The 72089-nt window shown below is 35.4% G+C and overlaps 1 protein-coding gene and 1 pseudogene across 3 annotated transcripts; one reads left to right on the top strand and one right to left on the bottom strand.

Annotated features, from left to right (window-relative positions):
- The first annotated feature begins 16309 nt into the window (after positions 1–16309).
- Positions 16310–48376, top strand: LOC131151089 (uncharacterized). Of its 3 annotated transcripts, none has more exons than XM_058102279.1 (8): positions 16310–16469; positions 22119–22211; positions 22892–23026; positions 23182–23274; positions 27830–27979; positions 45234–46825; positions 47326–48210; positions 48314–48376. In XM_058102279.1, the coding sequence occupies exons 1-8, from the start codon at positions 16407–16409 to the stop codon at positions 48354–48356; spliced, it is 3054 nt and encodes a 1017-aa protein (XP_057958262.1). In that variant the 5' UTR covers positions 16310–16406; the 3' UTR covers positions 48357–48376. The 3 variants fall into 3 exon arrangements, with proteins under 3 accessions (XP_057958262.1, XP_057958264.1, XP_057958263.1); XM_058102280.1 differs by having other exon boundaries at positions 16442–16469; positions 22905–23026; XM_058102281.1 differs by lacking the exons at positions 22119–22211; positions 22892–23026.
- Positions 48377–60452: 12076 nt separating this feature from the next.
- LOC131151292 (succinate dehydrogenase subunit 5, mitochondrial-like) lies at positions 60453–64880 on the bottom strand (annotated as a pseudogene).
- Positions 64881–72089: the final 7209 nt, after the last annotated feature.

Raw genomic sequence — 72089 nt, 5'->3', positions numbered from 1 at the left:
AGTACTTGAAGGGTACAATCGAATGTGGCATTATGTTCAGTAGAAAACTAAGTTATCCATCAGTGGTAGGGTACGTGGATAGTCTACATCAACAAATCTCACAATTGGTAGACCACTTTTTTGCCTACCGAAACACCTCATTGCACCAACATAGGGGGCTTTTGACATATCCCAAACATCACCGTCCGTCCTTGGGTACCGATCGGTAGACAAATTACATTGATTCTCCACAAAACCACCCAAGATGCAAACAAAATCTCCCTGCAATTCTGTTCGTAAAGCGCCCCTGAGATAATCCCAATCTCCCTGCAGTTCTGTCCTTGTGAATCTCCAAACCAAGACTCTTTTTTAGCCATGCCCAAAACCTTAATGTCAAAACCTTTCAATAGAGTTCCCAACTAATTAGCCTCAGTTAAAGTCTTCCCAGAAAATAACATGTTATCCACAAACAATAGAAACATCACTTCATTGCATCCTATTAACCTCTTCCTCACTGGAAGCTCTGCCAACTCCCATATCTGATTCTTATACAGTAGCTTCATCTTTTTTACTATAACACTCATCCATCTATTTTTCCCTTTGTTGTGCACCGCATCTTGAAAAATAGTAGGAACCTTGCTGGTAGTAATGAATGCATAAACACTAGAACATCAAATTTATATCTGCGTGGTAGTCTGATAGTGCATCTAGACCCATTTTTTTTATTGTTAGTCTCCTCAGTTAAAAATCCTTGCAATATGAACCATGCCATCTCTGCCCTGAGTCTCTACTGAATACTCTCATTATGGAGTCGTCTACCGCAGTACCTGTCCACACTGTCGCGGCGTCCCGGGAGCGCGTGTGCCCCGGGCGGCGAAATCAAAAATCAATTTAATATTTTCATGGAAAAACATGGATATCGGAGTCGCCACTAACCTTTAGTGCGGTTAGAACACATGATTACTACCCCGTTAGGGGTAGAATCGGTCTACATTACCAGAGTTGGGGACGGGAGTTCGGTTACGCGAGGGGAAGGTACGAGCACCCCCTACGCGCCCGTTCTTACGAACGGTACCTAATTAATTTGAAATTATCCCTAAGTTAATCTAATAAGTCTCTAAATTAATCTTTTTTGTGAATTTATAAATACCTATGAAAAATAAATAAATAAATAAATATATACATATATTCCCTCAGAGCTTAGGGTACGTGAGGCCCAAAGGCTCATACCCTCCGCAATAAAATCATAGGGATAATAATTAAGAAAATACACTCCCAAAATTTTGAAATTATATATATAAAATTTTTATAGGAAAATACTAACATGGGAGGTTTTTAAATATGGTAATAGAATAATAAGCCTCACATACCTACTAACATATTATGAATGGTAAAATAAGTAACTAAATACTATATATATTAATATATTAAGGATACTTAATACTAAATATAGTCAGATTCTAATAATGATTAATACTAAACATATTTATATACTAAAAATAGCTGATACTAAAAATACTAGGATACTAATAATTAATACTAACTACATTAATATACTAAAAAAAAATAATTGATGCTAAACATGTGATTAAAATGCTAATTTACTAAACATATAATATCCATTAAACCCTAAATCACTAAATATATAATATTAAAAAAAAAATACAAAAATGCTAAATATGTAATATTTACCAATGTGCTAATATGTGATATACATATAACTAAAATTATTAATTCACATATAATATCAATAAAACACCAATCTTAAGATCCTAATTTACTAAATATGTAATATTACCTTACTACTAAACATGTAAAAATCCTACCTTGATAATACATCATTTAACATTTACAATGGATACAACAAAAGTTTAAAATTAAATATTAAGACATATTTTAACCATAACAATTTTGCAATGACAACAATGATTATTAAATAATACACATAGCCGAAATACAAACGTGGATATCAACTTAACAAATATTAAAAATCCTATAACAGTAAAAGTTTAACAAGAAAATTCTACAAATATAATCATAAATACTACAAAAGATACAAACATGAATGTCAATTATTAAATATCGATGTTAAATAAATAAGTGCAACAATAAGTATGGACATGTAATAGGGTATTTAAAAAATAATAATAATCCAACAATAATAATATTATTTAATATGTACAATAAATTTAGACATAAATAAAAACCCCTAAATATACTACATGCAAAAGCACATAGACAATAAATACACAATAAACCTTCAAAAATTAATACCATAAGACAATAACACACATATATGGAATGATAAAATATATACCTAATAAATAAAGAAAACACGTAGGCTATTACATATCAGTATAAAATAATGAAAATATTAAATCAAGCCACTGCATATACATAAAATAATAACCCAAAACCATGGAACAATAGAATAATGATAAATCATATAAATCTAAATATATATATAATAACAATTAACATACCTCCTAATAATCACATAAAAAAAAAACTAACTTTATGTACTGAAATCCATATGATACCAGTATACCTATGCATATATATATTTATATATTTATGTGTGTGTATGTATATAGACAGTGTGCAGCAAAAAAAAAAAAAACAGAGGGAGGCAGGGGACTCACTGTGGGTGGATGCTCGGGTCTTCTGCGAAGAGCCGAGAGGAGCAGCAGACGGCGCCTTGGCTTGCTGAATGAGGGTGGCCGGGGCTGTGGTTTGCTGCTGGTGTGGGGCCGGACTGCTGGTGGCTGGGTGACTGCTGGAAGCTAGCCGTGATTCATACTCGGGTGGTTGCTAGAGAGGTGGAGGTCCACGGTAGTGCTGATGGAGAACAGGGCAAGAGATGTGCTCGGGTTGCTTGGCTGGTGTTGGCCGAGAGGCCTGCTGGAACTGGAATGAAGCTCTCGGGTCTGCTGTGGAGTTGCTGGCCGAAGGTGCTGCTCACAGGTTGCTGGTTGGAAGCTGAGGATGTGTTCGACGGAGTGGAGGGGATTGATGGCTGCAGAGGGTGGTCTGGTTTGGTGGCTTTGTTTGAGCAGAGAGAGGTGAGGAGGGGTTGCTGTGTGGAGAGGATGAAGGAAGAAGACAGTAAGGCTGAGGGATTGCAGGGAATGAAAGAGAGAGCGTGATGGAGAAGGTGGAGTTGTCCGTGTGAGCACAGAAGAGTTTTTTTTTTTAATGGCTGTGCGCTCACCCCCCGGCCCTGCTTAGAAGAGAAGAAAAGGGTCCTTTTATAAAAAAAATTAGAAACCCTAACTCTCTCTTTTCCTTTTTGGTTTATGGTATTTTAATTATATTTTTTTTCTTTTGGAAATAACATATATGAGTATAATTACTAACATGGTAATAAGGATATAATAAAAATAATAATAAGGTAAAAATAATAATAAAGTGAATATAGAAATAAAAATAATAAATAATAGCAAGAGTAATAAAAATTAATGATAATAGCCAAATAATAATGTTAATAAAAATACTAATAATAATAATAATAATAATGGTAAATATAGTGGTAAGAATAACAAATAAAAACAAAAATAATAATAATAAAAATAATAATAATAAAAATAATAATAATAAGCCACTTATAACACTATAGGAAAATAACAATCATATAATAATAGTAATAATAATAAATTGCTTATATCAATATAGGAAAATAAATAATAATATAATAATAGTAATAATAATAAATTACTTATATCAATATGGAAAAATAATTAACAATAATAATTGTAGACACCCCATTTTTACCCAGGCCCGATATGATTATTATTATTATTATTATTATTATTATTATTATTATTATTATTATTATTTACATTGTTATTATTACTTCATTTTTATTTTTATTTTTATTTTTTGCTATAATTATTTTATTATTGTCATTTTTACTATTACTATTAGTATTATTATTATTACTAGTCTTATTATTATTATTTTATTGATAGTATCTTTATTATTTTTACTTTTACTACAATTATTTATTATTATTATGATTTTATTATTATTATTATAATAATTATTATTACTATTACTATTTTCATTATTACCATAATAGTAAAAGCAAAAAAAAAAAGAAAAGAAAAAGAAAAATAAAATCAAAAAGGAAGTTTTTTTTAAGGTTTACAGAATTTTTTTATATAAGGGGGCCATAGCCAAGCCAAAGAGGAGGAGGCACAAACCAAAGAAAGAAAAATCTTACCTTGCAGTCTTGTGCGGCGGCAATGGAGTCGTTGGCGTTTGCGCAATCAACTAGATGAAACCAATCGAACAACTATTTCTTATCCGATTAATGCGAAACTTTATGAGGTGTTTCCTAACCCTTTCATCTTAATTTTCACCGTTCAGATTCTTCTTTTGAGTTTTCTCCCTTTGTGTTAATGTCTTGCACAGCCGTATTACCGCCGCAGCAGTGGAGTCATTAGTGTCTGCGCATCGAACTGGACGAAGCCAATCAAGCAGCGATTTCTTATCCGATCAATGCGAAATTTTACGAGGCCGTTTCTAACCCTTTCTTCTTAATTTTCACCGTTCAGATTCGTCTTTTGAGTTTTCTTCCTTTGTGTTAATTTCTTGCAAAGTCGTATCACCGCCGCAGCAGTGGAGTCATCGGTGTCTGCGCATTCAACTAGACGAAGGCAATCGAGCGGCAATTTCTTATCCGATCAATACGAAATTTTACCAGGTTGTTTCTGACCCTTTTATCTTAATTCTCACCATTCAGATTATTATTTTGAGTTTTACAATTTCATTTTAATTTATTACACAGCTGTCTCACCGCCGCAGCAGTGGAATCGTCGGTGTATGCGCATTCAACTAGATGAAGCCAATCGAGCGGCGATTTCTTATCTGATCAATCTGAAACCTTACTCGGTTGTTTCTAACTCTCCCTTGTTAATATTTACTGATTTGATTAATTTCTTTGAGTTTCATCTCTTGGACAACTTGTCCACACACACACAAACACACACATGCACGTGTGATGTTTTTGTAATTTGTTTATATATATATATATTTTTTCTTCTTAATGTTATTTTGTATATATATTGCTATTGCGTATATATTGATGTTCATTATTGTTTATTATTTATTTATTTCTTGTATACGATTGTATTATCATTTTGTCGTGTTCATAACATTGTTGTGGAATTTTTAATGCTATAATATTTATTTGAATAAATGATATTTATATTTAGCAACTTAGAATTGTAAGTAGCATTATACATTTAATTTAGTATTTTAGGTGACCGTGTACATTTAGTAATATAACATTTTAGGTAATATTATATATTATTATTATATTTTTAGTATGTTAATATACAAGGTATTAATTATTATGGTAAGTTTAATATTTTGGGTAATATTCTTTGTGTTTTGGTATCATGCTATTATATGGTATGTTTAGTATATATAGTATTATAGTAATCTATTACGTATTATATTATTTGTGGATATTTATTATTATTATTATCGTAATTATGTGTATTATGGTATGTTTAAGTATTTTTGTTTATAACGCACATGTAGTATTTTAATATTTGCTCATTATCTTATATTAATGTTTATATTCTACTATTATTGGTATGTTAGATATTTTAGCTTCTATTATATATGTTGATTAGTATGTATTTTGGTATCCTAATATTCTAGTTTATTACTATTTTATTTACTTATTTATTATGTTTAAATTATTATATCTATTATTAAAACCTCCCATACTAATATTTTCCTATAAAACTTTTACTTACAATTTTAAAATGTGGGAGCGTATTTTCTTAAATAATTTTGATTTTAATCCCTATGATTTTATTGCGGGGGTATGAGCCTTTGGGCATCACGTACCTTAAGCTCTGAGGGAATATATGTATATATTTATTTATTTATTTTCCCTATGTATTTATAAAATTATAAAAAGGAGTAATTTAAAGAATTGTTAGATTGACTTAGGGATAATTTCAAATTAATTAGGTACCGTTCGTAAGAACGGGCGCGTAGGGGGTGCTCGTACCTTCCCCTCGCGTAACCGAACTCCCGACCCCAACTCTGGTAATGTAAACCGATTCTACCCCTAACGGGGTAGTAATCATGTGTTCTAACCGCACTAAAGGTTCGTGGCGACTCCGACTTTTTTCATGATTTTTCCATGAAAATTCTAAAATTGATTTTAATTTCGCCGCCCGGGGCACCCACGCTCCCGGGACGTCGCGACAGCTTGGCGACTCTTTGGTGAACTGGCTGTTAAGAAAAGACTAGTTTAACATTCAGGCTCAACTTGGTTAACAATTGGTAAATCAATATTTGGTTCTTTCTAAGGATAACTGGTCAGCCAAAGATGGTCATCTATCATTCGATCAAAACTTAATTAGCGGACTGACATGAGATTCATGAAACCAACACATATTTTACTGAGGCTTTCAGAACTTCTTCGCAGTATTTGAACTCATGGAGTGACGAACATTGTTTCATCTTGCTTTATTTTCATCTCGTAGCTTGAATTTTTCATAGCTAACACCTGCTTTTGGTTCATGAATACTGGTATTTTATTTTCCTTATCTTAGCAAAGAAACACGAGTAAACAAAATTTTGGACATTGAACTCCCGATGCAAGTGATATACGAAAATACATAATTTCGTTTCTTTGATAGCAAAGGAAACTTCGGAGATAAAACCTTTAATAAATTGCAACAAAAGAAAGAAGAAAACAAAAGAAGATAAAAGCATCCATGTAGGGGGCGAATAATCAAAAGCTTGCCACTTGTATTTCTCTGTTTCCATGGTCAAAAGAAAACCCATTTATTCAGACTATATGCGGAATATCTCTGGTTCAAAACTTGTTGTACTTCTTTGACAGATCTGATCTTCAAAATATTCCTTCAATGTTGCACAATAGGCTCCTCCACATCAATTGCCAATAGACCCAAATCTCTTAAGGTTTGTACTTTATGCTTGAAATGCCAACATTTTTCGATTGAATGACCTATTGCCCCAGAATGATACTCGCATCGAGCATTTGGGTCGTACCACCTTGGGAAAGGGGATTGTAGCAACAATCCTGGTATTGGCGCAACCATTTGAATTTCCACCAATTGCGGGAACAATTCTGCGTAAGTCATCGGAATAGGTTGAACTTCTTTTCTCTTTCTTTCCATTAGGGGGCTCCCTCCCGTGTCCTGAACACTCAGCTGCCTTGAAATAGGCTTAGGTCCGAAGGGAACTGCTTGGGGTTGCGCACCTGAATGCACTATCTGATGGACTATGGGCTTGTAAGCAAAATTCTTATTTGTCCCCCGGATTTTACCCTCTTGGTAATGATGCCCCTGAATCATCTGTGCTTCCTCGTCTTTCTTCCTCTTACTTGGGTCAGTTTCTGCATCACCACTTTTGGTTCTTCCGACTTTGATGGCAGTTTCAATTCTCTCTCCAGTAGCAACAATATCCATAAAGTCATGTGGGGTTGCCCCTAAGAGATGCCCAAAGTAGGGATCTTTCAATGTATTCACGAATAGGGAGATAGCCTCCCTATCTTCCATCGGAGGGCTCACTTGGATGGACATGTCCCTCCATCTATATGCATATTCTCTGAATGTTTCATTAGGTTTCATTTGCATGCTTTGCAGGGTCATACGATAAGGTGCCATCTCTATCACATGGCGGTACTGAGCTATAAATGAATTTGCCAGATCTTTCCAAGTACGAATTCGAGCTCGATCCTGCTGAATGTACCATCTGATAGCTGCTCCAGTCAAACTATCTTGAAAGCAATGCATCATCAACCTTTCATCATCAGTATGTGCAGCCATTTTTTGGCAATACAAGCGCAGGTGGGTCCGAGGACAGTGGGTCCTATCGAATTTTTCAAAATTCGGCAACTTGAATTTTGGCGGCAGAGTGACCTTTGGTACGGAATCAAATGTATTATACCCTTCAATTGCTTTCAAGCGCTCCTCCAATACGTCACAACGACGCTCAGACTCAGGTCTATTTATCCCCATATCAGGAGTTGCTAAGGGGGAAACCCCTGCCACTGGAAACCCTTGTGCTGGCACAGTTGGGATAAATGGAGGCATATCTGGCATTGGATCCCCCATGACGCCCGGTGGTGGAGCTGGTGTTTGTCCATGATTTAGGGTGAACCCTGGAGGATGAGTAGGGTCTATATCTGTTTCAGAATCATTTTGTACCGCTTTTCCTTTGTTCATCAACAATTCCATAATTTTACTCATTTTTTCAATCAATTCTTCCTGTCCTTGTTCTATGCCCAGGACTCTACCTTCCAATTGTTCACTCATTTCTTTTGCCCTTCTCTTGGTATTGTATTGATGCGTGACAGTCTCAATGCTGCTTGCTCAGACGAATTCTATGGCTAGGCACTGCAAACCAAAACCTTCCCTTTTTAGAATCGTGAATGCATAGGTATGAATGCATGGATGCAATGTATGTTTGTGCATGGATGTAACTAGTGCAATTACACATACAAATAGAGATATGAACATGCATGTGACCTAGCGTGCATGATTACGCGTGAAATTACGCATGAATACATGGATGCAATGTAACCTAACTAACTACTTTGTCAGCATTCTAGGAAAAGTCCCACTAATGAGAGATTTCAAGACAATCATTGATGGGCCACAATTTAAATTCAATTCTTCCCTCAATCGGTTCATGTATCTCAGATTCTATGAAGGGTCAAATTATGATATGAGGTTGGGGTTGACCCAGGTTGGTCAACCCGTTGGATTTGTTCAGTGCGGACTTGTGGACTTTAGTGTGCACTTGGGCCTCAAGTACTTTAAAATATGGGCTTCAATATACTTCATGATGGGATCAGGCCCTAATTTTAAAAGGATTTGGGCTTGGATTGTTTAGAAAATATGGGCCCGAATTTTTAAGGTAATAAGGCCGAAGCCCATTTATGGAAATCTGGATTTGACCCATTTTGAAAATCAGGCCTGGACTGAGTTTTTACTTAGGAAAAGGTTGGGCCTATACTTGTTATTTCTCAAAAAATTGGGCCCGAGTTACTTGAAAAGGGTTGGACCAACCCATATTTTAAAATGCTTGGGCCAAGTGCTTCATTTTTTGAAAGGATGGGCCATGGTCTCATTATTGGGCTTTTCCAGAATACTGGCTAAGTAGTATGTATGAATGTCAAATGTATGATATAATACAAAGTATCTCATAGCTTATATACAACACACTATAAATGGAGAAGGATGTGGCTCCTGTCCCAACCCAGGGTAGGTACACCTATTTTATAGGGTTTCTTCAAGGCTCTATCCTAATTAAGGAAAAACTATGGACAATTACGTGTGGGTAGGCTTTAATCCCTATTGACAAAAAGGTCCCCAATTTGAAATTTCATCCTCCCCCATAGGGGTCCGGACAAAACTCGCATTGAGCGGGGTGGTTCGCGGGTCCCATCAAGCTAAAGCTACGAAGGGACAAACGCTATTACACCCCTATCTAGTCCTAGTAAGGAAAGCTCGGGTATAGAGCGTGAAAGTGTGTGCATTTAAATTTAACCTAATCCTGCTATCCCCACATTTATTCACATGCTATTGAAAATAAGGAAACAAGACATCTATAATTAATGTATTTATTCACAAGATATGGAAACACAATATATGCAATTAATATGTTTATTCAAAAAATTTTGGAAACAAAAAAAATAATGAAACAAAATATTTACGATTAATATACAAAATATCTATAATTAATATGCTTATTCACAATATCTACAATTAATATGCTTCTTCAGAATATTTGGAAAAATATCTACAATTAATGCTCAACAAATTAGGAAACAAAATATTTTTAATTAATTGAGGCTATTTACAAGTTATGGAAGTAAAATATTTACAATTAAGTAAAGCTACTTACAAATTACTATATTTACGAAATAAGGAGTAATTAAAAGATTTATTAAATTTAAACTTGGGATAATTTTCAATTAATTAATGGCTCGACTCTCTACGTCCCCAGCGGAGTCGCCAAGCTGTCGCGACGTCCCGGGAGCGCGTGTGCCCCGAGCGACGAAATTAAAAATCAATTTTAATATGGTGTGGAAAAACATGGATGTTGGAGTCGCCACTAACCTTTAGTGCGGTTAGAACACATGATTACTACCCCGTTAGGGGTAGAATCAGTCTACATTACCAGAGTTGGGGTCGGGAGTTCGGTTACGCGAGGGGAAGGTACTAGCACCCCCTACGCGCCCGTTCTTACGAACGGTACCTAATTAATTTGAAATTATCCCTAAGTCAATCTAACAATTCTTTAAATTACTCCTTTTTATAATTTTATAAATACATAGGGAAAATAAATAAATATATACATATATTCCCTCAGAGCTTAGGGTACGTAATGCCCAAAGGCTCATACCCCCGCAATAAAATCATAGGGATTAAAATCAAAATTATTTAAGAAAATACGCTCCCACATTTTAAAATTGTAAGTAAAAGTTTTATAGGAAAATATTAGTATGGGAGGTTTTAATAATAGATATAATAATTTAAACATAATAAATAAGTAAATAAAATAGTAATAAACTAGAATATTAGGATACCAAAATACATACTAATCAACATATATAATAGAAGCTAAAATATCTAACATACCAATAATAGTAGAATATAAACAATAATATAGACTAAGATAATGAGCAAATATTAAAATACTACATGTGCGTTATAAACAAAAATACTTAAACATACCATAATACACATAATTACGATAATAATAATAATAAATATCCACAAATAATATAATACGTAATAGATTACTATAATACTATATATACTAAACATACCATATAATAGCATGATACCAAAACACAAAGAATATTACCCAAAATATTAAACTTACCATAATAATTAATACCTTGTATATTAACATACTAAAAATATAATAATAATATATAATATTACCTAAAATGTTATATTACTAAATGTACACGGTCACCTAAAATACTAAATTAAATGTATAATGCTACTTACAATTCTAAGTTGCTAAATATAAATATCATTTATTCAAATAAATATTATAGCATTAAAAATTCCACAACAATGTTATGAACACGACAAAATGATAATACAATCGTATACAAGAAATAAATAAATAATAAACAATAATGAACATCAATATATACGCAATAGCAATATATATACAAAATAACATTAAGAAGAAAAAATATATATATATAAACAAATTACAAAAACATCACACGTGCATGTGTGTGTTTGTGTGTGTGTGGACAAGTTGTCCAAGAGATGAAACTCAAAGAAATTAATCAAATCAGTAAATATTAACAAGGGAGAGTTAGAAACAACCGAGTAAGGTTTCAGATTGATCAGATAAGAAATCGCCGCTCGATTGGCTTCATCTAGTTGAATGCGCATACACCGACGATTCCACTGCTGCGGCGGTGAGACAGCTGTGTAATAAATTAAAATGAAATTGTAAAACTCAAAATAATAATCTGAATAGTGAGAATTAAGATAAAAGGGTCAGAAACAACCTGGTTAAATTTCGTATTGATCGGATAAGAAATCGCCGCTCGATTGCCTTCGTCTAGTTGAATGCGCAGACGCCGATGACTCCACTGCTGCGGCGGTGATACGACTTTGCAAGAAATTAACACAAAGGGAGAAAACTCAAAAGACGAATCTGAATGGTGAAAATTAAGAAGAAAGGGTTAGAAACGACCTCGTAAAATTTCGCATTGATCGGATAAGAAATCGCTGCTTGATTGGCTTCGTCCAGTTCGATGCGCAGACACTAATGATTCCACTGCTGCGGCGGTAATACGGCTGTGCAAGACATTAACACAAAGGGAGAAAACTCAAAAGAAGAATCTGAACGGTGAAAATTAAGATGAAAGGGTTAGGAAACACCTCATAAAGTTTCGCATTAATCGGATAAGAAATCGTTGCTCGATTGGTTTCATCTAGTTGACTGCGCAAAAGCCAACGACTCCATTGCCGCCGCACAAGACTGCAAGGTAAGATTTTTCTTTCTTTGGTCTGTCCCTCCCCTTTTTTATCTTCTTCTTATTCTTCTTTCATTGCCTGCATATTCTTTTTTTACTGCACTTTTTGCTCTTCCTTTTGTGAATTACTTTTTAGAATTTTATTTGGACATCCTTTGGGACTGATTTTTTTTTTTGCCCCATTGAATAGACCCCTGAAATCAACTTATGGCTCCAAGTCCTTTGTACTGATAAAATTATTTCCTATGTCACTTACACAAAATACAAGCAAAAATGGACAAAATTTGGCACAAGGTAGTGGTTCAAGGATGATGAAATGAGATGAGACTGAAAGACATTCTTATTTCATTCAAATTCTACTATTATTGGTATGTTAGATATTTTAGCTTCTATTATATATGTTGATTAGTATGTATTTTGGTATCCTAATATTCTAGTTTATTACTATTTTATTTACTTATTTATTATGTTTAAATTATTATATCTATTATTAAAACCTCCCATACTAATATTTTCCTATAAAACTTTTACTTACAATTTTAAAATGTGGGAGCGTATTTTCTTAAATAATTTTGATTTTAATCCCTATGATTTTATTGCGGGGGTATGAGCCTTTGGGCATCACGTACCCTAAGCTCTGAGGGAATATATGTATATATTTATTTATTTATTTTCCCTATGTATTTATAAAATTATAAAAAGGAGTAATTTAAAGAATTGTTAGATTGACTTAGGGATAATTTCAAATTAATTAGGTACCGTTCGTAAGAACGGGAGCGTAGGGGGTGCTCGTACCTTCCCCTCGCGTAACCGAACTCCCGACCCCAACTCTGGTAATGTAAACCGATTCTACCCCTAACGGGGTAGTAATCATGTGTTCTAACTGCACTAAAGGTTAGTGGCGACTCCGACTTTTTTCATGATTTTTCCATGAAAATTCTAAAATTGATTTTAATTTCGCCGCCCGGGGCACCCGCGCTCCCGGGACGTCGCGACAATAATAATAGTGAAAAATAAAAATAATAATAATAATAATAATAATAATAGTGTAAATAACAACAATAGAAATCATAATAATAATAATAATAATAATAGATAAGTAAATAAGAATAAAAAATGATAATGGTAAAGTAATAATAATAATAATAATAATAATAATAATAAAGTAATAAATATAATGAAAACTAATAATAATAATAATAATAATAGCATAATAATAATAATAATAATAATAATAATAATAATAATAATAATAATAATAATAATAATATTGGGCTTGGGTAAAAATGGGGTGTCTACACACACCTCTCCTATAACTCACCCATCTAGTGATACCTTTGGCAATTGGTTAAACAAGAAACACACCATACTCACTAACTTCACCAAGAAGTTCCTTGCAAGCTTTGTATGCAACCTGCCATGCTCACAAAACTCCTTGAACTGAACCAGCGTACTCAATACCAATGTTTGACCTGAGGATCTCTCTCGTGGTCTGGTTTTCCACCTCAACCACGAGTTAAACCTAACAAACATTTCTGACTTAAGCCACATGAGATACACCAAGACGTTTCGTGATTAATCCACGAAATACATATGTCCACCTCGTGATGCTATCCTCACCAGTCCCCAAACATCTAAATACATATAGTCATCCATATGCCTTAACCACATATGCCACAGAGCATCTGACTCGGATTTTATAGCTGCAGCTCCACCTACAACTGTGATACTCTGCCGTGCATAGATATTACTTGCTAATTTTTATCCTTTCATCACAATCAAGTCGCCTTCACACAATTTCATTTTTCCACTTTCAGACTTGTAACTATACCTGTTACAATCTAAAGTGCCCAATGAAATCACATTCTTCCGTAGATTCGGTACATGCCTTACATCACATAAAGTTCTCACAACACCATCATACATCTTAATTCTAACATTTTCTATTCCATCTATTTTGTGTACAACATCATTTCCCATTAGCATATAACTAGAATTTACTAACCTGTAGGTGCTAAACCAATTTTTATTTGGTGTCATGTGATAAGTGCATTTGGAATCTAGGATCCAAGAATCCGTGAGGCATTCTGAACCCGATGAAACAAATAACATATCACCATCACTGCTTCTCCCACATTCCTGGTTACCCTTCACGACAAGCCTTTCACCATGTGAAATTTCATCGCTGGCCATCTTTATTTGATGAAAACCCAACAATGCGCTTGTTACCTCTTCCAAATTCAAAGTTTCTTTACTTGAGTAGTAACCAAATTCTTATACGTGTGAGACGCAGGTAGGGAATTCAATAGTTTCAACACCTTGTCATCTTCCTCGAATTTCACATCAACCTATATTAAATCACTTATGATTTGATTGAATCCATTGATGCGTTGGTTCAAATCCGAACCTTCCACCATATTAGGCCAATATAACCTTAATTGCTTAAGAAATAATTTATTTGTAAGAGACTTAGACATATATTGACTTTCGAGTTTCTGCCAAACAACCGTAGAAGAATCATCTTCCATGACGTGATACAACATGTCATCGGCCAAACACAATTTGATAGTTGCCACATTCTTTACTTCCAATTTGTCTTATCTATAACACAATTGTGCAGATTATATGAAAGCAATAACAAAAACACACAAGAGATTATGTGGTTCAGCAATGCTTATATCCACGGGAGCAATCAACATTATTTTCTTACTATCTTGTGTCAAAGACACAGACTCTGTTACAAATACATCATAATGAACGTATATATAAAGTTTCCGGAGGCTTTCCTTACAAACCTCAACCAACTTAACGTCCCTATTCAAAATTTAAAAATCTACGTTGGGTTCCTGAGCCAAACCATCGAAGATTTATAGACATACTGTCGACGGTTTCAGATAGAGAGCAAAATCTCTCTAAAACTGGGCCAAACCGTCGACTATTATAGGGCAACCCTCGACGGTTTCCCTGGTTGACACCAGCATCTTGATTTCTACCATATTTTCTCTTTGTGCATGTCTTCCACTCAATATATGAGCCACATATCACAACAATATTTCTTGTATTCATATTTTCATATAAATACCTACTGTTGTTGTATTTTGGAATACAAAAAGATAATATAAAGTTTTTTCTCTCATTTTTCTCTCGGAGATAACTCTCTCTCTCTCTCTCTCTCTCTCTCTCTCTCTCTCTCTCTTTGTTGTCTCTCTCAAAGATCCAGATGCAAATTTGTTTCTTCTTCTTAATCTCTTGTTGAATTCATTTTTCATCAGGGTTTGTGGAGCTCTCTCTCTCTCTCTCTCTCTCTCTCTCTCTCTCTCTCTCTCTCTCTCTCTCTCTCACCATATTTTTTTCTCGGTCTCTCTTCTCCCCTCTTTGCTATCTCTCACACTAGAGAACCATTGTCCTCCCTTTGGTTGGATATATCTCAAAATGGTAAAAATGCATAGAGAGAGAGAGAGAGAGAGAGAGAGAGAGAGAGAGAGAGAGAGAGAGAGAGAGAGAGCAGGGAATCAGGGTTTATCATATTCTAATTTTTTGTGTAATTTCTAGGGTTAACATTGATAGAATTTAGTGCTGACATGCTACACCATTTTCAACCGAAAAAAGAAAATGAAAAGCTGAGTAGAGTTGAGGCTTGGAGAAAAAACATCAATTAGTGGGGTAAATAAATGAATGTGATGATACTAACATTGTGTTGGGAGTAGGGATTTTTGAGCTTAAATTTGGAATTGTGTCAGGCTTGAATAAAACACAATATAAAATTCACATTAACTTTCACCCAAATTAACATAAATCAAAATCCAAAATTCTTACTTCCAAATACTATGAGGGGCAAGGATTATGGTTTTCATTTTGGACAATTCTTCTTCTTTAAATAAGAACGAATGCCTAGAGTGCTTACATATGATTTTTGATCATCAATATTACATTTAGAGGGTAATTTTTTCTTGGTATCCCTTTTACAATAGTTTCTCTCTCTTAAAAAATATGTTTATCAATATATTTAATCCAAGTATAAAATATGAGTAACGTAAGAAAATCCGTACCAACGCCCTAGAATTTCCCAACATTATTAATCTAAAAATATATTAAATATTTTTTACAAGTATTTGTAAATTTCTTCTCGTTTGTAGTTGAGAGTCTACTAATCAAGTGGTTAAGTATCGACTTTTATCAACTATCAAAAACGTTTATTGCTTACATTAATTTGAAATGTTAGAATAAATAAATAAAAAATTCCAAATAGTCGTTCCATTTGTCCGAGTATAAATAGGGGTCAAATGAAAAAACGAGGAACCTGCGGTGACAATCGCAAAATATGAAAATGCAGGGGCTAAAGTTCAATTTGTATTTCGTCACTCTTCGAGCCTGATTCTCAAGGCGGGAAAGCAGAGAGAGAGAGCGAGCGAGAAGAATGGACAGAGAAAGCTTTGGTAACGACTTGCAGAGCATACTGAAAGCCATCAAATCTTCAGATGTATGCTTCCTTCCTCTTTCAATTCAACCTGAATTTATGCATACATGATGCGTACATTTGTTTGCGTCTGTGTGCGAGTGCGTGTTTGTGTATATGTTTTTCTTCTTTCTTGCTGATACGACATTCATTTGCTGGGAATAAATTCTTCAATAAGCTCTTTATAGTTTTGTTCATCGATATTTTTTCACACCGTCACATATTCAATTTTGTGATTTTTTTTTTGCTCAGTTCAAGCAGGTAAATAAAATCCATGAATTTTAGAAATGTGGTATTATGAAGATTACTCTAGGGTTTCTATGTTAATTTTTGAAGTTTGAAGTGTTTGTGTTCTTTTATAGTTATGGTGAAATTCAGATTGAACTAGTCTTTTCTAGTTGCTTCCTCCCACAGAGGAGCAATTAGAGGAGCTTTCTCAACTTATATATTTCACTTGATACTTAATATTTTCCCAAGATGGGCTGGGGAGTGACTATATTTACTGCTTGGATTGCATATTTGAAGCGTTTTCTTAGTTTTGAAAGGAAAAAATGGCCGATTTTAACTGTTAGAAGAAAAAAGTGCTGTATGCATGTATCTGCTATTTGGCTATGCTTTTCTCTGCTTAATTTATTAGAGAAAAATTCATTAAATAAAAGAGAGAAGAAAAGATAACAATGCAAGAAAAAAGGAGGATAAGTCATCTTCCTAAGCACCAAAAAAAGGGGGAAAATTCAGTAAAAAAAATTATCAATCCCACTGAATAAGTGCCCAAAAAAAAAGAAAAGAAGTGCGCTCCTTCAATCGCTCTGGAATTAGAAGCCCATAAAGGTGCAAACTGCGAAAAAAAAAATAAAAATGACCACAGCTAACACAACACATCTCCACAAAATTCTAGCCTCCTCAACCCACCTAAAACTCCTAGAAGAAGTAAAAGAATAACCATCCAAAAAATATGGGCATATCCATTGCTCCCCAAAGACTAAAACAAGTCTATTTCATATACTTCAAGTAGCAGAACTTTGCAAGAAAAACGAGATTCACCACAATTGAGACAAGTCAAATCAATATTCAGTGATAATCCCTTATTCACCACAATCGTGACAAGTCAAACAAATATTTAGCTATAATCCCTTATAAGGCACATAGATTGTTGGTGTAACTTTGTTAAACAAAAGGATCTCTAATTCAATCTATTCAGATTTGGGGATCTTGAGTAAGGTAAACAAAAGGGCTATTGACTGGAATAGGCTTTCAACCTTCGACCGAAGTTAAGGACCCAAGAATTTGTTCAATATTAATTTTTTTTTTATTTTCATATAATTATTACTCAATTAAATTTTTTTTTCTGGCACTTTTATGTGTGGTAGAATCCCCTGCCAATTCTAGTCCTGGCATGTTTTTAGAGATTTTTGACTTCTGGGTTTGAATTGCAGTTTGTTAATGAAGGTTTGCCACTCTTAGCTTCTCCTTAGGCTGCTCAAGCATCCATCATGGGATATGCACAGGATCTCTTTTTCCCTCTAAACCCTAGCCTTGTGTCATGACTCTCTTTTGTCACTGACTGCACTTCCATGGGGCTCCTTATTGGAATGTGACAAACACACCTCAAACTCTATAAATACTTCTTTCCTCTCATTTTTTTTTTGGGTTTACTTTTGCTAACCAACTCTCTCTCTCTCTCTCTCTCTCTCTCATGAATCCCCTTGATTTTAAATTCTGTCCACCAACCTGATGCTTCAGCTTTGCAAGAACCAGTATTTGCTCATAACATAGTCTGTGCAACCAGAACTCTGCTTCCTAGCCATATCAACTACTATCATCATTTGTGTATGACATCGTCCATCCTCCTCAACTCAAGAACTTGTTTACCTCCGCAAATGCCAGCAATAAGAGCAACTTGAGCTCATCTGCTTTTCTATCATTAAGATCTTTAAAGAAATGAAAGTTCCAAGAACAGCTCCCCCCCTTCCCTTAAATAACAAAAAGCTAGAAATTGGAACATTTTGAAGTTGAGAGAGGTGATGAAGGAAAGCTATAACAAAAGAACATTAACTCTCCAAAGGTCCTTCCAAAACTCGTCCCTAAAACTATTTCCTACTTTAAATTTGACCCAAGGGGAAAATGAAATAGAAATTGTGGAAATGAACTTCCAAGTTCCAAGGGCTCCCATAACATTACCACCTAATTCAGCATCCCAAGCATTCATTTGAAGACCATTCTTAATTTTAATTGCATGTGCTGAAGTGAATTAATGTCCAGAAGAAAATGAACTAACCATTTCCCTACTAGATCAATGTTCCTATACACTAAATTAAGCAAAGTCCAAACTCCTGTCTGACTTAGACCCACAAATTATGTCCTGACTAATCAAATGACACCTTTTTTCTGCAAACCCTGACCGAAGGAAATGTCTCGTAAGTGTGACAGCTGCTAGAACTTTTAGAAAGATAACTAGAAGGGAATGGGAGACGAAGAGGCCTGAATTAAACTGATATATGGCAAAAGAGCATTTTTCCAAGCCTTTTCTTTGGCCCCTCATTTTGTTTTTGAGGGTACTGGGGGAATGAGAATAAATGACTATTGAATCACCTCAATTGTTATAGTATATGTTTTATGCCGTTGGGGTTGTGGCAACCCTATTCTTAATTTACTTTTACATATTTTGTTTGAAATTCTATCTGATGAGTGCTGATGGTTTGAATGCTGTGATCATGTTCACTTAGTATTGAACTTCTTCTTGCATTGTTTCTCTCATTCTGCTTTCTATAAATTGACATGCATTTTATTGTTACAAGATGGATTTGAAAACTGAAAAGACATTATAAAGAGATTTTCTTACTTATATCCTAGTTTATGCATTTTCATGCATCATATTGAATAAAAATTCACTCACATTATGTTAGTCTATGGAAGGATAGCGTCATTAAAATGTGCATAGATGGTCATGCCCCTCGCAATAAAGTAGAGAAATTTTCATTGCATATTGGTAATCTGGTCAGTTTTAACCCACTAAAAACGCCAGTTGAACCAAATCCCATCGACTTTGGAATATATCCATGGTCAGTGGGATTGTTATATATTTTTTAACTTTGTTTTGGGCATTGTGGAAGTTCTTATTAAAGAAGTGACTGGATTTTATTGTCACTGATTATGACATGGGATAGTGACATCTGGAGTATGCTATAATTTTATGTGAATTTAACCATCCAGGCCACTTGTGGGATTGCAAAAGAATGTAAAAATTGCAGCAACAACATTCCTTATTGGATTGCTGGTGTTGTTTTAAAAGAATGTAAACTACTGAAAAAAATTAATTGACAAAAGTTTTGCCATGTATGGTTGATGGGACTAGATATATCATTAGTTTCTTCATTACTGTTTGACATGGTCTGAAATTCCACTCTTATTCACTGTAAGAGTTTCCAGTCCTAATCTATACTGTATATAAAAGTACGAATAGTCTACATCATTTTGTGGACAAAAATATCCTTATCTTTTGAATGTAAGAGCAAAAATTCCTAAAAGGTGAATTTTGTACTATATATATCCTAACTTTTTAAAAGAATGACTAAACATTCCTAAAATAAATAAATTTTCATACTAATAATAAGTAGAAGTTATGTAAATTATTTTGTGAACAAAAAGTATATTTATCTTTTTAAAGTAAGGCTAGATATTCCTAAAAGAAGTAAAGTTCTATACTATGAAGTAATTTAACCAATATTAGATAAAATTGCTTACTCTTTGTTTGGGAAAGGCCTTGGATTTGGATTTGTGTGGATTTGGACAAAATTTAATGCAAAATTATAAATCCAAGGTCACAAATCTATGCTTCCAAGCACAATGTAACGTCTACAATTTCTTGTTTAAAATAAAATAAACAATTCATTTGGTTTAAAAGTAAAATAAACTAACAATATATGTACATTCTATATCTATATCTATCTATACAATAAGTTAATGAAGTACAAATAGAATAAATAATTTTATGTAAATAATATCATCATATTTAAAAAATAAGATAATATTCCTGAAAAAAATTAAATTTAACCAAAAATAGATAAAATTATATTTATAAAATATATTTGAATAATTTAAATGTTTAAACCAAACCAAGAACTTCATTTGGACATAAAAAGCAAAACTAGCAGTATATATAAGAATAGTATAAATCATTTTCTAGGCAAACAATATTATTATTATGTAAAAATAAGACAAAACAGTTCTAGAAAAATAAATTCAAGAAAAAACAGATAGATATACATTTACAAATTTTATTTTAAATAAGTATAAGTAAAACCCCATTTAATGAATAAAATAAAATAAATATAATAGTATTTTAAATACTAAATAAAAGTTATATCTCAAAATAATATAGTTAAATTTTTATAATTTCATCTAAAATTATTTTGAAGTATCTATCATTTAAATAGATAATAATATAGCTTCCAAAAGTTCAATTTTACAAGTAAAATTATTAACCTAGAAGTATTCCCAAATAATTTTTTTTTTTTGAAAAAATTCAGAAAAAACTCATTAATTGATCATTAAGTAAACAAAAAAAAAAAAAGATTATAAATATTTTAGGTAGCAAATTATAATTTAAAATTTTTTATAAATATTCACATGCATTCATGTGCAACGCACATGACACATTTACTAGATATAGAAAATTATGTTATGAGAAACACTTGTAGAAAATAGTAGTGATATGTAGAGGATTGGTTATTATGTTGGATGGACTATCGACAACTTATTTTAAATGTAGTAAATTGGAGCGCCTTGATGTTTGTTAAGCAACCACTTCACCCAAAAGCTTAAGCTTTTAATTTGTGGGCTAGCAATGTATGTCAAGCCTTAACACTCCTCTGTACGTGCAGCCCAATTGCACTTGGAGAGATAAACACACTATAAACAATACCCATTACAAATACTAAAACAATTCTTAACAAACAAGCAGTTAACGTGGGCAACAAGGCTAGAACCCAGGACCTCTTGGCAACCATGGCTTTGATACCATGTTGAACAGCCACTTTGCCTAAAAGCTTAAGCTGTTAGGTTGTGGAACCAACAATGTATATCAAGCCTTAACAATGTTTCTCATACTGGAAATGATATGGCCTTTGGGTTCCTGAAGTAAGTAAATGACACTAGCCACCCTTCAAATGTAGGATGTTACAACACTAACTTACCCATGAAATTTCATGCAATGAGCCCCTAAATGTAAAAAAAGGGCAGTCCGGTGCACAAAGCTCCCGCATATGTGGGGTCCAGGGAAGGGGCGGACCACAATGAGCCCCTAAATGTGATTAATAAAATTTGTAGTGTCCATTCTATTTTTTTTTTTTTTTTCATCACATACCTCTTGAACAACGAAACTTCAGGCATGGGAGCATTTAAATCAAAACTCTGCTCCAGCCCACCTACCACTGCATTGGGTGGGTGCATTTGGGATGGCCACTAGCTAACATTCATATGCTTGTAGTACTGTACGACCCTGTAGGTTTTGGTGTAGTTAATAATGTTTGCATGGCTTTAGATTATGCTTTCATGTATGTTTTCAGTTTTTATTGAGAAATGTTATGAAACTTGCCTGCAAATGTAGGACTATTCTTTAGTTTGACTTTTGTATTCTAGGGTTGTTTCTAAGTTGAACTTTGGATATTGTAGGTTGTTGAGGACCGTGTTCAATTGCTTTCCAGGCTTTCCAATTTAGAAATATCTGAGAAATCCGACTTGGTTTCTCTGGCCGAATGGCTCACAGTATCCAGTTTACCTTTTATTTTTTATTTTTTATTTTTTATTTTTTATTTTTTATTTATTTTATTTTTATTATTTTTTTTTTCAAACCATGCATCCTTTTTGCACCCCCACTGTTGTGCATGCATTGGAAAGAAATTTGCAAACTAGGCATTTAATCTTCTTGTATAAATTCTTTGCTGTCATAAATTATCTATTTAGCATTAACTTGTCTATTAAAGGATATTTGTTATAGTTAAATGGTTGGAGTCTACGTTTACTGTCTGCACTTTATTATCCTACTTGGCAGAAAAAAAACTTGGTGCAATCCCATACTGGCCACTATAGAGGTTCACCAGCTTCATAGAGGTGCCTCTTCTGGAGTCTGAGTGTGGGCTTCCCATCTATCCTTGTAGCTTCCCTGATTCCTCTTGTACTGTACCCCCTTATTTTCGTGCATGACTCCTTGTGTGTACTAGGAAGTTCTTTTTGTAACATATAGAATCATATAAAATCTTCCTTGCTAACAGATAAGATGTTGTAGTCAATGCAATGTGCGCAAGTGCCCTCATACATATAAACCTCTATTATAATATTCACCTTCATTGATGATGGTAATGATTTCTTGTTTAACTCTCTGCACATGATAGTTGAGAGAGTACTGATTAATTTGAATCATACTTATTACCTTGACAACATATTTGACACTTTGGGAAGATTTTACCTGTTTGGATGTATCCCAATGCATGTTAAACAAGGGTATATTACATGTGGCTGCAAAATTCTTTGAGTCAGGCATATCTGGGTGTCTAGGACAATTTCTTACCCTTGGGATAAAGGTATTTATATTTCTTCTTAATATTCGTTGTACCCACTTTTGCTGCCTAGTACTTTTCTTAGTAAGTAAAATGGCTTAGTTTTCCTAATATTTTGCTTAATTTTTCAAATCCATTGGGAATACTCCTTGTTTAATGTCTCAAAAATTATTGCTTAGGCTAGCATATGGTGTGGAAAGCATCTGAAGCTGACACTCATGTCAACTGGAGACTCTCAAGAAGAAGAAGAACATTCAATCTTCTTTTTTCAGGTAAGCAACACTACCACATGTGCGTTGTCTTTTGAAAGAAACTGATTTACTTGTTATTGCTGCGTGAGTTTGGTTTGGTGCTAGAAGAATGTATATTTTTTGAGCGGGCCTTTCCTTATGTACTGATCCTTGGAATGTCTTTCCAAGAAAACAGTAAATGAATGAACTAGCACTGAACACCCTTTCTGAAATAATCAATCATCTTTTGTGTTCTCATTAAGCAATCAAAATGAGATGTGAACTGACCATCTACCACAAAAGGATTTGCAACCTCATTTGTTGTGGGAGATTTTGCTTCTAAGGAAATTAGGCAGTAAATCTATGTCGGGTCTTATGTTAATGCATGCCCATGCAGAAATATTATATGCAAGTGAAAATTTAGTGTTTTACTATTAGTTTATAATTGTAATATCTAGCGCACAAGGTTCCCAAATCCGTTGGGGGTGTGGGGAGGGCAACATGTATGTAGTCTTATATCCATTCTTAGAGACTGTTTCCATGATTTGAACCTGTGGCCCTTAGGTTTGGATGCAATGCCCCTACCATTGAGTCAAGGCTCAAGGCTTTCCCTCTTTTAAAACATAAAAGAAGATATGTTCAATTAATAAAATTTTTGAGACAGTTGGAGCAAGTAGGAGTTCTTTAACATAGGTCTGTTTTCCAGTTCAAATTCAAACCATCATCCATTACAAATCCAATTTTAATTTGAACAAGGGAAGAAGGCTGGAGAATAGATGGGCTTAAAGGAGGAGAAAAGGCCCTAGACCCCACATGAGTTTTGAAGTGCTTCTTCATTTTGGTAGAGGAGGAGAAGCAGCAGGATTGGATGTTGGAATGGTCTGGAAGATCGAGGAGAATAAACAACACAACTAAAGGCCTTTCAGCACACTCAACTGAACAACAGAAAGATCCTCAAAAGTGGTCATGGGAGGGTTTAAGAAAATAAGTTGCTAGAGATTGCTATCCCTTGGGCACCGAAAGTGGTAGACATTCTGATTTGACATGTATGAGCAAAATGAAAGGGATCAGATGGTAGAGTTTCAAGCCTTGATGTAACATGGGAGTTCTTTCACGCAGATCTGATGTTGCCCACTTCAAATTCAAATTCAAAATTTGAACAGAAAGGGAGAGAGCAGAAGAAGATAAATGAGCTTGAAGGAGAAGGCCCCGGTGCCTGTGGAGGAGATAAGGCTCAAGATGGGTTTTGAAGTGGAGGAGGAAGATATATTGTTGGAAAGGCTCAGAAGATCAAAGAGAAGAGACACCCAGCAACGAAAGGCCTTTTGGAAAGGCACACTCAACTGAACAAGAGCTTGCTTGATAGGATGAGCCTAAGAGGTGGTTTGGTTAGGATAAAGGAAAATAAGTGATTAGATATTACAGTCTTTTGGGCATCAAAAGAAGAAGACTGTAACATTTGGCAAGTTCGAGCAAGAGGAGAAAGGGGAATCAGATGGGTGAGTTTCAAGCTTTGATGTAATGTGGGAGTTATTTCATGCAGGTCTGATGTTGCCCACTTCAAATTCAAATTCGAAATTTGAAGGAGAATTCCCCAGTGCCTGTGGTGGAGGCAAGGCTCAAGATGGGTTCTGAAGTGGAGGAGCAGGATTATATTGTTGGAAAGGCCCAGAAGATCAAAAAGAAGAGACACCCAACAGCTAAAGGCCTTTTGGAAAGGCACACTCAACTGAACAAGAGCTTGCTTGATAGGATGAGCCTTAGAGGTGGTTGAGGTAGATGCAGTCTCTTAGGCATCAAAAGAAGAAGGCTTTAACATTTGGCAAGTTTTAGCAAGAGGATAAAGGGGAATCAGATGGGTGAGTTTGAGTTCCATGTAGGTGGGGTAGTGTGGTAGATGGCTTAAGAATAAGGAATTCCGATCCAAACTAGAAAGTGTGGGAACACCCCTGGTTGGATGGGACATACAAGCCTATGAATTGATCTTGCATATGCTGTTTGCTATGCTGTGTATTGGCTCAGTGGCTAGTTTGATGAGGAGGAATCTGTTAAGTAGAAAATGAGACTTCTAGATGAGTTAAGAAGATTGAAGGGGATCAGCAAAGTATTGGAGCGTTGGTGTTTGATGATGAGTTTTTTAGAAAATATAGTCACAGAGGGACAGTAATGGAGATGATAAAACTAGAAAGATCAGTGCCTTAATGAAAGAAGGGAGATTAGAAGGTTCGGATGCTTCATTAATTACAAAATTAAGGCATGTAAGGCATAAGGGATGTGGAGTGGAGAGGAAAAAAAGGGGAACTACCATTAAAGCATGATTTAGATAAATACATTTAGAAGTCTTCATGACCCTGACAAGAGAAGGGTTAATGGAGGGCCCTTTATAACTAGAAAGGTAGTTTAAGGGGTGTAATTGGTACTTTTAGAAGTTCAAAATTTGGGAAGGGCATTTATAAGACTTGTCATGGTTCAGGAGGTAAGTGTAATTTCCTGTTGTTTTTGAATAATATTCGTATGTATAAATATGTGAAGCAGGGGACGAGTTGCCACCTTGATTCAATTCACCTTTTTGGTTTGGGTTTTGAGTTCCATATCTCATTATGGCTTTTAATTCCTATAAACTGCATATTTAATTTAATATTTTGATTGAATTAGTATTTTGAACCGCTTGTAATTAATATACACTGTTGATTATACTAATTTGGGGAAGGATAGAATATCGTGATTGCTTAATTTCTCTATTTATTTCTCTTGCAAGTCTTTCTTCTCTCGTTTGATTCCCAATCCTCGTGCTATTCCTTTTGGTCTTCGTTCATTTGTTTGGAAATGTAAGGTTCCTTTAAAGATCAAGGCTTTTTTACCTGGAGAAGTGGAGACCAGCTAAAACCTTGCATAGATATTCATGTCCTAGGTTTAAGGTGCAGGGAGAGTCGTACTCATCTTTTCATATGTTGCTCTTTTGCCAATCTTTGGAACAGGCTGTTTATTGTTATTGGGGAGCATTGGGTCACTCCATCTTCTTGGGATGCTTTCCGTCTTGTTACTTTTAGAGGGTTTGGTAAGGAAAAAAGTGAGGAAGGCTCTATGGTGATGTGTGTCCTTGCTATTATTTGGTGTATTTTGCTTTAGAGGAATTACCAGAATTTTTAAGGGGTTTGGAGCTTCTTCTCAGTTAGTTTGGAGCAAAGTGATTTTCTTTGCTTCATATGGTGTGCTGCTGATGGCCTTTTAAGAAATATTTCTTTAGGAGATTTTCAGAGTAATTGGTCTCTTAACTGCAATAGACTTGTCTTGTAGTGTTTTTATTTCTTCATTTTTGTTGTTTTCTTGGATGACTCTTTATATTCCTTCTGAAAGTGTTTTATTACCTCAAGGAGCTATGCTGAAGCAAACTTTTCTGATTTTAAAACTCGCCCTATGTTGAACATATATGGAAAGTAAAGGAAACATCAATTTTGGATTGGATTTGTGTTTTGAAAGACTGTAGACTTGTCAGTTTGAACCTATGGAGCATGTTAATTTCTCAGATTTATTCTCCTATTCAAACTTTTATACATATATTAGCATGTCCATTATTAAATCGCTTTTCAAGATGCTGATGAAAGTTAGACAATTTTTAGTACTGTAGGATGTGGAGTCTTATGTTGATTCCTTGCAACAAGTTTGAGTGCACTTTTTCAAAAATTGTATAAGCTTTTATATTTTACTCTACTGAGGATCATACTTTCCTCCAATATATTTACGCTAAATGTCATCAATCTAAAACTATACAAGGGAGTACGAAAATGAATTTCAGGAATTGACATAGAGCTCAGGCAGGCAAAATCTTTTACAGAAAATTTAGTTATTTGTGTGAAAAACTGTTCACATGAATCTCAGATATTTTACTGTTTTGTAACAAGCACACATTACTCTTTGAGATACTGTACTTTGTTTATTTAATAGAACCGTCTTCCCTTAATTAATAATTTCTAATTCATATTTCTTGCATGATCTCATCGTCGTTTCTTGGTAAATAACAATGGTACCTTCTATATCTTCTGTTTTTTCCTTAATAAATCATATTTTTCTGAAACTTTATTTATTTTTTCAATGCCTTCTAACTGCAGTTTTGTCATGATACCATTCTAAAGTTTATGCTTGAATCAAGGTGCAGATTTTGCATTTTCTGTGTTACGTTACCTTTTTACCTAAAAGCTTAAGCTGTTAGTTGTTGGGCCAACAATGCATATCAAGCTTTAACACCCCACTGCACACGCTGCCTGATAGCACATAAAGAGATAAACAAACAATAAAAAACACCCGTTACAGGAAATACAATAAATTTTTAAACACCAAACAATAAATGCGGGCAACAAGACTAGAGTGCTAGGCCTTTTGGTAACCAGCTCTGATATCATGTCAAATTGCCACTTTACCTAAAAGCTTAAGCTGTTATGTTGTGGGTCAACAATGTATATCAAGCTACACTATGCTACTTGACATGAATTCCATGCACTGGTGTAATGTCCCAGACTGATTGTTTCTGTAGTTCCGTACGTTTGAATGCTTTAAGCCCATCAAACTTTCTTTGACATGTTTTAATATATCTTTGCAGTTGCTTCTTGATTTGTTGAGCTTTTCTGCTGCTAGTTTTTCAACTTTAGCAAGATATCCTGTCTTGAAGGACAAGATTCTAATGGGCACTCTTGAGAAATTTATCTTGGAACAGTTAAATATTACAAAGGATTCAGTGTCAGAGATTAAGGTACAGAAGAACTGCATTTTATTTTCCTCTACAAATTCCCTGTGCAGATTAATTTCTGAGAATTGCAATGTTTGCTATGCATTGACTTCAAATGCTTATCTATGAAGTAACAAATCAGTATAAGTCGCCAGGATAATAGCATCCTTGTTTTTCTGTATATACATATTTTCAATCATTTGATATAAATGTAAAAAAAAAAATTACAGTGTCTGTTTCTCTTAGTAATATGATTTTAGCACTGACCTAAAATTTTTTAAAATATTCATGAATTGTGCAGCCTTGAGTCAGGAGGAAATAAATTACATCCAGAAAGCATTGGCAAACAAACCAAGCTATTCATAGGCAGCTTAGGCTTGGCTTGATAATATAACCTTGTTTCATTTTGATGAATTGAGCATGAGGTTCAATTTAATGATCAATTTGTTAACAAGCTGATCTCACAGTAACCCAGTGTTGCTTCATTAGGTTAAAAAAAGTAAGGGTTCATATATAGGCTTGGCTGTCGTTGCTACGCTTTGCTCCAAGTAAACTGTCCATTTTGGTTTCGCTGAGAAGCCTAATATTAGCTCCAATCTAGTGTTTGATTTGTCATGACATGATTCCCTGTTGCCTAATCCCATATAGAAATATCTATAGAAAGTCAAGGATATTCAAGGGTTTAAGAATTGGAGCTACAGTATATATCCAATTTTTCAGCCATTCTGATTTTGTTGAAGAAGGTAGATTTGCCAATCTAGTCCTTGACTTATTGTGATGCGTAAATTCCCTTTGTTTGAACTCTTTTTTTTTTTTTTTTTCCCAGTAAAAAAGGGCGGCACCTCCATTTATTTATTAATATACCCTCACTTTTGGCGGACGAATACCGTGGTTATAAGTTAAAACAAACCCATCAAACTAGGACAAACAAACTTAAACATAACTAACAAAGGAGATAAAAACATAAAAACAACCAACATCAAAAACGAAATACACCAAACGAAACTCTAGAATTGAACTAATGACGAACAGAAACGAGACCCCACCTATCCATCTAAAGGATACCTTTCAGATAACGTGGTAGAAGGTATTGTTCTTCGTAAAATATATTGTTTCTCATTTCTCTTTCTTTAGCAAGAAAATCAGCCGCACTATTGCCTTCCCTATATTGATGCATCACAATGACATTCACTCCTTCTAACTCTGCAACGAGCTCCTCCCAAAATTCCCAAAGATACCACAAAGTGCATCTACCTTTCCGAAACCAAACAACTACAATTCGCAAGTCACTTTCAATAATCACATTAACATAATGCAAACGTTTGTACAAACGAATTCCTTCCCTGATAGCTTTTAATTCCGCACTATTATTTAGTACCATTGCCAAAATAATTTGAAAAAGCCGCTTTTACCATGCCATGGCAATCCCGAATAATTCCTCCACCTCCTGAAGTACCCGGATTGCCCCTACAACTCCCATCACAATTAAGTTTTATCCACCCTACTGGAGGTTTAACCCACAAAATAATTTTTCCAGGCCTGTCGCAAGCTCCCTGATGCTTAATTTGAAACTCATTCAAAATCCTAATGTCCGACTTCTTCAATTTTTGAAAAGAATTGGTGCTCTTAGTAATAAAACTAACCCAGAATCAAACACTTCTTCACATCTAATCTGCACTTTGATAAACTCCTTCCATTCTCGCTTTACATCTTCGATTCCAGAGGCACCACGTAATCAAACATGGAATCAGCCCGATTAAAATACCTTTAATAGACGATTTTTAAGCATAGTGGAATCAATTTGCCATTTTGTTTTTCCAGGGAAGAGATCGTTGGAAAGGAATCCCCAATGTCAGACTAGCCCGATGTCAAACCTCTGAAGCCACCTCACCTAAAGAAAGGATATGATCAATGTTTTCCTGACTTCTCTAAATGCAGCAATTACAAGCCGAAGCCATCGATATTCCTTTGACCTGAATTCTATCATCTACAGCCAAACATCTAAACCAGACTCTCCATAAACACATTGAGATTCTTCTGGACAATAAAGAATGTCAAAACCAGTCATTCCACAAAAAATTATCACCTTTGCTCCTCACTGCCTCCCAAGCCGTTTTTGTAGAAAAATTACCGTCCGGGGCAGGCTTCTAGACAAAAATATCCTGTCCACTTTTACCCGCCGGTACCTGGTGCAAAATTTCCCTTGTTTTATTAGTACCAACCAACTCCCGTACTAAATTAGAGTTCCAATTATTATTTAGCCAGCAATCCTTAATACACAGTTTCTTATTCAAAATATCCTCAGTGCTCACAGATAACGGGCCTGATGACAGCCACCTGTCGAACCAAAAAGAAGAGTTCCCACCTCTCACCAAAATTTTAACATTATCCATAACTTCTGGAATGGTGGCCATAATTGAACTTACGTACTTTGTGTGTGTATTATTTTCATATTTATTTATATTTGTTTCATTTGGCTACAATAATTAGGTAGTGTGGCTGAACATGTTTGAGCTTGTCTTGAGTTTGAAGAGCTAACATGATTGTAGTTTAGTAGCATAATACTTGGTTCATATAGGCTTAAAACAACGATATGAAGTAATTTAAAAGATTCAAACAATCTCATCTTGTCATTTTAATCACAAAAATTTAGTTTTCGATGAAAGTTTTAGATTGTTGAAATGTGAAAATTTTGATGGCAGGTTTAATGCAAATGTTCATTCTTCTGGGGATTGAAAATAGGTTTGTAGATGGTGGGGAAGTGGAACTTTTGGTTAAACTTGAATTTTCATTTTTTTTTTTTTTAATGTTGGATTTCAAAAGCTCTTCAGGCTTTGGAAGGTGCCGAAGGGATTCCTTAATGAAAAGTTCATAATTCTTATCATCCGAAGACAGTTGCCTTTGCGAGTAATATCATCACTCGGTGGATTTTCATAGGTATTTCTTTTTGTGATGTTTCAATTGTGTTAGCCATTAATTCTTCTTCAATTCGTTTGGAGGGTGTCTAGGATTGGCATATTCTGGTGGTATTGCTCATGATTGAGCCATGAAGATTCTCATTCTAAGGTAGAGGAATATGAGAGTTGCTCCAAGAAATCTTCAATATGTGATTGTTGCACACTAAATTCTTTGGTGAATAGGGATCGAAGCTTTACTTAAGAGGAAGACAAGTTCAACAATAGGCTAAAGGCTGGGAATGGAGTCAAGTTTAAGGATTGGGGTAGCAATGCGAAGAGGAGAGTGATTTTGACTATGATTCTAATTTGGGGAAGATAGTATATTGTTGGATGAATCAAGAGATCATTGTGGAAAGGATTCTTGATTAGGTTGATCTACTGGGTGTGAATTTTTTTTTTCGGTTAGGAGCAAGATCCCCTTGGGGGGGGGGGGGGGGGAGCTTTAATAAAAAAACAATTGTGGAGATAGGAGAGAGCAACAGAGTTTGTGATAGATGATGGTTTTTAGGCCATACCTATTTTTAAAAAAGATTGTTCTCATTCTATTGAGAGTCATTGTTGAAGAATTTTATGACAATGGCAATGAAGCTCAAAATATTTTTGATAAGATGGCGTTGACTTTGTTTGCTCCTAGAGGCAAGGAAATCATATTGAATAGTGGCTTTAGAAAGAATAAGAATGTTTGGAAAGAATTGGAAAATTGAAAGTGTTCCATTAGTAATGATTCGCTGGGCTTGAAAAAGGGGTTTCTTTCTCAAAAAGAGAAAACAAGAAAGAAAAAAAAAAAAAAAAAGAATTCTCAGTTTTTTAAGGTTTTGTTCTCTTTGGTCTTATTTTGTTTAAAGTTTCTGAGTTCGAGGAGCTCAGGCCTTCCGTTATCTTTTACTCTTGTCTTTCCCTTCTAAATAATACTTCTTTTGATAACTAAAATAATTTACAGCTTGTTTAGTAGTAGACACAATTTTCATTTTCCATTTCCAATTTTCCAAGAATTATAAAACTGCCACCTTGTTTTCTCTCTCTTCAACATTTGTATAGTAGAAGTATTGTGATCAGAAAACATGGTGATATTTTTTGTGATTTTATGGAAAGTTGAAGTGGAAAATGAAACCTACTTCTCACAACTGTTAATGCCTTTAGGTTTTCCATTTTTAAAATATGTTCTAATGCGTTTTTTCCTGCTGGTTACTTGTAATATAAATGTGTGCTACAATCCTTATATGTGTACCCATTGGTTTCAGTCATAGAGATGTGGATAAGGGAATTGGGGGGTTGGGGGGGGGGGGTGGGGGGTCATCGAGTCAGTTTGTTAACTCTTTTTTCAAGCTTTTGAACAAAAGTCTTTATGTTAAAGTGTTCAACTTAATTTACAGCGAGGTATGGTTTGTAGATTTTCAATTTGTTTGGTTGTATTGTCCATGCTTCACCTATTTCTTATAAGGATGTTCCTTTAGATGGCAATCCTAGAAATGTTTCATTTTGGAGTCTAGTGGTTGAAAATGTAGCTAGGAGATTGGATGTTTGGAAAGGAGCATTTTTTACTTTGTGAGAGTGTGTTACTTTGATTGAGGCTTCTTTCCTGTCTTTTACTTTTTGTTTTTTTCTTTGTCTAGAGTCCTAATTACCATTACTAGAAAATTAAGAAAAATGAATAGATTTTTGTGCTCAGGAGTTGGAGAGGGTTCTAAGGACCATTTGTAAGCCTAAATGCAAGGGTAGTTTGGGGCTTGGGTAACCTATTTTCTATGAACATTGCCATGGTGGCCAAGTGGCTATGTCATTTTCATTTGGAACCTATTTCCTTTTGGCATAAGATAATTGATTAGACCCTAGGGTTTTATTATAGAGAAAGTAGGGAAATTGAAAGGATGGAAAATAGAAAGAGAAAGTATGGTTGATCACTTTGAGGGGATCTGCCTTCAAATTATCCAAAGGTTATGTATTATGTTATTGCTTAGGGTGACATATCTGTAGGGTAGGGAACCCTACTCCTATTAAGAATGTAAAATATCTCAATCCAAGTCCTTAATGGATTCAATCCTAATTGATTTGGGAATCCTAACATATAAAATAAAAATCCCAATTGATTTTGGAATCATAACACACGAATTAGAAATCTCAATTGATTTTGGAATCATAACATTAAATAGAAATCTCAATTGATTTGAGAGTCCTAACACATTAATTAGAAATCTCAGTTGATCTAGAAATCCTAACATTCTTGCCTCCTTCAAATCAGCCTTGCCCTCAAGTCTAAGCAGCAATAAACTTTGGGAATCTCTCCAAGGATTGATAAATATCCCAATTTGCATCTTTAGCTAGTAAGTGAGACTAGTGAACTAAAACTTTTGCGACGTCTTGACTTCTATGTTTCTTGGTAGTCTAGAATTGCTTGTTGTTGCACTTGAACCTCACCAATAGGTGCAACATTAGGCAATTGGCATTGCACAATAGCTTGCTCCCTTAATTTCTTTTTAAGGCAAAAGACATGAAAAACTAGATATAACTTAGAACTTGTTAGTTGGTCAGGAAAATAAGCACCAAGGCCTATAAGTTCCAGGATCTTGTCATAGAACAAAGGAGACAACTTCGTTGAAGAATGAATAGTCTCAGATATCTGTCTATAGGGCTTTAGCTTGAGAAATGCCCAGTCTCTCGCTGAGGATTCCCTTTCACTATGGTGCTTATCAATGTGTTGTTTCATACGGGCTTGAGTTGCAACTAGATTTTCCTTAAAGAGTTAAAGCACTTTGTCTCGATCATGTAACTCCTTGTCAACTTGATCAATTTTGGATGATCTAGCTGAATACCTAGCAAGAACAAGAGGAGCTCAACTATAAACAACCTCAAATGGAATCAATTTGATGGAGGAATGATAAGTTCTATGGTACCACCATTTGACCCATTGAAGTTGTTAGATTACCATTTTACCTAAAACCTTAAGCTGTTAGGTTGCGGGCTAACAATGTATATCAAGCTTTAACTGTAACGACCTGCTATTTAACTTGGGGTTTTTTTTTATACTATAACATTTATAATGCTTTGATACCAAACTGAATTAAACCCAACCATCAACCAAAGCAGCGAAAAGCGGAAATCAAATAAACATAACCATATATATAATCATATACAATACCAGAGTGCTAAAATGTTTCCCAAAATATACATATATGACTATTTCCTAAAACACCCTCAACTGGCTAGGGCTATACAAAAATACTCCTAAAAATACTCACTCCACTGTCAGGGCAATACTGACGCCCCTTTATCTACAAGCCTGATCTGCTCGCCTACCTGGATCACCTGAAAAATGTTAAAGTAATGGGATGAGCCAACGCTCAGTAAGACGAAATATGCTATTACTAGTGTGTGGTAAATGAGTTACAATATTATGAAAATCTATTACTATATAATCATGTATCACTAAATCTGTAAATGCAATTCCAGTAATATAATCATCACCTTTTTCCTATTACTTAACATATTTGTACTTTAGGTTTCTACTCAAAATACTTCTAATATGTATATATATATTTTCTATCTCTGTAAATCTGTATAAACATAATAATAACTGAAAACTTCTTTGTGGATAACTTTGTGTCATGATTTAACCCCTCATGATAGGGTTGTGTGGCCCGTAGGCAGGATCTATCCTGGCTGGCCGACCAGGATAAACCACTATACCCCATCAGTCTGATCAGCCCTCCTCAACCCATATCTGATGGGGAGCCTGTCCACTCGTGGGCTCTATACGATCGACTGTTATACCACGTATTATCTGAATAGGTGGTTGCACTCTATATGCTGTATGTATAATACATCTCTATATACAACTATCTGTTTTACCATGATTCTGTAATAATTGTGTAAACCATGATGCTGTGATAAACTGTATCTGTTTCAACTGTATTTCTGAAATGAACTGTAAAATTGTATGTCATGGTACTATAAACTATATCTATATCAACTGTATTTCTGTAATAAACTGTAAATCTGAATAATCATGGTATTCTAAAAATGCTGTAAAACATATTCACTATCTGTATATTCTGTATAACATACTCTGAAAATACTGTAAAACATACTTCTGTATTATATCTATATTCTCAAGCCACACAGTAATTTAAAATATATTAAATATACTTGATAAACTGTATAATTTCTGTTGTGAATAATAATTTGGTAAAATATACACTTCATACGGAAAATCAATTTAAAACTGTCTAGCATAGCATATTTCCCTTACTTGATTTCTGCTAAAATCCCCCTACTGTAGCGGGTCCTACACCCGCAGGGTTCTCCACTCAACACCCTGGAAATCATAAATTCCAGAACAAGACATCATTATTTTTACATCTACTACATTTCCTACAGCTGCTACTAAACCAAATTTTGCTTAAAAGACTTTATCCTGAATTTGAGATGAAATCCAACTTCGTCTCACCGATGATCCGCTCTAACAGACTTGAAGAGAACTCCACCAGGAGTGTCGTGATAGCCTTAGATCGTCAATCCGGCGACTGACCGTGCCGAAATCGAAGAGAGAAGGGGGAAGGGCCGTAGAGGAGAGAGAAGAGAGGGTTCGGCGAGTTTTTTGAGCAAGAAAACTAAGTTTAGCACTATTTATACTGCAGGATTCGTTGACGAGCCACCTCACCTCGTCGATGAGTCCTGTAGAAAGTTCGTCGACGAATCTGCATCCTCGTTGACGAATTTCGGACATCCCAAAAATCTTCTCTCGGTATCTTCTTGTCAACGAGACAGGATCTCGTCGACGAGATCATGAAGAACCCTCATCGATGAAATCCCTGTGTTCGTCGACGAAGTCGGCTGCCTCCTTCTGTTACTGTTTCCATTTTCCTTCATCTTTATTATTTAAATATCATTATTGTTCGGGTCGTTACATTAATACTCCCCCGCACGTGCAACCTGATAGCCCCTAGAGAGAAAAACACGACAAATAACACCCATTATAGGGAATACAATAATTTTTTTATAAACAACACACAATGAATGCAGGCAACAAGACTAGAACCCAAGACCTCTTGGTAATCAGCTTTGACACCATAATTTTTTTCCACTTTACCTAAAAGCTTAAGCTATCAGGTTGTGGGCCAACAATGTATATCAAGCTTTGATAGAAGCCATCACACCCAATCCTGAAGTCTGTCACTAGCAAAGCAACGAAGAAAAGTCTCCAAGCACCTATCAACAACTTCAGTTTGCTCATTTGATTATGGATGATATGTAGTTCTCATATTCAATTGTATTCCTTGCAAATGGAAAAAACTCTTTTCAAAATTTGTTGGCAACGACTGTCATGATCACAAACAATAAATTGATTCAATGCAACATGACAATGTTCTCAACAGAAGTACGAGCAACACTTGTAGCAGTACAAGGGTGAGTTATAGCACATAAAATGAGCATATTTTTTGAGAAGGTCCACAACAACAAAAGCAATAGATTTATCATGAGAAGATGGTAGTCCCTTAATGAATCCATGGTGATATTAGTCGAAGCTTCTTTTGGAAGAGGAAGAGGCTGTAAAAGCCCTAATTCTTGAAGTATGGTTTGCTTGTGGGCTGAGTTAGGGAGTAATAAAACCCTCCCCTTATATAGTAAGTTTAAAGAGTTCAAAAGGTAAGGAAGGACTAAAGTTGGCCTTTCCTAAAGGTTTTGGATAATACTTCTAATCTTTGGATTTTTCTATTATTCCGTCGTGATTTATTCAAGAGTAGTCTAAGTAGGTACAAAAATAGCTACAAGTTCAACTTGTTTAGGAAGTTCGTGAGAGTGCATTTGCCACCACATTTTCGGCCCCTTTCTTATAAATAATCTCATGGTTGTAGCCTAACAACTTAGTGACTCACTTCTCTTGTTCCATGGAAGAGATTTGTTTCTCCAAAAAATAATTTAGACTTTTATGATCAGTTTGGGCTTTCAAATGTCAGCCAATTAAATGCAGTCTCCACTTTGTAACTGTATGCACAATGGCTAGCATCTCTTTGTCATAAACAAACATGCTGATGTGGGATAGAGAAAAAGTCATACTAGTAAAAGCATTGGGGCATTTTTCTTGCATCAAAACTGACCGATGCCAACTCTTGATGCATTAGACTCAATGATGAACACTTTGTTGAAATCTGGCAAGGCAGGCATTAGTGTGGTGGACATTGCATGCTTAAGCCTGACAAAGGCTTGTGTAGATTTGTCACTCCATTTGAATGAATCCTTTTTAAGTAAAGCAGTTAGTGGAGCGTTAATATTTTTGTTGGAGATGTGGCTCATATTTGAGTGGAACGCATGCATTGGGGAAGCATAGTGATGCAAAGAACAAAAAGGCAGAAAGTAGGACAATGAAGGTGTGTAAAAGCGTCTTGATGGTGATAAAGGGACAGAGGGTAGCAGGGAATCTCTATACACTGCTTGGTAACACAGTTGTAGGTGGAGCTGCAACTGAAAGTTCGGAGTTAGATAATACCATTTTGTGTAAAACAACCACACACAAAATTGAAGGTATTCTTAACTACATTGTTTTAGATGTTTGGGGACCGGTGAGGGCAGCATCACAGGATGGACATGGGTATTTTGTGAGTTTATCATGAAAGGTCTGGGGGTACCTCATGCGGCACAAGTTGGAGATGTTTGTTAGGTTTAACTTGTGGCTGAGGTGGAAAACCATATCGGGAGAGAATTCCTCAAGTCAGACATTGGAGCTGAGTACGCTGGTGTTCAAGGAGTTTTGTGAGCATCGCAGGTTGTATGCAGGGCTTGTAAGGAACTTTTTGTTAAAGTTAGCGAGTATGACGTGTTTCTCGATTAACTGATCACCGAAGGTATCACTAGATGGGAGAGTTGCAGGAAAGGCTTGGACAGGTTATGCAGTAGAATTTTATGATTTGAGAGCGTTTGGAGGTCCAACCATGCATGTTTCTAGTGAGGTGGGATCTAAGCTTGGTGCAATGTCCAGACAATACATCTTTTTGGCATATAAGAAAGATGGGTTCAAGTTGTGTGACCCAATGGCAAATAGGGTGGTGATCGGTGGAGACATGGTTTTTGATGTTAAAGCCATGGTGCAGCATACTTAGGTAGTCATGTTAACGATTGTGGTCCCAGATAAGATTCTTGCAAGTGCAAAAACTCGAGATTTGTTGTGGTAGTGTGTGAAGCGCGTTCGTGTTTCGGCTGCACGACTTAATGGCAGAAGTGCAGGGAGTTCTAACTCAGGAGACTTGCAGTATCACACTATAAACTGGAGCAAAAAGGAGATTGTGATGCAGGTGGAGCTACAGACTCAACAGAGATGACATCAATCATATTGCGGGGAGTTCTAGCTCGGGAGATCAGCAGTAGGCTCAGGTGCACTATCAAGCCACCGTCTAGGTCTAAGTTTGATGATCTGATGTCTTATGCATTCATCACTACTAGCAAGGTTCCTACTATTTTTCACGATGCGATGCACAATTAAGGGAAAAATAGATGGACAAGTGCTATGGTAGAGGAGATGGAGTTACTACATAAGAATCAGGTGTGAGAGTTGGTGGAGCTTCCAGAGGGGAAGAGGGTGATAGGTTGCAAGTGGGTAATTATTCTGTTGTTTTATGTGAATAACATGCCAATTGCTGGGGAAGATTCCAACTGAGGTTAGTCAGTTGGAGACTTTGTTGAGAAAGGAAGTTGACATAAAGGTTTTGGGTGCTGCCAAGAGGATTCTTGGGTTGGAGATTCACAAGGAGAAAGCTGCGGGGAGATTGAGATTATCTAAGGGTGGCTTTGAGAATGAAACTGTAGGGAGATTGTGGTTATCAGGGTGGTTTCATGGAGCAGGTGTTGGAGAGGTTTAGCATAGTTAATGTTAAACCGGTCACCGGTACACTGTTGGCGAATCAATGTAAATTGTCTACCGCTTAGTACTCAAGGACGGACGGTGATGTTTGGGACATGTCAAAGGTTTTCCGTAACGCTATTGCATGGGTGCGTTGCGAGAAAGCAAACGATTCGTCAAGTTTGTGCAGATTTGTGAATGTAGCTACCAACAAGGACTGGATGACAGGAGGTCTACAACAGTGTATGTTGTGGGAGGGCCTATATGTTGGAAGTTGAAGGTACAGTTTTAGGTTGCACTAGTTACAACTGGATCGGAGTACTTGGCAGTGGCCGAGGCTGCCAAGGTAGCATTGTGGTTTAAAAGATCATTTAAGGAGCTAGGTTTCAACTAGGTGGAGTTCATGTTACCATAAACAAGTTCAAGCATTGTTTGGACTTGGTTTATGTCTCTAGGTGTTAGACGGGAGGCGGTCCCAATCTACTAGTTCGGGTGGAGCAGTGGGTTATGCTTTTATATTTCTCTTAAGTGGTGAATATTCACCAAGGTGGAGATTGTTGGAGATGTGGCTCATATTTGAGTGGATCGCATGCATCGGGGAAGCATAGTAATGCAAATAACAATGACGCTAGTTGTAGGATCAAATCGTCGACGGTATGAGAGATGGTTTGCTCTCGACATCAAACCATTGACGGTTTCAGTCTGCAGCAGGAACAGTCTCAGCATCAAACTGGCGACAATTTCGTTCGGTGCATGTCACGGATTTATGAATTGGTGATCAGTAGATTAGGACAATTTGGAGGATTTTCCTCCAGGTGATTACTACAGAAGTATTTTATTTATAGTATATGTATTCTGTATGCATAAAGTTAGTATTTAATCAATTTGTAACCCTAGTTTGATAAGCTTGATGTAAGCTTCACATGTGATAATGAAAAACAGCCGCTTGCTCTCGTGGACGTAGGCAAATTTTCGAACCACGTAAATTCTTGTGTCTTTGATTTTGTTTGCTTTCCTTATTCTCATTGTGAGTGATTGTTTGTTCTATATATTCATCGTTGGGTGCTTGCATTACTTGTTCCGGTTTGATTCGAGTTTGTGAGGTTTTGTTCCGTTGCACACTCGCATCAACAATTAGTATCAGAGCACCAATTCCCAACAGTTTCCATAATCCTTGACAAACTTACAGTAGTAACGAGCTAACCCCAAAAATCCTCACAACATTTTGATTGTTTGTGAGTAGGACAATTTATCATCGCTTGTATTTTAAAATGATAAACTAAAACACCTTCTTGGGAAACAATATGCCGAAGGTATTCCATATGTGGTTGAGAAAAGTTGAATTTAGATTTTTTGACAAATTGCTCACAAAGAGTGGTGAATACAGTTCGCAAATGACATAAATAATCTTCAAGAGATGAGCTATATATTATAATATCATCAAAAAACATGAGAACATATGTGGGTAAGAAAATGTAGGGTGAGCATTCGGTTTGTCGACATCAAACGATCATCTAATTCGGGTACATAAGGATGACATTGAATAGACTGTTCAAAACTTATGATGACTATTACGTATTCTTGGTTATGCCTTTTGGGTTAACCAATGCGCCTTCAACTTTCCAAAGTCTCATAAATGAACATTTTTCGAACTTACGTACGTAAGTTTGTTCTCATATATATATATATATATATATATAATTTTTATTTTTATGATATCTTGATATGTAGCTCATCTCTTGAAGATCATTTATGTCATTTGTGAACTATACTCATCACTCTTCATGAGCATCATCAATTTGTCAAGAAATCTAAATATAGTTTTTCTGAACCACATGTGGAATACCATAGGCGTATTGTTTCCCAAGAAGGTGTTTCAGTTGATCCTTTTAAAATACAAGCAATGACGAATCAATATGCTGTGAGGGTTTTTGGGGTTGACTAGTTACCACCGCAAATTTGTCAAGGATTATGGAAAGACTAGTGCTCTACTGATCGCTCTACTAAAGAAGGATGCATTCAAATGGATTGAGGAAGTTAAACAAGCCTTTCTCAAGCTTAAGCATGCAATGTCCACCACACAAGTTCTTACCTTGCCAAATTTCAACAAGGTGTTCATTATTAAGTCTGATGCATCAGGAGTTGGCATTGGTGCAGTTTTAATGCAAGACAAATGCCTCATTGCTTTTACTAGGACGACTCTCTCTTCATCCCACATCAGCATGTCTGTTGATGACAAAGAGATGCTAGCCATTTTGCATGCACTTACAAAGTGGAGACCATAATTAACTAGCTGGCATTTCCAAATCTGAATTGATCACAACAACTTGAAGTATTTTTTGGAGCAACGAATCTTTTCCATGGAACAACAAGTGTGGGTCACTAAGTTATTGGGCTATGACTAGGAGATTATTTACAATAAAGGGGCTGAAAATGTGGTGGCAGATGCACACTCACGACTTCTTGAACAAGTTGAAGTAGTAGCTATTTCTGCATTTGCATGTGCTACTCTTTAACAAATCAAGAAGGAATGCTGACAAAATTTAGAGACTAGAGATATTATCCAGAAGGTACAAAAAGAGCCAACTTCAGTCCCTCTTGAATTTTGGGACTCTTTAAACTTACTGTATAAAGAGGGGGGAGGGGGGGGATTGTATTAGTGCCTAATTCAGCCCACAAGTAAACCGCATTGCAAGAGTTACATGCATCACTGGCTGTAGGTCACTTTGGTTTTCTTAGAATCTGTAAGAGCATCTCTCAAGAATTTGTTTGGAAGGGGATGAAGGGTGAAATCAAGAAGCAGAATGCGATGTTTGTCAATGATAGAAAAGGAAAACAGTAGCAAGTCTAGGGCTTTTACAACCCCTTCTATTCCAGAAGAAGCTTGGACTATTATCTCCATGGATTTCACTGAGGCACTACCATCTTCTCATGGTAAATCTACCATTTTTGTTGTTGTGAACCATCTCACAAAATTTGTTATTTTTTATACAATAACTCACCCTTATACTGCTGTAAGTTCTGCTTGTACTTTTGTTGAGAACATTGTCAGGTTGCATGGATTTCCCGAATATATTGTCAGTGTTCGTGACAAAGTCTTTGCTAGAAACTTTTGGATGGAACTTTTCTATTTGCAAGGTACACAATTGAATATGAGCACTGTATAACATCCACAATTAGATGGGCAAACTGAAGTTGCTGGCAAGTGCTTGGAGACTTACCTTTGTTTCTTTACTAACGACAAATTGAAGGATTGGGTGCGATGGCTACCATGGGCCGAATGGTGGTACAATACCACTTACCATTCCTCCATCAAGTTGACTCCATTTGAGGCTATTTATGGTCAAGCTCCTTTTGTTCATGCTAGGTATTCAACTGGATCATCTAAAATTGATCAAGTTCACAAGGAGTTACATGATTGAGATAGAGTGCTTAAGCTCCTTAAGGAAAATCCTTTTGTAGCTCAATCTCGTATAAAATGACAAATTGATAAACACCATACTGAAAGGGCATTCTCAATGGAAGATTAGGTATTTCTCAGGCTACAAACCTATAGATACATATTTGTGACTATTTGTTCTTCAATGAAGCTGGCTCCTCAGTTCTATGGGCCTTACGAAATATTGGATTGTATAGGCCTTGTTGCTTATCATCTTGACTTACCAGGTTCTAAGGTACATCTAGTTTTTCATGTCTCTTAACTCTTTGCCTCAAAAATAAGTTAGGGGAGCATGTTACTTGCAATGCCACTTGCCTAATATTGCACTTATTGGTGAGGTTCAAGTGCTGCCACAAGCAATTCTACAATGCCAAGTGGTCAAACATAGAAGTAAAGACATCATAGAAGTTTTAGTTCATTGGTCTCACTTACCAGTTGAAGATGGAACTTAAGAAACTTATCAATCCTTGGAGGAGAGATTTCTAGAGTTTATTGCTGCTTAGAGGGCAAGGATGATTTGAAGCAAGCAAGAATGTTAGGATTTTTAAATCAATAGGGATTTCTAATTGCTGCTAGGGTTCCTAAATCAATTGAGGTTTCTATTTAATGTGTTTTGATTCCTAAATCAATTGTCATTCTATTCAATGTTATGAATCCCAAATTGAATGAGATTTTTATTTAATATGTTAGGATTCTCAAGTAGATTGGGATTGAGTCATTAAGGACTTGGATTGGGATATTTTGCATTTCTAATAGGAGTAATGTTCCTTACCCTATATATATATATATGTAACCCTACGGGACTTTTTCATTCATGCAATAACATAATTCATAGCCTTTGGCTAATTTGGAGGTAGATCCCCTCGTGCGATCAATCGTAATTTCTCTTTCTATTTTCCATCCTTTAAATTTCCCAATTTCTCTACAATAAAACCCTAGGGTCTTATCATATTGTTACACAAATACCATCAGTAGGACATTTGAAGCTTATAATCATTTTATGATTAAATTTTTCTGAAGTTGGCACATGTGCAAATAATAAGTAGAAATCTGGAAGCCAATGAGCAATGCTCAGAAGTAGAAGCATTATATTGCAAAATAATTAGTCAAATTCTAAAATATATTGGAAAGTGTATGCAAATGGTTTCAACTAATATATCCCTAAATTCTTAGCATCATGACTGTTGAGGTTTGTATTACTTACCCACAGACTAATTGGTATATTTTGAGGTTGTGTGATTGTCGTTCTTATGCATGGTATTTGAGATGGAGACACTATGTCTAAACCACCACACCTAGAAATAAGAAGTATTTATGTGAACTATTAATGTGAGGTGCCACATGTGAGGGAAATAGTAAGAATACACTTGTGGGAGCATTTTTATTTTTTTTTATTTTTATTTTTTTTACCTTGAGCCAAAGTTGGTGTCCGTGGAACTGTGAGAAAAGGAATAAAAAACTACTCAATTTCTGGAAGATTTAGATTTTAAAATATCAAGCTTTGCATGGCATAGTGTCACAGTCCCACTTCGAATGTTTACTAGGGAGATCTTGAACTTATGAGGAGGGTTTGAGCTCCAGCTAAGGGAGACGCCTTTTTGAGGATAAATTCGTGAGGCCAGTGGGCTAAAGTGGACAATACCTTACTGAAGTTGGGCCCAGGACCATTACATTTGCTATCAGAGATTCCTTGGGGATAGTATCATGTGAGTGGATCTGCCTTGGCGTACTATCATGTGAGTGGATCTTACACAGAGGTGTAAATCATTTTGACGAGGACGTTAGAGATTGGACAAGAGGGCCTCTTGCGGTGTCACACCAGATGTGTACTAGGAAGATCACACTAATAAGGATGTTAGAAATAGGACGGGAGAGCCTATCATGAACTCACATAAGATGTGTACTAGGGAAATCACGCTGACGAGGACGTCATAGATTGGGTGGGAGAGCTTGTCACGGTCTCACATCGTATGTGTACTAAAGAGATCTTGGGTTTATAAGAACGGTTTAGCCTCCAACTAAGGGAGGCACCTTTTATAAGACAAACCTGTGAGGCTAGTGGGCTATAGCAGACAAATACCTCACCGGAGTTGGGCCCAAGACTATTACACATAGTCATGATTTGTAGGTTTTCACTTTGATTCTCAATGAGGGTATTTGCCTTTATAAAAATGTCTTTCCACTAATGGGCTACACATGAGAGGGTTAGGCTGCATGAGGAATGTTAAGGTTTGATACACATTGTGGCCACACATCCTTGAGTTTTGTTTGATAGTGATGACTTGCGAAATGAGTTTCTTATGAGACTTCTTAGGCTTTGGTCCCAAAATCTATCATGGATTAATAAAGAAACATGTTTAACATTAAATCTTGTTAAGAGGCTTAAGTAGGGACCATAAATCAAAACACATTTCACTAAAGAAAATGCTGTTAAAAACCAAAAAGCAGGAAAGTGTTCAATTTAGAGTCTAAAAGTGCTCCTTTGACTTGAACTTGACTTGTGAGGAAAACACCATGTTAAAATATTTGTCTTTATTATGGAAATGCTTGCCTTAGTCTATTGTTTGGAAACATATGACTGCTTGAATGTTTTACATGATTTGTATTTAAAAGCTTTTGTCCAAAAGATCTTCTCTGTTTATGATTGAATGAGTGGAATTCTTTACGCATGCTTAACTAAAGTAGTTGTGAAGCTTCTCAGTTGCCTAAACTTAAACATGAAATTAGAAAAGCAAAATACAACGCAATTGAGCATTTATCCCAACTATTTATGGGTGCCTGCAGGAAACCTCTTTCTCCATTTATTACAGTTTAAGGCTACCTCTTCTATTAAATGAACCAAAATTCTTAATTACTTTAATTTAGAGCTAGATGTCAGCAGTTTTTTTTTTTTTTTTTGTGTCTTTGGGCAGAGGTCCATAAAATTACATGTATTATCTTAGTAAATTTAGATTTTGGAGTGAACGTTTTTAATGCTTCTTAATTCGTTCTTAACTGATAAAATCAGTTCACATTTTTTGCTGAGGAAATTCCTTCATTGTCATTGAACAGAGAATTGATTCATTTGGTTCAGAAGTACTGAAAGTGGTACAACTAGTCCTTGATGCTGTGATAGAATTATCAAAGGTGTATTCCCAATCTATAAACTGGGAGATTTGTGACGTACGAGCTGAGAAAGACAATAGCACTATAAAATGTGAACAGGCTGATGGCAGAAATCATATTGTTAACATAATAAAATGTGCAATTGAAAAATTGTTTGAATTGGGCATTGTTGCAGCTAATAATGGTGGCAATCTGGTGGCCATTCTTAATATGTCGTGGAAAGGTGTGGTTACCTTGCTTCAGCTTGGCAAGGGGACTTTAGCAGCAGAGGTGAAGGTTTCTGATATAATTCTGACTCTAATTTCACTGGCCAAGGAAGCTTTAAAAAGTGCAGCCAAGGCATGGTCTTCTTCCCTGAAGGAACCCATTTCTTCAGCAGAAGCGAAAAGGACATTGATTCCTGCAAAATTTTACCTGATCAATGCAGTAAGAATATTGTTGTTATATCCATGTGAAGCCTTTTTACTCTATAAGGAGATGGCGCTTTGTGTTGTGATGATTTCAACCTTTTCAATTTCACTAACCAAAGAAACTTTTCTGAGAAATGCAAGTGAAGCTGTGGCAGAATTTTTGGAGCCAACATCTTTTAGTTTACTTAAATCCTTACTAAATTCAGATCAAGTGAAAGGGGAACTTAAGTTCCAAATTTTGGATTGGGTGTTCACTGATGAAATGGATTTAATTTCAACCCATGGGAAGCCCAGTAGTTATGATGGGATGATTTCAATGGATGCAATCTTTTCAGTGGGCTGTGAAGCAATGCCTAGGTCAAGAGTATTGTTGCTTGGACGTGTTGTTTTCTTTCTGCGTCTTTTGAGAAGTTCTTGTGAACTTCAAGAAGATGTGAGATTCAGGATAGCTAGAAAGCTTGAATGGCTTTTGAATATTTTGATTGATGAAGAGGTGTATTGTTCAGTGCTTGTCTTGCAAATTCCTATATTTCATGACACTGGAAAATCCCAAGAGTTAGCTTGGCAGCCAATGTTTTATTGGCTTTTGCATACTTTGAAAAGCTTCATGATTGTGGTTTCTTCAAGTCTAGCCTGGGGAGAAGTACTATATTTCCTGCTTGAGAATGCCTTCCATCCTCACTTCCTTTGCAGGGAGATTGTCATGGAACTTTGGTGCTTTATGGCACGTTACGCGGACGCACACGTGGTGAATGATGTTGTTGATAAACTTAGCTCATTGTTGAAGTTAGTGGCATCTTCTCAATCTGTTCTTATTCCTGGATGCGCATTCAGAAAGTTGGCAAGATCAATCTGTGTGCTTCTTACTTGTAGCACTCAATCTACCATAGATCGATTTTACAGTTCTATTATTGGTGACAAGAGATCTCAAACATCATGTCTTTTGAGTGTGGCCCTTCTTATGGAGGGATTCCCCCTCACATTGCTTACAGACAATAGAAGAAATAAAGCCGTGGAAAAAATTATTATAGATTATTATTGCTTCATAGAGAGTTCTGATGATGAGTCGTGTGGTTCTGGTTTGTTTGGAGTACCAATTTTTGCACTCTCTGCTGCCTCCCAGTCTCTGTAAGTAAAAAGATTCATTATTTTTTTAGATTTCTAATTTTTACTTTCTGAATTGGAGCATAGAATTCAGATGTTAGATTTTAAATTGTTTAGATTGTCTACAATTTCCTCTAAATCCTCACATTCAAATTCAAGCCCCAAAATCCTTAATTCCAAGTGTTACCTTATATAAATTTTGAAAAATTGGAAAACAAGTTGTCTTTTGGTGATTATCTTAAAAAATCTTGAAATGAAAAATAAAAAATTGTTTTGTCCATTTAAACAAACTCTTTTAGTTTTTATCTTTTTAACACAATACTTAAAAAATTAAAAAATAAATTAAAAATTTTAAATTCTTTGAAAAACTGAAAATGTTTTCTAAAACTGAACGAGCCCTTACTTTTTCCTTGCATTGTTACTTTGTTTAATCCTATTCTGGATTTTTCTGAGCTTCAAATTATGCTGCAAATGGGATATTTTCTAACTTAAATATGTTTGAAAGAGTTTATTTTGTCTTGTAGCCAGATGAGCACAGCTGATATCGACATGAAAACCTTGAAGTTTCTAGTTGCTATCATTCAGAAGTATAGAAAGTCTGTTGACCACCAGAGGAAGGAGCACTACCATAAACTTTTGAGTGAAACATTAAGGATCATCTCTAACACAAAGCATCTATATGCATCCGATGAAATGGAAGAAGTTATCTTGGAGCTTCAAAAATTGTTTATCTCGGGGGGAGCAGCCTCAGACACTAGATTGCATCATTGCAAACCAGGTTTGGCTTCCTTCATGGCTGGACTGGGACACATGGAGCTGGCAGAGACTGAGACAAGTTTGAAAAGCTCTGCCGTATGGGATTTGTATCATATGCTATTGATGGAACGTCACTGGGCACTTGTTCACCTTGCAGCCACAGCTTTTGGATATTTTGCGGCTCGTACGTCTTGCAATCAACTGTGGAGGTTTGTGCCACAAAATGCGGCTCTTTCATTTGATTTAGATGGAAACGAGGCAAAGGAGGAGAGATTCATGTTTGAACTGAAAGCATTTCTTGAGAAGGAAAAGGCTATTTGCACCACTACACCAAGCTCTGAGGAGCTTGGTTTGCTTGTGAAGGAAGGTCTGATGCTGAAAGACATGGTTCAAAATATCAACATTGATTTGGATGTGACTGAAGGCATGGAACTTGATGGTGACAACCAAGCCAACAAGAGAAGGAAACTTCCCGATGGAATAAGCAGAGGAGTGGAATTGTTACAGAGTGGTTTGAAGGTCATTGGTGACGGTCTCTCCCTGTGGCAGCCACATCATTTTGATTCCACTGAACTACATGACAAGTTCTTGACTCAATTTTCTCGTCTTGAAGAAATGATTGATCACTTGATCAACAACCTAGCAGGTAGCGGGTAAGTTGCTTTTTCTGTACAACTACTGAGAAACGAACTTCAAATTGTACGGCAATTGCATATTACTAAACAGTGTAAAATGTGTATTGGTATTGGTATTCAGGTGTCTCAATCTGTCTGGGTGTTTGGATGATCCATGGAAATGAAAATGCTTCATTGCGTTTTAGATGGCAACTGGCAAGACTTGGCTGTGTGAAATCATAAATAATTGACTATTGTTTGTATTATTAGGAAAACAATAAATCAAACCAGTACTCTTTCAAATTTTAGGCAAAACACGGGAAGATTCAGTTTCAGTTGGGGCGTTCACATACTCCTTTGGAAATTAAATTCTCAGCCTTCAATTAGATTGTTTCCGCGAGATATCCTCGTTTAGTTGTTTCAGGACAAGATGTAGTTGAAAATCCAACTCATCACGTCCTCTTTATGCAAATAAGGTTCACACATACTAAAATCCCATGAACTAGTGCTTTACGGCCATAACCTTAATATGATGATCACTGACATTAAGCCCATTAATTCCATGCTCCTAAAATGTTTGAAATTTATTTAGTCTAGGTTTTATAAAATAGGCTATGTAAGCCTATAAAATTTTAACAATCCCCCACTTGGACTACATAGCTAAAAGGTTTTATAAAGAACTAAAATACACAACGTATGACCACAACAAAGAATATTACATGTGAGCAAACATTGTCCATTCACAAAAGCTCTAGAATGAAATTATGCATATCCAGTTATACATAATTTCATATATAATAGTGATATTAACATCATACATGCCAAAACACACACAGTCATAGACCTATAATGAAACCATGCATATCCAATTAAGTAAATTTTCACTCAAGGGGTACTAACATCACACTGTCTAAATATATACACAATCTTGTGACCATATGGGCAATATGAGAGTGGTCAAAACAACATGGTAAAATATGATCAACATGTCTCTTTTGCAAATTTTATGAGCATTACCTAAGATGTTCCAGCTTTAACGAAGCTCATCAAGACTAAACAAAAATGCCTCCGCATACATAACAAAAATGAAACTACGCCAAAATGCTTCCAATAACCTTAGTATCCATCAAGATGTATATGCTTCTCACATAAGCCAAATAAGATCAATACCAAAACGTCTATGGAACATACCAAGATGAGACTAAATCATAATATCTCAATGTTTCACAAAATGAGGAAATAAAAAATTTCAATCAAGACTACTATTAAGATGTCTCTAAAACTCGATATAGTGAGACTAAATCATAATATCTTAGTGTTTCACAAAATGAGCTTTTGCCCAAGATGCTCTAGCTTCAAGAAGCTCATCAAGACTAAACAAAAAAGGCCTTGTTACATAACCAGTCTGGGTCAAAATGTTTTCAATAGCCTCGATATCCATTAAGATGCATATGTTTCTCACAGAAGCCAGTTGAGACCAAATACCAAAATGTTTTTTGGAACAAACTATAATGAGACTAAATTATAATGTCTTAATGTCTCACAAAATGAGACTAAATCAAAATGAAAATTAAATAATATCAAAGTGTCTTTAAATAGCCTTAACATCCATGAAGATGCATATGCTTCTCACAGAAGCCAATTGAGACCAAATACCAAAATGTCTCTAAAAAATATCATAATAAGTTTAAATCATAATATCTTAGTGTTTTACAAAACGAGACTAAATCATAATGTCTTAGTGATTCACATTAATCATTATGACCATAATCATTATTTACATAGGTGTACACACAATAAATAAGTAGTAATCATTATGATGTACTCTCACTAGCTCAAAAAATTGAAGGGGTTTAACTAGAACAATGCTAGTTAGTGTTCTTCAAAAACTTTAAGAGTTAGTCCTTCAGTTAGTGGGTTTGCAATCATCTTCTTTTTGGCTAATGCTCAATGTGAGTCTATTTATCCTAGGTTTTCTCTCTAATGAGCAAGTACTTGATTTCTACATGCTTTGAATGTGAGAACTCTTGTTTTGAGAGGAGCAAATAGCAGTAGTATCATCACAATATATCATCATAATATATCAATAGTGATCTCACAATAGAATCAACCATACAGAGTCCCTTGATAAAATTGCATAAACACAAAGCTTGACAAATGTCCTTATAAGAAGCTATAAACTCTACTTCCGTAGTCGAGATAGTTATAAGAGTTTTCTTAACACTCTTCCAAGATACGACTCCTCTTTCCATAATTAAAAACATAACTAGATGTGGGTTTCCTTTCATCTGTATATGCAACTTGCATACTTAGCATCAAATACCTAATCACCTCAAGGTGACTTGATTGCTTGTAAGTGAGAATTTAATCCTTAGTGCACTACAAATATCTCATGACTTTCTTTGGAGCCCTCCAATGACTTACCCTAGGATTACTCAAGTGTCTACAAAGTACACCAATCGCATGAGCAATATCAATGCATGTGCATACTTAATACATGAGACTATCTATTGTTAAAGAATAAGAGACCTCTTTTGTATATTTTCTATGAGACTATCAATTGCTAAAGAATAAGATACCTCTTTCCTATATTTTCTATCATCACCATTCCTAGGGCATTGATTCCTTGAGAGTTTCTTATCCTTTAGTATGGGTGTTGCACATAATGAACAAGACTTCATGTTAAATCGATCAAAAATATAATATAAGTCTTTGAGATAAACCAATGATGTCCCAAGATATATCACGATGAATTTGTATATCTAAGAGAAAAAAGGCATCACTAAAAATCTTTCATATAAAATTTCCAAGACAATATCCTTTTAGTTTCATTAAGAAGATCTCCATCATTTTTAGAAAGCAATATGTCATCAACATAGAGTAAAAGAATCACAATTTTGCTCCCATTCATCCTTAGGTATACACAAGGATTGAATGCATTTTCCTTAATCCCAAAGGAAGTGACATTCCATTGAATTTCAGATGCCATAGTCTTGAATCTTGTTTCAATCCATAGATGGATTTCTTTAATTTATATACCAGGTGTTCTTTCCTCGATTCCATATGAGTCATTCCATATATATATAGTTAATGAAATCTATTTTAACATCCATATGGTGAAACTCTAAACAAAACTGAGCCACTAAGGCCATTACAACACAAAATGAATCCTTCTTAGATACCACAAAGAAGATTTCTTTATGATAAATGCCCTTCCATTAATTTTAGCCTTCAGCTATCAATTTAGCCTTATATCTTTCGGTCCCACCTCTAAATCACATTTGGTTTTCAAAAACCATTTGCATCCCACTACCTTGCATCCAATGGGTAAGTCCACGAATCCCATACTTGATTATGATGCATGATGCCAACCCATCACATATAATATCCATCCATTGATTCTCAAGACTATCCATTAAAATCTTCTAATAATGCATGTTTGTGAACTTTGCGGGATCTCGTTAATGGAGATAACACAATTTGATCCAATCACTTTAGTATTATGGGAAGGACAATATAACTTAAAACTTCTTAAACTAGTGCAATGACCAATAAAGTAATTACTAATAGTTTTAAGGTCAAGCTTCTTTAACTATGAATTATATATGGACTCAGTTCCACTTTGCACCCTAAAATAGAAGTTTCTCAAGTTATGTTGTCACACCACGCTTATGAAGAAATTCGGTCAATACAAGAATCTATGATTCTACTAAATTTCATCATATGTACCTCCGGCTATTTTCATCATCCCTATTTAATCTCACATTTTGTATACTTTTTCCTATCTTGACTTTAATTAAGGCCTTCAACTATAGATTATATGGGCTCACTTCCACTTTGCACCTTAAAATGGAAGTTTCATGAGTTATGTTTATACACCACACTCATGAAGAAATTTGGTAAATAAAATAGTCCTTGATTCTACTTAATTTTATCATATGTACAACCCACAATACTCATGATCCCTATTTGATCACAAATTTTAAATTCTCGTCCATATCTTGAGCTCAACTAAGGCCTTGAACACAAGTTTTGAAATCTAGAAAGACCTAAGTCATGGATAGTATAACACCCTCCAAACCAGTATCCCCATTCTCTCTGTACACCAAGCATCTATGCCATAGCAAAGAATGCTCATATAATCTACCATGCATGCACCAACGATCGTATTTAGCATTCACCATGGATGAAGAAAGAGAACTAAGAAAAATTGGATCCAAATTAAACTTGTATAAACCATTACACAGAATCAAAACCAACTATAGGAGAATTAAAGCTCAAACTGATTATTCCATTACTAAAATATTGAAAATAGTGATCACATTTGTTTAATAGCGAAACGAAAAATAATTTCTTTTTTATGAAGGGTACATAAGCAATGTTCCTTTATTCTAAAACATGACTAGAAATCAACTTAAGCCTAATAGTTCCCATATGCTCCACTTTGACTTTGACTCCATTCCCTATGTTCACCTTCAATTTTCCCTCATTTTATTAATTGATGGCTTTTTGAATTCCTTCGAGGAATTTGTAGCATGAATAGTTGCATCAATATCTAACAATTAGGAATTTGACACCAACAATGCTTGATTCAAAATAGACTTGGTTTAAAGGGGTGAGCTTCATAATGTGCTTACACACTCTACTAGAACCACCGTTCCTAGTGGGGCTCAACAATGTTATATATGTTCCTTTTTCAGTCTTCTCAACATAAATGAATTTTTTAAAAGCAATTTTTAGAAAGGCACTAGCATTCCCTATCTTAGGGATGCTTTTTCTAATAGACTTTTCCTTATAATGCTTTTTAAGCATTACACATACTCGTTTTGAGTGTTCGCATTTTTTCAAAATAGGCACTATCACTTGTAGAAGCAGTCTCATTCACTTTTATAAACTTATCTTGAAATGCCCCGACTTTTCTACCATTTTTTTTATACAATAAATAACAATAAAAATCAATCATCAATCAAATATCTCTGATCCCATATATCAACATGACCCGACTTGAAATAGGGTACTAGGTGATCTGTCCACCATATATAAATATACCAAGCAGCGAAAACAAATATGTATACCATCCCAAACACAATGTCAGAGTACTAACATCATAAAAATACACCATTAACTCTCTCTCTCTCTCACTCACTCACTCTCTCTCTCTCTCTCTCTCTCTCTCTCTCTCTCTCTCTCTCTCTCTCTCTCTCTCCAGATCTAGACTTTAATACAATACCATGAGTCCTAAAATCACACTATACACATGGCAAATCTCACCAACACTTACTCTTTTCACACAGCTAATTAGAATTGCCCTAGAGCTTTCTAAATTTGATTTCTGGTATTCCCTGAAATGTTAAATTTATGGGAGTGAGACACCTCTTAGTAAGACGGAATAAATTATTAACAGTGTGTGGAAACATGAGTTTTAGTGTTTCAAATATACTTTCATAGTTTATTTTTTCTTACTCTATGAACTCATTTAGAACTGTACACATGCTTATAAAATATTTTTCAAAATACATACCTTCCTTTCTAATCATGCTCAATATAAAATAAATATTTCAAATCATACTCGGTATAAAATAAATATCTTTACATAAGTAAATTCGCATATATGTATACATAAATATATTTTCAAAAGCATCCATTTCTCAAGAACATGTTCTAGCTCAATGACTATCCCATGTGTACGTAAATCCACATATAGGTACTTTACATAATACAACGGATCACATAATTCCAATTCTCCATACCTACTTACTTTTCATATTGAACATTCCTCCCCACCGGCCTCAGTACCAACTTCTCAACGAAGTTTCCATATTGAGCATACCTCCCCATCGACATCAGTAGGAACATCACACATAATTCCCATATTGAACATACCTCCCCATCGACATCAGTAGGAACATCACACATAATTTCCATACTGAGCATACCTCTCCATCAATACCAGTAGGAACATCACACATAGTTTCCATACCGAGCATACCTCCCCATCAGCATTAGTAGGAACATCACATATAATTTCCATACTGAGCATACCTACCCATCGGCATCAGTAGGAACTCATTTTCACAATTTTACATTATTCTCAACTCTTCTTGAAACCTGTATAATACCACCCTTTATACCATATAATACGATTTATAAAATAATATAGTAATATAATCTTAATTTCACAAATAGGTATAAAACTATCGCATCTATGTATATCTCATCATATGATTCTGTATATATATATATATATTTTATCACATCTATGTATATCTCATCATGTCTGTATATATCTCATTTCATCACATCTGTATAAATCGTGTCTGTATAAATCTCGTGCCACCACCTCTATATAAAACATGTCTGTATATTTATCATATCATCATTTCTGTATAAATCATATCTCAATATAAATCACATTTCATCATATAATATTTTCACATATTTATTTTTCAATAATCAAAATCATTTTTCATGCCACACATATTTTCAGTAATATTTCATAACATAATACTTGTCCAGAAAAACATATAATAATTCAAAGCCATTATTTTCATATGCTTGATAAGTTAGAAAATTACATATAATATATATTCATATCCTACTTTAAATTAATCAATTAATTTCTAAAAAGTCCTTACGTAATTTATTTCCCTTACCAGATTCCTGGAGAAATGTCTGTAGGAATCCTTAAGCCTTGCCTGCGGCGTTCGCATACCCTAGTTTAACCAGCTCAACCTTGGGATAATTACTATCCTAACATCCCTAGGCTCACACATTCCCGTTAACCAATTAAATTCTAAAGAAAACGCGGGTATGATCCACTTTCCATATTTAAATTTAATTCCTAACATATTTAAAAACACCGATTTGATCAAATCCCCACAGTTTAATCTAATTCTAGAATATTCCTAGAAATCTAATTTAATCAAATCCCTGCAATTTAACTTAATTCCAATATATTCCCCAAAAATTCTATTTAATCAAATCCATGCACTTTAACTTAATTCCAAAATATTCCCAAAAATCTAATATAATCAAATCCTGCAATTTAATTTAATCTCAGGAATATTTCCAAAATCTTATATAATCAAATCCTGCAGTTTAATTTAATTTCAGGAATATTTTCAAAAATATAATATAATCAAATACTACAATTTAATAGTTAAATACTAGAATTTAATCGGTTAAATTTTTTTAAAACAACAGATATAATTTGTACTCCTCACCTTAGTTTTGGAGTGGTGCATAGGATCTCTAAATAAAAAATCAGCTCTGATTAACTTGCTTGTAATCGAAACCGGGACCTTGTGGTGATGTCTTATTATCGATTCGGCTGACACACGGAGAGAAAATCTAGAGAGAGGAAGTGGGTTCGAGGAGAGAGACATGAGGAGAGAGAGAATCCGTGGGGGAGGGCTTCTGCAATTGGAATTGCGATTTGAAATCCTAAAGAATCCTGAAGAAGCTTCAAGATGAATCTATATATATGTAATATAAGATTTTTATTGTATTATATCTTACATTAAATGATGTTATATTAATATATACTATTATACTATATTCTATTACTCAATAATTATTCTTATTAATTATGTTAATTAATCATAGTAATAATAATTATTTATTTATTTATTTATAATATAATTATACACATTATTTTTGAGATCGTTACATATCTACTTTTAATGTCAAATCCCCATTCATAAAAATAGAAAGATGAAACCTAAGAGGTTGAGCCTAGTCCTTGAAATTGGTCCAATTACAATATTTTGATGGCAAACAATTGCATGGGAAGAACAAATCAGGAAATAATAAATTAATGTATTTCATTATACAGATAAATCAAAGTCATGAGATACACATACTTTTTTTGTTTTCTAATCATTCATGGGGTACAAACTAATTCCCCAAGACATTGAAGTTCCCTTTAAGGGTCTTAAAGACAATGCTAAACCAATAATGTAGTCCTGCCTAAGGGTTCTAAACTACAATGCCTACACCAATTTCCTCAAGGTAAAAAAACATTTTATGCTGCAAAATCAAAATCCCCAAGTCATTGTAGTCCCATATAAAGGTTCCAAACTACGTACAATGCCTTAACCATATTCATCTCATAATAAAGCAAAATAAATGAATACTATACAATCTGAAATGTGATACTGAGATACCTGAATCCTTGAATGTACAATACACAAATTTACTTTCTTTCTTTATCTTCGCTAGAAATTTCACAACCAATGACATACCAAGAAGGTATAACCATCAATCATGGAATTTCTAATGCCAATTGCAAGCCATAATAGTTTTACATGACTAAAAACTTTATTTTTATTATTCAAGCCATTTCACCATAATAAACAGTATTGATTGAATCCCATGATAAGTGAGGATACAATAAATTATGCCCATTAATTTTTTTTTGATAATTATGGTTATACAAGGTTGCTTTCAAAATTTTAATTCCATATCAATCGGAACTCAAAACACATAATCATTATCAATATGTATATAAATGTTCATAGGAGATTTTAATTTCATTCTATGTTCAAATGAAGTTCGTACTAAAAGTATACAATACGAATATTTCTAGGATACCTCATAAATCAATACAAAAATTTTGTCCCCGGAATCAAAGAGTATAGCACGAAAAACACACTAAAAATTTAAAATTTTGAGAGAAGAATTTATGGAAAATTTTAAAAATTATGGTCTATATCCCATAATTTAAAAAAAAAAAATTTAAAATTAAGAAAAAGGGGGAAAAAAAAAATTTGTAGCACAACCTATGAGTGGGTTTTGTGCACCCACACATGCTTGGCTTGCATGTGAGGAATAGCTTTCTGCCTAGGAATTCCAACAGTCTAGACCTTGCACTTATTTGTTCACCATTCTTCAATATATTTGGTAATTTCCACTTTTTTTTAATTCAATTTAAGAAAAAAATAATGCTCGATTCCTCTCCTATAGCTAAACAACTCTGTTAGTGTTTTTTAAATTACTAAAGAAAACCAATCAAATAACAAATCAATCTTCAAGCATAATAGAAAAAATATTATTTATTTAGTCAAACAAGGCAATTTATGGGTTAAATTTGTTCAAAATCTTAACTCAGTCATCTTATTTACTTGTTCATGTTATGAATTAACACATAATAGAGGATGAAGAACCAAAAATAAATTGGAAAGAAATAGGAAAGAGTTCGAAAACTCAATTTCATATACGTAGCTGTGAAAGATTTGAGCATAATTTTTATACCAATTGATAAAATAATTTTAGAAAAAGTTTGACATAAATAATGATTTCCCAAATCAATGACAAGTACATGAACAAGAAACATAACTTAATTTCAAAATGTATATCTTGTACCATGGACTCCATTGTTAAGGTTTGAAGAGTTCCATGACATTCCGAATGAGCATACTACTTTCTTCCATTCTCTTGATGTGTGACTTGATGGGCAACCGCATTAAATTGGGGGTGAGGGTAGGACCTCTCCTTCTTGCTTAAGTACCAACATAAAGAAACCCTTAGCATTACGAACTCCTTATGTAAACAAGGGCCACATGTTGGGGATGTGACTCATATTTAGAGTAGATCACATGTACCGTAGAAAGTTATGTGACGCGAGGGACAAAGGGACAAAAATAAGTTGTTTTCTTCTACTCCAAATCATTGACGGTTTTCGTCAGTGCAGATCACGTAAATTCAAATCGAGGATTTGTAGATTGGGCTTATCGGAGGGATTTCCTATGGGGAATTGTTATAGAAGTTTAGGTTTACTAGAACTCTTCTGTACGCATAGGATTTTATATAAACAATATATGTAACCCAAAAGTGTGAGCTTTGACATTGATCATAGTGAAACCGAGGTTGCTGCTCATGCAGATGTAGGCTATTGCCAAATTACATAGATCTTGTGTGTTCTAGTTGTTTTTTTACTTTTGCTTTTTATTGTTTGATTGCTTTTTGAGTATATTTCATCATTCAATGATTGTATTAGTGGCTGTTGATCGTTTCATGATTGATTGTGTGCTTCCATAGCACGTGTTCAACTTGAGCGAAACACTGACACCACACATACTAAAATTTCATGGACTGGCATTTTAGGCCTATAGCCTCAATATGACAATAATTTTACCCTAAGACCCATTAATTCTATGCTCCTAAAATGTTTGAAATTAATTTAATTCAAATTTTTTAAAATAAGCTATTTAATTCTACAAAGTTCTAAAAACTAGCTCTTGGTGTAACAAATCTAAATAGCAAACTTGACCCTCTAAGTCATAAGCGAATGACACTTTAAAAAGCTCAAAACTCAGCTACTTTTCTTTTTGATTGGAACTTCTATGAAAATAAAATGAATTCTTGTCACTAGATGTCCCAAGTCTTATTAAGGTATTCAATTTTATTTTTTTGACTTTTATTTTTCCAAATAAAAGTGATTACTTAATAGGGTGATTTAAGGTGAACTTTGACCAAACTCCTTTGATCTTTTGAGGGTGACTTGGAAAAAGAAATTAGCCAAATGGATTTCGACAATATGATTTTTTATTGCATAGATTAGTTTGAATTCTCTATTTGTTGATAATCTTTGTTGGTTTATTTTTTTTTTTTGTTTTTTTTTGAATATCGCCGGATGTCCACGTGCGTTTTACGCTCCGTGACTAATCTCACGCCTCGTGAAGCCGACCCCACAACTCCACACGGAGGTAAATTTCAGGAGCCCAGGGATAGGAATCGAACCCGGGAGGCAATTACTATTGACCGTCAAACAGCACTCCTAGAATTCGCCCTGCCACCTGAATCACATACGCCAATTGGCATTAATATTAGTTACTACTGAGGGCTACTAACCACTTCATGCTAGCTTTCTTCATTTGGATAGTCGGGCTATAAGAATGAGGCCAACATTCAATGGGTCATTTTCCTTTCAATTTGGTCGGCCCTAAGGTACCAATTGCTTTAATGATGTTTTTTAAAATTAGAGAACCTAAGGAAGTGGTAGACCCCCCTCTTCATTTATTATATATCTCCTGTGCGTTGTAATGACCATCAAACAACTACTTGAGTTCACCAACATATGGTAATAATACAGATCACAATCTTTTGTCCTAACCATCGTAGCATATGTTATTGCTTGAGGTAAGTAATTGGTAAAAATTTACTTTAAGGTGGAACGTAAATATCATATGCTCCTAGTACGTTATAAATAAATTAAGTAAAGGTGCATTTCAAAAGTTTAGTGAACAAATTAGCTCATAATTGACAAGAGTAGCTTTAATCTTCTACACAAGTTTCTCCTGACAATCAATATCTGTTTTGTTCATTAATAAAGACTGAATTGGAGATAATGTGAACTTATAGGTTAGGAATATAGAAATTAGTTTGATCTTTGCACGAACTTGTTATACATGGGTCATCACCAAGCTGACCTAAAAGGTTAAGTTTATTGCATCTTGAACCCAACTATGTATATAAGTACTATTCTTCTTTTTATTTTATTTATTTTTTTATTGTGAGACAAACTTACAAGTGAAATTTTCAACAATCCCCCCCCTCCAACTTGTGAATTCCAATCACTTCCCTTTGAATAAAAGTCATTCTTGATCACTTAATATCATAGGAACGACGAGGAGTCATTACTCAATCATGAAAAAGAGCATGAAACCATGGGAGTCCACTTACTACCGCTCCTCTTCCACTTGTCTACATCCACAAGAATAAATTTATGAACACTCGAGTCCAATTCAAACTCTCCCCCTTGGGAGAAAATCGTCTCCTTCTTAGGAGCATGCCTAATTCCCCAACAGTTGCTCAAGTGTGCCTTACCCCCACACCTGAACTCAAATAAAGGTTGTATTATAGAAGTTGGCTCATTAAACATAATAATAGTTTGTTAGTAAGTCTAGTAAAAGGGGAATTTGCAGCAACCTAAAGACACAATAAAGGGAGATATAAGCAGGGATATATTGAAAAAAAATAAAATTAATGCTTATTATATATTTTAAAAAAAATAAAAAATAAAAAATCCTAGAAAACCAATATCTAGCTAAGGATCAAGCCAAAAGTTCCAAGAATAGAAGAATATATTAGAAACATTTATGAAATACAGTGCCACACTTGAAGAAGACCTGCCCTTGTGGTTCTATTTGTGCTGTTTGAAAGGATCCATGCCAACAAATAACAAATACATAATACAGGACTGAATCTCATATGTTTTATACTTTGTTTGAATGGAAACTATTGCAAAATTTAATCATAACATAGAAGAGGACATCTCCCCTCTCACAAAATCCTTGAATTAAATATTCTCCCTTCATTGCTATTGTCATGTTGAAGATGTGGCAAATAGCCCTCCCAAAATCAAAGAATGCAGAAACATGCAAATCAGAACCTGTGCAAAAGATGACTTTTTATGTGTTTGTTTTACAGTATAATGAATTTATTAGAGGTTGTGTTCGAGAACGCAAATTCGTATTTGACATGTATATTCTAAATACACGTATTTAAAATTTAGGAATTTGAAATACATGCATTTCCAAATTCATTGTTGAATAGTATTCAAAGACTAAGAATTTGAGATACATGTGTTCATTGCTTGAATACCTTAAAAACCTATGCATTTGAATTGAACTTGAATTTATGAAAATTAAAACTTGATGCCAAAACAAAAAAAGAGTTTAATAAGCCCTCGCCACAGCCAATAAGAATTGAGATATTAAAAATGAAGATATTAAATTAAGTTTCTGTGTGTGTGTGAGAGAGAAATTTATACACATTCATGAAAAAAACAAAATAACAAGAGTTATATTATAATTCATTAGAAAGTCAAAGATAAAATGGTTTTACACTACTTAATGAAAAAATTCAATTCTAGTAAAAATTTACTAACACGTGAACCACGGAGACTTTCTAACAAATTAATTAACATCACAACTGATTTAAAATTTCATACCATGGACCTCTTTTGCTCAACATAAGACCCAGAAAGTCTAGAAGCCCCAAGAACTGTAACCTGCAATGGATCAATAAATTTATGAGAAAAAAGCACAATAAACCTTATGCTCATTTACACAGCTACAGAATAAATTAGTCAACAGTTTTTCAAGGTCAACAGTCATCAGGGTGTTGTTGCATCATATATGAGTTTAATGAGAACACAAGGTGCTGGGCCAATTCAAAATACAACAGTTGTAGAAATAAGCACATGTTGGACAGCATGTACACCTTCCCAAACACAAGTTTTATAGGAAAAAAACAGTGCTGTTGGGCATTAATCTATGGATCTACCGATTATCAAAGGGCAAGTGTTGTCAGAGCATATGTGCATTCTAATGAGAAGTTGGGAATTCATTTTGCAACAGATGCTGAAATAAACACAGTTAGCATGGTAAATCTGGCTTCCCAAAACATAAAATTTACAGGAAAGTAGTAGTGTTATGTACGCATTAATAATCTTAATTTTTTTTTTTGAAACGACAGTGTTTGAGTCTCTTTCGATACTCGACTAATCCACCAGGATAATGGGCTGGCCCCTCTACCATTCTCCACTTAAATACCAAGGTATCGTCTCAAACGGAAAGCCGTAGCCCCCAAGACTCGAACTCAGGTCATTTAACCAGGAGAGCCTTGAGTTTACCACCTGAGCCACCCTTGAAGTTCACACATTAATCATCTTAAGTTATACCAAACAATTTGCTACAATCCATGCTTCACAAATCTAATTATAATGAAAGCTTTTCTAAGCAATTTGCTACATTCCATGCTTCACAAAACTATCTATCGAGCTAGCTCAATGCATAATTTTAAGTTTACCGTCCTCCACTCAGAACCAACGCCACTGCACATCATCTTCAAGTGTATCATCTTTGTCCCCAACTCAGTCTCTACTTTCTTCTAAAAATAGGCCTCACCATTGGATCCAAATGCACCCAAATATGCAGTGTTCCATTTATAGACCACTGGGAGTGCATTCACAAACTCATCTGACAAGGTTCACATTCTACACCATGAAAACGAAAAACAAACAGAAAAAAAAAGAGCAACTCATTTTATATCAAGCTAAACTTCGAACTTCAAAGTTCAAAATAAACCACACCATTTGCAGTTGCATATTCATTCATTCCACACAGAGCAGAACAAATAATCAAAACATCCAACTGCAAGAATCAAACTATCGTTTTCTCACACAATTCAATGCTGTCATCAATTTCCATTCTCAGAGATACACGAATCCCACCAAACTCCTCCACTGCACAGAAAGAAGATTCGGCAGTGCTTCTTGTCCAGCATTTTCTCCTCACCTAGAAGTTTCATCTGCAGTTCTCTCCAAGCTTGTCCTCATTTGCAGCTCTCAATTATGAACAAACACAAGGATACTAATCAAAATAGAGGAATAGCTTTTGCATCATGGGAAAGAAAAAGAAATAAAAAAGCATAATGCAGCAGAATAGTCACCAAACATTCTTACCAGCTGTTAGGGCAGCAACTAGCAAGAATGTTTTCGAAAAAAGAAACACTTCCATTAAAGTCACTGCTAACAAAAAAAGGCTTGACCTGTCCAAGATCTAATTGTGCATAAAAATTCAGTGAAGTGCAAATATTGTAAAGAATTAATTAATTTCGTGAAAGAAAAAAGTTCAAACTCACAAAAAACCATACAACCCAGTTCTTAAACCTCCATAAAGACATTGGCGACATAATCCAAGTACAATGCCTTTCCAAAGTGCTGATAACCCTTCTTCCCTAGGAAAAGTTGCAATAGTACTCAGCAGCCCTAATACTTCGTTACAGCCACTCCATCCCCAATAGCTACTTTCTTTTAGAGCTGGAGCCTAACTGCAGTAGTGCCTAAAAAAAAAATAGTACTGAGCTGCACAATCTCTTATGCACAAACAAATAGCGATAGGCAGCTTAAGATAACCCCAAATGTACAAATATGCAATGGCTGGACAAATTTACTTAATAAGTAGCTAGCAATACAGTTGAAAAGAAAAGAAATCAAATTGAGCCTACTTAATAGATAGCTAAGGACTTTTCTGACAAGTTATCTCCAGAATCAATACCAAATTACTTTCAGCTTATGTTTTAGTATTCTTTAGCAGTAATACCCTCTTTTTATTTTCTTCTTCTTACTTGCATCTCTCTCTCTCTCTCTTCCTAATGAAATTTCATGACTTCATTTATGAAATTTCACAATTGCGGGCATGAAGATTCAACCATACTACCTCCAATAATGAAATTTCAAGACTTCATTTTCTTATTTGGAGAAAAAGAAATGACTCTCTTTACTTTGGGATACATCTAAAACTGCCATATTAATATTACAATGAACTGAAACTTGCTTCGATTAATTATAATTTAGAAGATTTGCAAATATGCAGGGAAAAAAAACAAAAGACAAAAAACAAAAAAACAAAACAAAACTTTACAAGCATAATCTTCAAGGCTCCATACTTAAATCTGAGAAACCCTGACTAACAATAAACTGAACCACATTGAATGTCAGAGCAAAAAATAGTTAAAATATTCAAAATGCCAAAAGCTATGGGTCGTATTTTAAAAGAGGAAAAATATCCCAAAAATTAAAAAATAATAATAATAAATAAACCCCTCACCTTTCTCTTGATGAAACCCAAGGAAGAAACACAAGAAACACCAATCAAGAGAACATGTAGAACACTACAGGAGCTTGTAGCCTAATTCAATTGAGAGAGAGACGATGAGGAAGAAGAAGAAGAAGATGATAATGATGATGAGCCATACCAGTAGCTTTTTGCTTTGGAGTGTGGGATTGTCCTGCAGGAGCTTCAGCCATGGCAAATTGGTGATATTCAAGAGAAGCGCACAACTCTATCCCAACTGTCAACAGTGACAGGCTTAGAGGGATTTGGGCGTGAAATTGTATGCCAAATCCATGGGTTTCTAGGTAATTTCAAACCCAAGCATTTGGGGTTTTAAAACATAGTTTTTATTTTAACCAAATTCAAATGCACCCTTTAAATGATAAAACCAAACAGCGTATTTAAATTTGAGCCATTCAAATTCAAAAAATTCATGTTCCCAAATAGACGATAGAATTTTCATTGAAGAACAGTTAATCATGTCCAACCTATCAAACTCAAACAAAGAAGAAAAAGCAAGCTATATTTCAAATCTAAAGGCCTTAAATTGTCTTAAGAAATATAAAAGGACTGGTCAAATAACATAGAATAAAGCAAACAAATAAATAAAGATCAGTGCACGGGTTTTTCTTTTAAAGAATGTAAGACAACTATTTTCTTTAAAGATCAGTGCTTTCAATCATCAATTTCAGAAATTACTAAATTATTTCAAAATTTTCCAAAGGTACTTTTCGTAATTGTTGATGTTAAAAAGTGGATTGCTGCTTCAGACATTGATTGAATGGAAGGTCGATGAAGACTTGTCACTTTTGAGCTCTGCAAGATGAAAATTAGGTCTTAGGAGGTCCAAGTGGCCTCTAGGGAATCTCTCCGATGTCTAAGTTAGCGAATAGGTTTAAAGGAATGAAAAAGAAGAATTTTCAGAGAGAGAGAGAGAGAGAGAGAGAGAGAGAGTTCTGAATTTGATTGTGTGAACTTACCTTGAGAGGCAGAGTTCCTCACGTCATTATAGCTTGGTCCTTCCCAAGTGACTTGCTTCAATGGGAGAATGTAACTACAACTTTCCTGTGGGCATTCAATCACTGACATGGTTGGTTATTTGTGAGTTAATAATTACTCATGTGCGGTTATTTGTGTGTGGGTTTGCATGATTATAACTGCTTTGGTCATGGCTACTAGTTGGTTCCTTCACATTTTGTAGCAGTTGAGTTGCAATCCACATGACCAACACATGGGCAAGATGCATGAAGTCGACATGCTTTATCACATGACTTGTACGCGAGTGAGCTGCACAGAGCAGTGCAGTGTAGAGCAGCATAGAACAAAGCTGGGCAGTGCTCCCACATGCCTTGCACATGGTTCCCTAATGGGTCCCACCCATTATTACTTCTGACGGAGCTTTATTCCCAAAAAATGTTCCCTACTCTACATTTCGAATTAAACAAGGTTGAGGAAGGAATGATGGGAAACGATGGGACTCCTCGAGATCTCTCTCTAATTGAGGTGCAATTCATGCCTTCCTTACCCTTAGTCTTCTCTCAGAAGAGGTTCATCTTTTCTCAATGTGACTTTTGCACAAGTACAATATATGACGTATAATTTCTACCTTGTTTTTCTCACTCTTGTCCTCAACTTCTGGTGAAGTTTTTAATTTTGTCATTTAATTGATGATTTTGCTTTAATTTTGGTTGCCATGGCCTTTCCAAGGAGGTCTTTATACCTTGTTGACTTGGTAGGTGATGTTAGATGACGTGGAATCCACTCAGGAGGTTTTTGTGCCTTATTGGCTTGGTAAGGTGACCTTGTGCTTTGTTGGTTCAACAAGTGGCCTTCACCCATGCGCCTTATTGGCCTATGTTAGAGGGATTTGGGCGTGAAATTGTATGCCAAATCCATGGGTTTCTAGGTAACTTCAAACCCATGCATTTGGGGTTTTAAAACGTAGTTTGTATTTTAACCAAATTCAAATTCACCCTTTAAATGATAAAACCAAACAGCATATTTAAATTTGAGCCGTTCAAATTCAAATAAGCTCACTCAAATTCATGTTCCCAAATAGACGACAAAATTTTCATTGAAGAACAGTTAATCATGTCCAACCTATCAAACTCAAACAAAGAAGAAAAAGCAAGCTATATTTCAAATCTAAAGGCCTTAAATTGTCTTAGGAAATATAAAAGGATTGGTCAAATAACATAGAATAAAGCAAACAAATAAAAAAAATCAGTGCACGGATTATTTCAAAATTTTCCAAAGGTACTTTTAGTAATTGTTGATGTTAAAAAGTGGATTGCTGTTTCAGACATTGATTGAATGGAAGGTTGATGAAGACTTGTCACTTTTGAGCTCTGCAAGATGAAAATAGGGTCTTAGGAGGTCCAAGTGGCCTCTAGGCAATATCTTCGATGTCTAAGTTAGTGAATAGGTCTAAAGGAATGAAAAAGAAGAATTTTCAGAGAGAGAGAGAGAGAGAGAGTTCTGAATTTGATTGTGTGAACTTACTTTGAGAGGCAGAGTTCCTCACATTATTATAGCTTGGTCCTTCCCAAGTGACATGCTTCGATGGGAGAATGTAACTACAACTTTCTTGTGGGCATTCAATCACTGACATGGGTGGTTATTTGTGAGTTAATAATTACTCATGTGCGGTTATTTGTGTGTGGGTTTGTGCATGATCATAACTGCTTTGGTCATGGCTACTAGTTGGTTCCTTCACATTTGGTAGCAGTTGAGATGCAATCCACATGACCAGCACATGGGCAAGATGCATGAAGTTGACATGCTTTATCATGTGACTTGTACGCGAGTGAGCTGCACAGAGCAGTGCAGTGTAGAGCAGCATAGAACAAAGCTGGGCAGTGCTCCCATATGCCTTGCACATGGTTCCCTAATGGGTCCCATCCCTTATTACTTCTGACGGAGCTTTATTCCCAAAAAATGCTCCTTACTCTACATTGTGAATTAAACAAGGTCGAGGAAGGAATGATGGGACTCGATGGGACTCCTCGAGATCTCTCTCTAATTGAGGTGCAATTCATGCCTTCCTTACCCTTAGTCTTCTCTCAGAAGAGGTTCATCTTTTCTCAATGTAACTTTTGCACAAGTACGACATATGATGTATAATTTCTACCTCGTTTTTCTCACCCTTGTCCTCAACTTCTGGTAAAGTTTTTAATTTTGTCATTTAATTGATGATTTTGCTTTAATTTTGGTTGCCATGGCCTTTCCAAGGAGGTCTTTATACCTTGTTGACTTGGTAGGTGATGTTAGATGACCTGGAATCCACTCAGGAGGTTTTTGTGCCTTACTGGCTTGGTAAGGTGACTTTTTGCCTTGTTGGTTCAACAAGTGGCCTTGGCCCATGGACCTTATTGGCTTAATAAGGTGACTCTAGTCATCTTCCCACCCAACCCCCCCCCCCCCTCCCTCTCCCCCAATCACAATTAGGAGGCCTTTGAACCTTATAGGCTCAACAAATGGCCTTTACCGACTTTGTCTCTACTTGAGAGTCTTTGTGCCTTGTTGGCTTAATAGGTAGCCTTAGCCGATCTGGCCTTCAATTTGGACGTTTTTGCCTTATTGCTTAGTAGGCGACATTAGCTGATCTAGCCTTTGCTTGGGAGATATTTGCGCCTTGTTGACTTGACAAGTGACCATGGTCAACCAGGCCTCAATTAGGGAGGTCTTTGTGCTTTATTGGCTTAATAAGATGACTATAGTTATGTTGCCCCCTAGTTAGGAGGTCTTTGTGCCTTATAGGCTCAAAAGATGGCCTTGAACGACCTAGCATTGACTTGCGAGGTCTTTGTTCCTTGTTGGCTTAACAAGTGACCTTAGTCAACTTCGCCTCCACTTGCGAGGTCTTTGCACCTTATTGGCTCAGCAGGTGGCCTCGGCTGACCTAGCCTCTACTTGGGAAGTCTTTGGACCTTGTTGGCTTAACAAGTGGCTATAGTTGCTCTACCCCACACTTAGGAGGCCATTGTGCCTTGTTGGCTCAACAGATAGCCTTGATCGACCTAGCCTCCACTTAGGGGGTCTTTGTGCCTAGTTGGCTTAACATGTGGCCTTAGCTGACCTAGCTTCCACTTGAGAGATCTTTGTGCCTTCTTGGCTCAACAGGTGGCCTTGGCCGACTTGGCCTCTACTTGGGAGATCTTTGTGCCTTGTTGGATTAACAGGTGGCCTTAGCCGACCTGACCTCCATTTGGGAGGTCTTCACATGTTTCCTTGATCAACTCTAACATCATTAGCTTTTCCCTGGAAAGTTCTTGATTTTCACTGAGGACCATTGTCCAGCCCCCAAGGGATTTGTACAAAGACAAATTATGATGAATTGAGCACAACATCTTATAAAAAGGGCAGCCCGGTGCACAAAGCTCCCACGTATGTGGGGTCCGAGGAAGGGGTGGACCAGAATGGGTCTATAGTACGCAACCTTACCTTGCATTTTTGCAAGAGGCTATTTCCACGCCTCGAACCCGAGACCTCCAAGTCACACGGCGACAACCTCATTGTTGCGCCTAAGCACAACATCTTATGATCATACATATTTATAAACATGAATATTTACAAACAAAGTTGTTTACAAACTTTAATGAAAATCCCTCTTGAGAAGGTAGTAGTTTCAAGTCATTTTAAGTGTTTGGCCCTCACTATTCTGCAACTTCTAGGTCCCAGGCTTTATCACCTCAGTGATCTTGTACGGTCCATCACACTTCATCCTCAATTTCTTGTTTCCTAGTTCAGCACTAGTGAAACCAATCCTTCGCAACACTAAAACTTCCATCTTGAATTCTCTTTTCTTAACTCTAGAGTTATAATACCAAGCCACCCCTTGCTTGTAAGCAGTTGCTCTGATTTGAGCTTGTTCTTTGACTTCTTCCTACAAGTCTAGGACTACACTTCTTAGCTGTTCATTTGACTTCTTCCCTTTTGTGCGAACATCATTTATTCCATATTTATATATTTATGTGCTTACATCATAAGTTCCCTCATATCTGTTAGTGCTTGCTTTCCCAAGGATTGTAAAAATCAACCTGGTTTTAGGGTGTTCATAAAGGCTACTAAAGCTACCTCAAAATCTAGATTTCTCACCTCCAAAGCTGCAATGGTGAAGCACCTTATAAAATTCTTCAAGGATTCAGCACATCAAACTAGTATAAGTTTTAGCCATTTTTCTGCTGCTAACAAAATGTGTTGCAAACTTTAGATTTAAGTCACTAAAGTTATTAATTGTATGGGGCTTCAGGCTTTGGTACCAAGATCGATTAGACCCCTTTAGTTTTGTCAATAAAGCTTGACACATGATGGGATTTAGGACTCCTTGGAGCATAACTGATCTAAAAGTGTCGAGGTGGTCAACAAGGTCTCTGGTTCCATCATAGGACTCAACTTGTGGCATTTTGAACTTGGTTGGTAATGGGGTTACCATGACTGTAGAGCTGAATGGTGGGTCTGTCTCCTTCGTACCCAACAACTCTAACTTTTGTTTCCCTTCTCTTATTTCTTTTTCCATTCATTCGAAATGTTCATTCATTTCCTCAATTTTTTCTTCAACGTGGGTGGAGTGACTTGCAACAATGCTGATTTCATCAAATCAACCTTCTGGTTAGGCTGCGGCTACTAGGGATGGTTAGCTGGTTGATAACTCTCCCTCTTCAACACATACAACAAGTGGTTCAGGTTGTTCAGGCGGTGACGCCTGTTGGTTCTGTAAGATTTCTTCAAGAATCCTTTCAGTCCTTCGTTGGAAGGCCGTGAACTAGTTATATGTGACTCGTTTTGATGTCAAGCTGCATAGGAGGCTTCTTGTCCCCCTGGCTCCAAGTGATGTAACTAGGAGGCTAGCTTGCCCCTTCGAAGACAATTCTCTTCATTTTATGCAGCAGCATGTTTATGGTGCAAGGATACTAAGACATTCCAGCAGAGTCACCAATCCTGTTGGTGCTAAAAAATGGATTTCCGCTTCAAAGGTTAATTGAATGGAAGGTTGATGAAGACTTGTCATCACTTTTTGAAATCTGCAAGATGAAAATAGGCTCTTGGGAGGTCATGGTGGCGTCTGGGGGATCTCTCTGATGCCAAGTTTGTGAATATATCTGGAGGAATAAAAAGGAGAGAGTTCTAAGAGAGAGAATTACGAGTCTGATTGTGTTGACTTTACACCTTGAGAGGCATAGTTCCTACCGTACTTATAGCTTGGTCCTTCTCCACGTGACTTGCTCCCACAGGAGGATGTAACTGTAGCTTGCTTGTGGGCAATCCATCCCTGACGTGGGTGGTTATTTGTGAGTTAATAACTGCTCATGTGCGGTTAATTTGTAGGTGGGTTTGCGCATGGTCATAACTTCTTTGGTCATGGCTATTGGTTGGTTCCTTCACATTTTGTAGCAGTTGACTGCAATCCATGTGACCAACACATGGGCAAGAAGCACAGAGTTGACATGCTTTATCATGTGACCGTATGTGAGTGAAATACGTGGAGCAGCGCAGTGTAGAGCAGCGTAGAGTCGAGCTGAGCAGCATAGCACAAAACTCTGCAGCACTGCCGAGCTGCACAAAGCTACAGAGCTGCCGAGCTGTACAGAACTACAAACCTGCTTGGAGTAGGTCTGCTTACCCACGTGCCCTGGACGTGGCTCCCCTGGTGCCCACTCCTTATTACTTCTGACAGAGCCCTATTCCCAATACTAATTAAGTTTTGATGCATTTCCGTCATTAGTTCATTGAAAAGAATTTCCTGGAAGGAGAGCAAAAAACGATGATATATTCTTTGCCCCCGCCAAGGCCAATCCAGGGGCCACAGAAAAAAAAACAAAATCTAACATTTTTCAAAGCATTGTAAGAAGAGACACTTCTGCAGTGAGCAGGGAAATGCAGAGTAATGAACAATAAATTGCAAAGCTACACCTCAGATCAGAAGAAATAACAAAGAACAAACCATATTTCAGGTCCAATGGTGAGAAATATACCCAAACAATTTGAGAATAAATAATTTAAAATGGCATAAACAAATAAATAAAGTACCAAAGGAGCCACAAATCTGAGAATCATTGGAGGTAGCCTAGGGTCTGTTTAGTTTTGGAAAGCAATTTTCATTTTCCAATAAATTACAAAAAAGTAAGCTAATTTTTTATTTTTAACATTTGTATGAAATAATTGAATAACAATAAACAATTTTTGCACTATTTGCTTGTGAAAATAGTTTATTTTTTACTTTTTTTTTTTTCAAATAACTACAAAAATACCACCTTATTTTCCAATATTTCAAAATTTACATAGAAAAGTTGGAAACATCTAATCATTTGGAAATGCCTTTTCATTATTTTTTCTAGAATTTTTTTTTTTTTTTATAGCAAAAGAAATTTTATTCATAGGAAGAGAATTTAGACAATGGAAAATGAGACAACTTCCCAAAAAAGGTCTGGAATTATCCAGTAAAACCAGCTAACAAATATTAAAAAATAATAAATCAACATTCCAAAATGTTCCTCCAATCTCTATGTAACTTGTGGAAACTAATTCCTCAGAAAAAAAATCCAAAACTAGCACACCACAGTGAGGCCAACTACTGAATTTTTTCCCAAACCAGCGCCCCCATTTATTTTCTTCCTAATGAATATCCCTTGCATTATGCTCCAACCATAACCCACATAAAACTGCAAATATTCCACAGTTCCATACGCCTGCCTTGTCCTTTCTCCTACCAAAGCCTTTGAAAGAAAAAGCTAACAATTCACCAACCAAAGAAGGATTTAACAGCTCTTTCCAGAAATACCAAAGAGAATATTCCAAATCATCCAAGAATATTCCCAGTGCAAAAGAAGATGACTCTGAATTTTTGTAACAGAGTACGCATATATGGGGAGACAGCCTTCAAAGGTCTTCTAATTTGCAACAAGTTATTAGTATTAATTTTATTGATCACAGCCAAACAAGTGAAAGCCTTAATTTTTGAAGGAGCCTTAGTCTAGAATCTAGATTTCCAACTCTTACTTTGAATATGGGAGCATGGGATTTGGATCTTGAACTTTAATTTGTGTGGTTTACATATAGAATTTCTTCTAATCCAAACAAATTCAAATTCAAGTACCAAAATCCATGATTCCAAACATTACCTTATATAAAATTTGAAAAATTAGAAACAAGTTGTCTTTTTTTGTGATTATTTTAAAATCAAAAAATAAAAGAAGAAATTTTTTTTTGTACATGTGAACAGACTCTATTTTCTACCTTTTTTTTTTTTCTTCGAAAATCAAAAAATTGGAAAATAGAAAATGTGTTCCAATTCCAAAA

The sequence above is a fragment of the Malania oleifera genome, chromosome 3 (genome assembly GCF_029873635.1).
Source record: "Malania oleifera isolate guangnan ecotype guangnan chromosome 3, ASM2987363v1, whole genome shotgun sequence".
Taxonomy (NCBI): Eukaryota; Viridiplantae; Streptophyta; class Magnoliopsida; order Santalales; family Ximeniaceae; genus Malania; species Malania oleifera.
The sequence above is the reverse complement of the archived record's forward strand: the minus strand, read 5'-3'. Positions and strand labels throughout refer to the sequence as shown.

What these genes read in the sequence shown, in the direction of transcription:
- LOC131151089 (XM_058102279.1), top strand. Translation starts at nt 16,407, where the DNA reads ATGGACAGAGAAAGCTTTGGTAACGACTTGCAGAGCATACTGAAAGCC. An exon ending in TCTGCTGCCTCCCAGTCTCT is followed by an intron (nt 46,826 to 47,325) that starts GTAAGTAAAAAG and finishes TTTGTCTTGTAG; the next exon opens with CCAGATGAGCACAGCTGATA. An exon ending in AACAACCTAGCAGGTAGCGG is followed by an intron (nt 48,211 to 48,313) that starts GTAAGTTGCTTT and finishes ATTGGTATTCAG; the next exon opens with GTGTCTCAATCTGTCTGGGT.